The sequence below is a fragment of the Pan paniscus genome, chromosome X (assembly GCF_029289425.2).
Source record: "Pan paniscus chromosome X, NHGRI_mPanPan1-v2.0_pri, whole genome shotgun sequence".
In the NCBI taxonomy this organism is placed as follows: Eukaryota; Metazoa; Chordata; class Mammalia; order Primates; family Hominidae; genus Pan; species Pan paniscus.
Genome location: NC_073272.2, coordinates 36,466,490 through 36,538,578, shown reverse-complemented (window position 1 = coordinate 36,538,578; position 72,089 = coordinate 36,466,490). Strand labels below are relative to the sequence as shown.

The window sequence follows — 72,089 nt, the reverse complement described above, 5'->3', positions numbered from 1 at the left end:
AGACCAATAACGAGTAAGAGAATCAACACCATAATAAAAAGTCTCCCAGTAAAGGGAAGCCCAGGACTTGATGTCTTCACTGCTGAATTCTCCCAAACACTTAAAGAACAACTAATATCAATCCTACTTAAAATTTTCTGAAAAATAGAGAAGGAGGAAAATTTTCAAACTCATTCTATGAGGACAGTATTACCCTGATACTAAAACCAGAAAAAGGCACCAAATAAAGAAAACTACAGGCCAGTTTCTCTGATTAATATTGAAGCAAAAATCCTCAACAAAACACTATCAAACCAAATTCAACAATACATTGAAAGCGTCATTCATCATGACCAACTGGGATTTATCTCTGGGATGCAAGAATGGTTCAACAAACACCAATCAGTGTGACAAATCATATCAACAGAAGGAATGATAAAAATCATATAATCATTTCAATTGATGCTGAAAATGCACTTGGTAAAATTCAACATCCCTTCATGATAAAAGAAAAATCCTCAAAAAATTGAGGATAGAAAAAAATACCTCAACATAATAAAAGCCATATATTACAGACACATAGCTAGTGCCATGCTGAATGGGGAAAAACTGCAAGCCTTTCCTCTAAGATCTGGAACACAACCAGGTTGCCCAATGTCATCACTGACATTATTCAACATAATACTGGAAGTCCTAGAGAGAGCAATCAAACAATAAAGAGATATAAAAGGCATCCAAACTGAAAAGGAAAAAGTCAAATTATCCTTGTTTGAAATGATATGATCTTATATTTGAAAAAGCCTAAAGACTCCACAAGAAAAGTGTTAGTACTTATTTAAAAATTCAGTAAAGTTGCTGGATACAAAATCAACATACAAAAATCAGTAGCACTTTTTCTGCTAACAGTGAACAACGTGAAAAAAAATTTTTTAAAGCAATCTCATTTACAACAGCCACACATAAAATTAAATACCTAGGAATTAACAAAAGAAGTAAAAGATCTCTATAAAGAAAACTATAAAACACTGATGAAACAAATTGAAGAGGACACACAAAAAAATGCAAAAATAGGCTAGGCATGGTGGTTCACACCTGTAATCCCAGCACTTTAGGATGCTGAGGTGAGCAGATCACTTGAGCTCAGGAGGTCAAGACCAGCGTGGGCAACATGGTAAAACCCCGTCTCTACAAATATGCAAAAATCATCCAGGCGTGGTGGCTCACACCTGTAGTCCCAGCTACTCAGGAGGGTGAGGTGGGAGGATCACTGGACACTGGGAAGGAGAGGTTGCAGTGAGCCGAGACTGCACCACTGCACTCCAGTCTGGGTGACAGAGTGAGACCCTGTCTTAAAAAAAAAAATTCCATGTTCACAGATTGGAAGAATTAATATTGTTAAAATGTCCATACTTCTAGCGGCAATCTACAGATTCAGTGCAATCCCTATCAAAATAACCAATGACATTCTTCACAGAAATAGAAAAATCAATCCTAAAATGTATATGGAACCACAAAAGACCCAGAACAGCAAAGCTAGGCTAAGCAAAATGAACAAAACTGCAGGAATCACATTAGCTGACTTTGAATTATACTACATAGCCATAGTAACCAAAATAGCATGGTACTGGCCTAAAAAAAGACACATAGAACTTTGGAACAGAATAGAGAACCCAGAAACAAATCCACACACCTACAGTGAACTCATTTTTGACAAAGGTTCCAAGAACATACACTGAGAAAATGGCAATCTCTTCAATATATGGTACTGGAAAAACTAGATATCCATATGCAGAAGAATGAAACTAGACCCCTATCTCTCAACATATACAAAAAACAAATTAAAATGGATTAAAGACTTAAATCTAAGAACTGAAGCTATATAACTACTGCAAGAAAACTTTGGGGAAAATCTCCAGGACATCAGTCTGGGCCAAAATTTCCTGAGTAATACTCCACAAGCACAGGCAACCAAAGCAAACATGAACAAATGGTATCACATCAACTTAAAAAGCTTCTGCATGACAAATGATAACACAATCAACAAAGTGAAGAGACAACCCACAGAATGGATTTGCAAACTACCTGTGTTAGTTTGTTCTCAAGCAGCTAATAAAGACATACCCAAGACTGGGTAATTTATATTTTTTAAAAAAAGAGGTTTAATTGACTCACAGTTCAGCCTGGCTGGGGAGGTCTCAGGAAATTTGCAATTATGGTGGAAGGGAAAGCATAAACATATAAACATCCTTCTTGACATGGCAGCAGGAGAAGAAGTGAGAACCGAGCGAAGGGGGAAGCCCCTTATAAAACCATCAGATCTTGTGAGAACTTACTCAGTCTCACAAGAATAACATGAGGGAAACTGTCTTCATGATTAAATTACCTCCCACCGGGTCCCTCCCACAGCATGTGGGGATTATGGGCACTACAATTCAAGATGAGATTTGAGTGGGGACACAGCCAAACCATATCACTACCCTTCTGACAAGAGATTAATAACCAGAATATATAAGGAGCTCAAATGACTTTATAGGAAAAAGATCTAATAATCTGATCAAAATATAGTCAAAAGATTTGAATAGATATCTCTTAAAAGAAGACACAAATGGCTAACAGGCATATAAAAAAGTACTCAACATCACTGATCATCAGAGAAATGCAAATCAAAACTACAATGAGATACCATCTCATCCAAGTTAAAATGGCTTTTATCCAAAGGCAGACAATAACTAATGCTAGCGAGAATGTGGAGAAAAAGGGACCCTCACAGACTGTTGATGGGAGTGTAAATTGTAGAACCACTATGAAGATCAGTTTAGAGGTCCCTAAGAAATCTAAAAATTGAGCTACCATGTGATTCAGCAATTCCCTACTGGGTATATACCCCAAAGAAAGGAAATCAGTATTTCAAAGAGATACCTTTGCTCCTGCATTTGTTGCAGCACAATTTACAATAGCTAAGATTTGGAAGCAATCTAAGTGTCCGTCAACAGATGAATGGATAAAGAAAATGTGGTACATCTACACAATGGAGTACTATTAAGCCATCAAAAATAATGAAATCCAGTCATTTACAACAACATGGATGGAACTGGAGATCATTACGTTAAATGAAATAATCCAGGCACAGAAAGACAAACATCACATGTTCTCACTTATTTGTGGGATCTAAATATCACAACAATTGAATTCATAAGCACAGAGAGTAGCCAGATGGTTACCAGATGCTAAGAAGGTTAGTGGGTAGCTGGGGATGGGGGGAGATGGGGATGGTTAATGAGTACAGCAAAAATAGAAAGAATGAATTTAACCTGCCATTTCATGGCACAATTGAGTGACTACAGTCCATGATCACTTAATTGTGCATTTTGAAATAAGAAGTGTAATTCAACTGTTTGTAACTCAAAGGATAAATGCTTGAGAAGATTAAATCCCATTCTCCATGATTTGTTTATTTCACATTGTATGCTTGTCTTGAAACATCTCATGTACCCCATAAACTTATGCACCTACTATGTACCCATAAATTTTTTTAAGAAAAGAAAGAACAAAACCTCTGTGCAATATGGGATTGGTACAGTTACCAAATCTATGACTCATTGGAAGCCCTGAAATACAGAGATAATAAATGAGAGAGCAATTTGGAAACATATTTGAGGGTATCATCGATGATAATTTCCCCAACCTGGCTAGAAAGGCCAGCATTTAAACTCAGGTAATGCAGAGAACCTCTGCAAGATATTATACAAGGTGAATATACCCAAATCACATAGTCATCTGATTCTCCAAGGTTTACATGAAAGTAAAAATATGAAAAGCAGCAAGAGAGAAGGAGCAGGTCACCTACAAAGGGAACCTCATCAGGCTAACTGAAGACCTTTCCACAGAAAACCTACAGGCCAGAATAAATTGGGAGCCTTTCTTTAGCATTCTTAAAGAAAAGAAATTCCAACCAAAAATTTTATATTCAGCCAAACTATGCTTCGTAAGTGAAGGAGAAATAAGATCCTCTTTAGACAACTAAATATTCTTACTAAGGGGTTTGGTTACCATGAGACCTGCCTTACAAGAGGTTCTTAAGGTAATACTAAATATGGAAATGAAAGGCTATTACCAGCCAACACAAAACAGCACTTGTCATAGACCACTGACATTATAAAGCAAGTACACAATCAAGTCTAACTTAATAACCAGCTAACATGATAACAGGATCAAATTCACATATAACAATGTTAACCTTGAATGTAAACTGACCAAATGCCCCAATTAAAAGGCATAGTGTGGCAAGTTGCATAAAGAAGCAAGACACAAATATATGCTGTCTTCAGGAGACCAGTCTCACATGGAATGATACCCACAGGCTCAAAGTAAAGGGATGAAGAAAAATCTAACAAGGAAATGGAAAGTAATAAAAGTAAGGATTGCTATTTTAAATTCAGATAAAACAGACTTTAAACCAACAACCAAAAAGACAAAGTAAGGCTTTACATAATGCTAAGGGGTTCAATTCAACAAGAAGACTTAACCATCCTAAATATATGAGCACCCAACACTAGAACACACAGATTCATAAAACTAGTTCTTAGAGACCTACAAGGAGACTTAGGTAGCCACACAATAATAGTGGGAACCTTCAACATCCCACTAACAATATTAGACAGATCAGTGAGGCAGAAAACTAACAGAGATATTCAGGATCTGAACTTGACACTCAACCTAATGGACCTGACAGACATCTACCGAACTCCCTACTCAAAAACAAAAATACATGCATTCTTCTCATCTGCACATGGCACATACTCTAAAATTGACCACACGATCATCCATAAAACAATTCTCAGCAAATTAAAGAAAAACAATGACCCAGTGTGGTGGCTCATGCCTGTAATCCCAGCACTTTGGGAGGCCATGGTGGGTGGATCACCTGAGGTCAGGAGTTCAAGATCAGCCTGGACAACATGGTGAAATGCTGTCTCTACTTAAAAAAATACAAAAATTAGCCAGATGTGGTGGTGGGTGCCTGTAATCCCAGCTGCTCGGGAGGCTGCGGCATGAGAATCACTTGAACCTGGGAGGTGGAGGTTGCAGTTAACCAAGATCACGCCATTGCACTCCAGCCTAGGCGACAAGAGCAAAATTCCATCTCAAAAAATAAAAAAAATGAAATCATACCAACCACACCCTTGGACCACAGCACAATAAAAACAGAAATCAATGCTGAGAAGATCTCCCAAAACCATACAATTACAGGGAAATTAAATAAGTTACTTCTGAATGACTTCTGGGTAAATAATGAAATTAAGTCAGAAATCAAGAAATTCTTTGAAACTAATAAGAACAAATACACAATATATCAGAATCTCTAGGACACAGCTAAAACAGTATTAACAGGAAAGTTTATAGCACTAAATGGCCACATCAAAAAGTTAAAAAGAATTTAAATTAACAACCTAATATCACATCTTCAGGAACTAGCAAAACAAGAGCCAACTAACCCCAAGACTAGCAGAAGATAAGAAATAAACAAAATCTGAGCTGAACTGAAGAAAAATGAGACACAAAAAAACATACTAAAGATCAACAAATTCAGGTTTTTTGTTTTTGGAGAGAATAAATAAGATTGATGGACTGCTAGCTAGACTAATAAAGAAAAAAGAGAAGATCCAAATAAACACAATCAGAAGTGACAAAGGGAACATTACCACTGACTGCACAGAAATACCAGAAATACAAAATAAAACCCTCAGAGACTATTTTGAACACCTCTATGCACACAAAATAGAAAACTCACAATAAATGAATAAATTTCCGAACCAGGAAGAAATTGAAAACCTAAAGAGACCAATAATGAATTTTGAAATCGAAACAGTAATAAAAACCCTACCAACAGAAAAAGCCCAGGACCAGATGTATTCCCACTCGAATTCTACCAAAATGATACCACTCTCACTGAAGCTATTCTAAAAAAAATTGAGGAGGAGGACGGACTCTTTCCTAACTCATTCTATAAAGCCATTCTATAACTCATTCTATAAGGTATTCTGATACCAAAATTTGGCAGAGACACCACAAGGAAATAAAAGTTCAGGCTAATATCCTTGATGAACATAGATGTAAAAATTCTCAATAAAATACTAGCAAACCAAATCTAGCATTTCAAAAAGCAAATCCACCATTATCAAGTATTTTTTTTTCTGGGATGCAAGGTTGGTTCAACATATACAAATCAGTAAATGTGATTCATCACACAAGCAGGGACAAAACAAAAACCACACAACTATTGCAATAGGTGCAGAAAAGCTTTTGATAAAATTCATTATCCCTTCATGTAAAAAAAAAAAAACTCAACAAACTAGGCATTGAAGGAACATACCTCAAAATAATAAGAGCCATCTATGACAAACCCACATCCAACACCATTCTGAACAGGCAAAAACGGTATGCATTCCTCTTGAGAACAAAAACAAGACAAGATGGCCTGTTTTCATCATTTCTACTCAGCTGAGTACTGGAAGTCCTAAGAAGAGCAATTAGTCAAGTGAAAATAATCAGAGGCATCCAAATAGGAAGACAGAAAGTCAAACTATCCCTGTTTGCAGATGATATGATTTTATACGTAGAAAACCCCATTGTCTGCTGAAAAGTTCCTAGATCTGATCAACAATTTCAGCAAAGTTTCAGGGTACAAAATCAATGTACAAAAATCAGTAGCATTTCAATACACCAACAACGTCCAACCAGAGTGCCTAATGAAGAACACAATCCCATTCCCAACAGCCACAAAAAGAATAAAATACCTATGAATACAGCTAAATATAGCGGTGAAATATCTCCACAATGAGAAATACAAAGGATGCTAAAAGAAATCAGAGACGACACAAACAAAGGAAAATATATTCCATGCTCATGGATAGAAAGAATCATATTGCTAAAATGGTCACACTGCCCAAAGCAATTTAGAGATTCAACGCTATTTCTATCAAACTACTAATGACATTCTTCACAGAATAAGAAAAAAAAATTCTAAATTTCATGTGTATTAGTACCTTCTCACACTGCTAATAAGGACATATCCAAGACTGGGTAATTTATAAAGAAAAGAGGTTTAACTGATTCACAGTTCAACATAGCTGGGGAGGCCTCATGAAACTTACCATCATGGTGGAAAAGGAAGCAAACATACCCTTCTTCACACGGTGGCAGCACGGATAAGTGCTGAGCAAAAGGGGGAAAAGCCCCTTTTAAAACCATCAGATCTCATGAGAACTCATTTACTACCATGAGAACAGCAGCATGGGGGTAACTGCCCCCATGATTCAATTACCTCCCACCAGGTTCCTCCCATGACAAGTGGGGATTATGGGAACTACAATTCAATTCAATTGGAAAAGCATTTAAACAGCATAGGATAATAACAACCAGAATGCTTAAGGAATTGGTTGCTGTTGATTAATTAAATTTTTTAGCTATTAAACAGCTTGCTATAACTTTTTTGTAAAAGGAGAGAAAATATTGTCACATGCTACAACATGGATGATCCTTGAGGAAATTATGCCAAATGAAATGTCAGTGACAAAAAGACAAATACTGTATGATTCTACTCATATGAGCTATCTAAAATAAATTCATAGAAACAGAAAGTAGAATGCTGGTTACTAGGGGCTGGGCAGAGGGGAAAATGGGGAATTATTATTCAATGGGCATAGCGCTTCAGATCTGCAAGCTGAAAAAGGTCCGGAGGTCTGTCTTACAGCAATGTGAATATACTTAAGACTACTGAACTGTAAACTTAAAATGGTTAAGATGATAAAATTTATGTTTTGTGTTTTTTTACCATATTTTAAAAAAACATTGTATGTAGAGTAGTTCAATAAGAGTATTGTCAATTCCATAATCGTCTTACAAGAGAATATAGTTGCTAACAGCATTTAATAAGACCAGTCATGGTGGCTCATGCCTGTAATCCTAGCACTTTGGGAAGCCGAGGTGAGAGGATCACTTGAGACCAGTAGTTCAAGATCAGCCCTGGAAACATAACAAGACTTTGTCTCTACAAAAACATTTTTTAAAAAAATTTAGCCGGGCATGGTGGTGCACGCCTGTAGTCCCAGCTACTTAGGGAGGATTGCTTGAGCCTAGTAGGTTGAAGGTGCAGTGAGCCATGGTTGCACCACTGCACTCCAGCCTGGGTGAGAGTGAGACCCTGTCTCAAAAAACAAAAATAAGTTTCACCTATAGCACTCACCTAGCCTTTGAGATATATTTTTACATCATTGATCTCAGGAAATGTACTTTCAAATGAAAAAGTGAATGATTATTTCCTTTGGTGTATAGAGTAGATCTACACCACCACTTACACTGGTTATTTTGCTGTCTGAACCACCAATAGTAACATGAAAGTTCATTTGCCATACAATTTTAGCTATCTTTAGAGAAGAAATTTTTGAAGCGTGACACATCTTTGTCCTTAAGAAATTTTTTTTTTAAATTTAAGTCTATGTGAAATGACCACTATAGGTAAAATGACCACTATAGGCTACTAGTCTTATTCGTGATTAGGTCTGCTTTTTACATCCTGACAAAAATCAGCCCCTCCTGCATAGAGGGATGTTTATTCCTAGGTCAAAAACCCTATCTAACTGCCAAATTGCTAGTAAACAAAATGCTATACTCCCTGCAAATGAGCTATTTAATATTTTAGCTCTTGGGCCACAAATTAATGTACCAGTTTCTTGGAAGAAATTAATGCAGTTCAGGGTTCATTTCTTTTATTATAACTGTAGGGATAAAATAAACTTCAGAAGCTTTTTTTGTTGTTGCTAAAATACATGCATTTTAGCAGCACTTTATGCATGAAAGATTTTCTCTTCTTTTAAAAATATTGTTTATATATGTGCATCTTATCTTTTACCCGTGGTAGAAATTTAATCATCCTTCACACTTTCTCTTAGAAATCACCATGATCTGGTGATTTTATCAAATAACATTATGAAATTCATTTTTTTGATCAGTTGGTGTTGTTACATTAAGAGTGTAGACTCTGGAACAACATATCCTGAAATGTGTCCAAGCTCATCCATCTCATTCAGTTCAGTTTGCTGAACTGATTTTCAGCAATGTACTTAAAATTTTTGTGCCACAGTTTCCCAAAAATGGATATACAAGTAATTGCTATTGATACCACTGTTGTGGTAACTGACTTATTATGTAAGAAGCTAAAAATGGGTTTGGCACATACACACTGCTAAATAATATTAGCTACTATCATATTGTCTGTATTATCATTATTGTAGTTTCAAGTTTCATGAGCTCATCACTGAAGCTCTACAACAGTCTCTGAATTGGTCCACTTCGATTCCATCTCCAAATACCCTCTAGAGTGACCAATCTGGAGTGCAAATCTGACCACATCACTCCCACACTTATAATCAATTCACAGCTTTCTGCCACTGACAAGACAAAAGACAAAATGTCCTGACATGGCAAACAAGTGCCTCCATGACTAGTTGGCATATTGTCTCTTCAGCCCTATTTCATGCCATTCAGCCACTCACATTACATTCCAACAGCAGTCAAGTATTTATGGTTCCCAGAATATGTCATGTATCATGCCTTCATACAAGTGAAAACATGCTGTGCCCAGCTGCATTTCTTTGAATGTTTTCTCTAGCCACTAAGGCCCATTTTTTCATCTACATGGTAAGCAAAAGTGCTGGGGAATTAACACTTCCCAGGAGAAACTCTGACTAACAAGAACTGGTGTATAAAACACCAGCTCCCTCAACCCTCGCAATCACTTAAGAATAACTCAAAAGTGCATATTCTACACTGTTCCCCAGAACTCCCTAGCAGGATCAAGCTCAAATTACCAATAATAAATGCTTGAAAACAAATTTTCTATTGTCTGCTATCTGTTCATCATCTTACTTCCTATCTGGCATGTCCTGCTGTCACTTCCCAAATAAACTACTTGTTCTTGAATCCTGGTGTTGGCATCTATTCCCGGGGGATCCCAAACCTAAAACGTACTGCATTAATCTAGGTAATTTACACTACCTACCACTAAAGCCAGGGTTCAAAAATCTCATCACTAAACACAATGTTTGTTTCTCACTTTTGTAAAGTCAAATCAAGACTAGTCAATCCTTCTCCATATTGAACACCATCACATGCACAGTTTCCTAGGGCATGTCTGAGAGCAGAATGGGATGGAAGAGGCTGATGACGTTTGGCTCTGTGGCCCCACCCAAATCTCATCTCGAGTTGTAATCCCCGTGTGTCAAGGGAGGGATCTGGTGGGAGGTGACGGGATCTGGAGGCAGTTTCCTCCATGCTGTTCTCAAGATAGTGAAGGAGTTCTCATAAGATCTGGTGGTTTAAAAGTGGCAGTTTCCCCTACACTCTCTCTCTCCTGACTCCTTGTGAAGAAGCTGCTTGCTTCTCCTTTGCCTTCCACCATGACTGTAAGTTTCCTGAGGCCTCCCCTGTGAGTCAACTAAACCTCTTTTATTTATAAATTACCCAGTATCAGGTGATATCTTTATAGCAGTAATGAAAACAGACTAATACAGAGGCATTCCTCATTTTTAACTGCCTTAGTTAAGAAGTGACTTAGGCTATCTCTCACTCATTGTCTATTGGCCAGAACTAGCCATATGGTCAAACCTAACTGCAATGCAGGTTGTAAAATATAGATGGGATAACTATTCAGCACCAACTGTTTCTCACCTACCCAACCTCCAATGTTTCTGAAAAAGTCCATTATGGCTCAACCCCTTTGTCTTATCATACTGGATCAAGGGTCTTTGTTATGTGATTCCATGATGCTTTTTATAAATCTATTCACTGTACCCATATAATTTATGTTTTTGTCAGTCAGGCTAAACTACCACCCAATGATCTCCTTGAATATAGAGATAATTTTTATTTTTCTTTTAATTTCAACCTTTTAATTTTAATTTTTTATAAAAATTATATATATTTAAGGTGTACAATGTGATATTTTGATGCAGATATTCATAGTGAACTGATTACTACAGTCAAGCTAATTATCCTATTCAAACCCACATAGTTAGCATTTGTGTGTGTGTGGTTTGATATAGTCCCACTTGTTTATTTTTGCCTGTGATTTTGGTGCTACATCCAAAAATATTTGCCAAGGCCAATATCAAGGAGCTTTTCCTCTGTTTTCTTGTAGGAGTTTTATGGTTTCAATGTACTGTATTCTGAAAAATTGCTAAGATAATAGATATTAAGTGTTTTCACCAGGATAAAAGATAAATGAGGTAATACATATGTTTATTAGCTCAATTGAGCCATTCCACAATACAAACATATTTCAAAATATCATGCTGTACACAAAAAAATATACAATTTGTATTTTTCAATTAAAATTTTAAATAAATACATAAATGCATAAATGCATACAAACACAAGGATCCAGTTTCATTTTTTTGCATGTGGATGTCCCATTTTCCCAAAAGCATTTATTGAAGAAGTTGTAATTTCTTCATTGTGTCTTGTTTGTGGCCTTGCCAAAAATTGGTTGACCATATATGCTTGGGTTTATTTCTAGGCTCTCTACTCTTTTCCATTGGTCTATATTTCTATTTTGGTTCCAATGCCATACATTTCTGACTATTACTGCTTTGTAATATAATTTGAAATCAGGAAGTGTGATGCCTTCAGCTTTGCTTTTCTTTATCAAGCTTGTTTTGGCCACTCAGGGTCTTTTGTGGCTCCATACAAATTTTAGAATAATTTTTTCTATTTCTGTGAAAAATGCCTTTGTAATTTTGATAGAAATTGCATTGGATCTCTGTATCATTATAGATAATATGAAATTTTAACAATATTAATAGATTTTTCTTATCGAGGAGCTCATCATTATTTTATAAAAGATTATTATTTTTACTGATATAATTCTATGCTCTTTTAGGCATATATCCCCTGGTTGTCAGAATGGAAGTCAATGACTTGACAGAAATTAGAAAGAAGTTCAGGGATTGCATTTTATCCATCTCTCTTTCATAGTACCTGTCCAATTACCTAACATTGATGGTGAAAGTTAGAAGAAATATAACCCTAAAATAGAGATTATATTGTGTTGTTTTTGCTTGTAGCTTTCAGATTCCCAACTTGGAAAATGGTTGTCCACATTTTATACTAATAACTGTGGTTTACATTTGGGTGGTTTCTAGTAGACTTGGGTGATAATATAATTGAATATTTTTCTGTGACATACTAAAATATTGTTTATTTCCAATTTTACCAACAATTATCAAATTATCAGGATTAATTCTTTTTCTCTCTTCAAAGTAATCTTCTGGGAGAGGGTAAAGGTCATACAATACCTAAACAATACTGTACACATAAAAGAGGAAAATAATGTACATGAAGAAAAAGAGTTTGTAAAGTGGCTCTATTTGGAGCCGTGTGGCTGATTTCAAACCCTGAACATCCCTTCTAAGAAAAACAACAAAAAGTTGCATAAAATATGAACTTTTCTTAAATGTCACCACTGATATGGCAAGAAATAAACAATGAAAAAATGACAAAAAATAAAATGAAAGCATAAATATCAGAATGTAAGAGATAAATAAGGAAGCCTTTGTCCACAGGGCATCTGTAAACCTTGGCAACCTTGAGCAGAGCATTATTTGCTGCTACAGAAGGCACAGGGACAAGAGAAGAGTCTAAGCCTTGCTCAAGGCAGGAGTCTAATACAACTCTGAGGATAAAGCTAGGACCCAAGAGGGAAAGACCTTCCATGTAACAGTAATAAGAAATAAACCTGACACACCAATAAGACAGCAAGAAAACTTATTGTCTTGACATTCACCTTGTACGAAGGGAGGAAACAACCTCCCCTGAGAATTTTTAAACACAGACTAGTCTCATGCAAGTTTGCAGCCTAAATTCGTGAAACCAGAAAACTTGAGAGGTGTATTTAAGATAACTGTTCTGAACCCGCAAATGACTGAAATAATAAAACAAATCCTCTTTGAGGGAAACAATTGCAACCCAATTCTCGAATAATTTCCAGAGGTAATAATCTAAGGAACATGAGTTCACAGAAACAAAAATACAAAAGCCACAAGAAGCCATTCACTATAACTGAGAGAGAGAATATGATGTGCAATGAATTCCAATGTTGGAATCATCAAACCCATAATACAAAGTAACTACGTTCATATACTTCAAACCATAAAATAGAAGTTTGAAAATTTAAACAATGAATAAGAAACAATAGAAAACACAAAAGCATATTTGAAATAGAATCAAAGGCATTTGTAGAAATGAAAATCATAATAATTAAAATAAAAAACTTGATAGTGGGTTAAACAGCAAATTGTTCAGTTAAGAAGAAAAGAGATAAATAAAAGATAGATCCATAAAGGCTCTCAAGAATGCATCTCAGAAAGAGTTGGAAAATGTGAAAGAGACTAAATAAATTATGCATGTATGAAGAATGTGTACAAAGTAAACTGAAACTCAATAGAATTTTAAAGAGTTTATTTGCACAAACAATTCATGACTTGGGCAGCTCCAAACCAGAAGCAGTTCAGGAGCTTCATGGAGGAAATACAAAAGGGAGGCTTTTATAGGACAGACACAGAAGTAAAGCAAAGAAAATATTTGATTGATTAGTTATATGCTTGCCTTATTTAATCTATTCCATTGGAAAGTCCTCAGTTGTAGAATTACAAGTTTGTTGGTTGCTCCTGATTGGTTGAGCTTAAGTTCTGTTTTTCTTTAATATCAGCATTTATAGGAAATAGCTCAACTTAAATTTCACTTATGTTTGCAAATTCATCAAGTTTAGGTCGCTTATGAGGTCTAACTGGTTTTGTCTACTCAGGGAATCTTCAGACATGGTCTCCATTTTAATTTATTTTAACAAGAGTTTTACAAGGTGAGAAAAACATTTAATTTGCAAGAAGAAAATTATTCTTAACTTATATGTGCCTAATAGTATAGCCTCAAACTATATAGAGCACATATTGACAAAATTAAATGAGACTTTAACATATATCTGTATCAACTGATGAATCAAATAGATTGAAAAATTTAGCAAAATACAGAAGATTTGAACACCACAATGAATAAGTTTGATCTAATGAATGTATATGTAACACTGCATTCAGTGATTGAAGGATATACGTTTTCTGCAAAAACTTGGAGAACATTGTAAATATTGACCATGCTCTAGGCCACAAAGCAAATGGAAATATGGCCTTTTTGCTTCCTTTTTCCCCACATTGTTTATTCTCAACTCCACAACTATAATGATCCTGTGAAAATCTTAGCTGGATGAGTCCTACCTCTCTTCATATTCCCTCAGTGGCTTCTGGTTTTGTCTCTCTAACCTCATCATGTCATCTCCTCCCCTCTCCCTTATTCAGTCTGCTCCAGATACACTGGCCTCTGTTGTTCCATTACCACATTAAACCTGATTCCACCTCTGAACTTTTCACTTGCTATTTCTTCTGTCAGGATCCTTTCTGAAAATATCTGAACACTCGCTCCCTCGTATCCTTTAGGTCTTTTACAAAAGTTTTGTTTTGTTTTGTTTTGTTTTTTTTACTGAGGCCTTCGCCAAACACCTTCTTGATAACTCAATCTCTATCCCTCATCCATACTTTATTTTTCTCCAAATCATTTCACACCATATACAATATTACATATCTTATCATCTGTCTCCCCTCTCTAGAATGTAAACTCCCAATTCCTATAGTTTTCATTCTGCTATATTTACTGTTATAACACTAATGACTAGAATAGTTTCTGGTACTTTCTACGTATGTGACAAATACTGGTTGAATAAATAAAAAATGAATGAATTTTGCAATTTAAAGCACTATTTTATATAACCTTTGAGTTAGAAAAAAACATAAATGAAAAAATCATAATGAAATTATAAGCTATTTCAAACTAAATAACAAAAATTATACACATCAAAATTTTAGGATATAGCTAAAGTTGTACTTAGAGAAATTTTTAAAGCCTTCAGTATGTATATTGGAAAACAATAAACATTTAAAAATAACTAACTAGGTATCCAACCTCAGAATAAAAACAACAGAGCAAACCTCACCCACATAATAGGGAATAAATAATAAAGATTATTTAAAAAATTGGAACAAAAGAGGCCAACAAAGCCTTCCAAAAACCATTCTTTGAAAAGACTAATAAATCCTTAGTCATAATAATAAATCAAATAAAATAGAGAAGACAAAATAGACTATTAGAAGTGAAAGAGATGAAATAACCACAGATACTAAAGTGATTAAAAATATAAGATACTATAAATAATTTTGTCAATAAATTTAAAATATTAGATGAAATGGGGAAAATTTCTAAAAAAATATAACCCACCTTAATTGGTTCAATTAAAAAAAATTAAAAATCATTAAAATATAGCATCAATAGTTTATTCTACCAAAAACACAGACACACACACACACGCAGACACACACATACACACACACACACACACACACTAGAATCAGATGGCTTTACAGGCAAGTAAAGAAAAAGAAGGAATACTTCAAATTATTCAATGATTCCATAAAAACCTTAATAGCAAAAATTTTTAAAGAATAGTGCATTAAAAATGTATAGGACTGGGCTTCCCTGAGAAATAGTTGATTCTAGGACTTGGGCTAGAAATGTACAAGATGAGCGTAGAGCATCTTGTAGTGCTAGAAAGCAAGGAAGTGTTTGAAAAAACAAAATGAAACAAAGTACAATGATTGTGATGTGTGAAAGGATCACAGGAACCAACATATGAGCAACAAAATAATGTAGCATTGGATTGTAACCCAAACTATAAAATAAATATCTATGAGTCCATAGCTACATAAATAAGTGATTAAATAAATATTTGGAAGAAAATAAATAAATCTCTTGTGCAGAAGATTTACAAATAACTTATGTAAATACTCATCCTTCAAGGAGGTAGATGATAACTCTCCACTCCTAAGTGTGAACCGTGTATAGTGACTTCCTCCCAAAGAGTGTGAGATGCAAAGTTACAAGAACATTTCATGAATATAGATGTTTACTCATAAGCAAACTAGTAGCAATATGAATATAGTCTTGTTTATTTTAAAAAATCATCATCAAATTGCTATCTAAGGAATTATTTAAATAGTAATAAAGTATTAGTGCAACTCACTACTTTAAGAGACTGTAAGAGGAAAAACCCAAGATGAACATATCAATAAATTAATAAAACACATTTTTGATATAATTCAACATCCTTTCCTGATGTGAATTTTTTTAAATTAGAAATGAAAGGGAATCATTAACCACTATTATTAACTATGGAAGGCAGATCAGCCATTGTCAGAAGGTTATTGACTGCAAGGGAAAATGAGGAAACTTATAGAGTTGATGAAAATATTTTATATCACGATGAGGGTGGAGGTCACATGACTACACATTCGTAAAAACTCATTGAATTGTACTCTTAAAGTTAATTTTACTGTACGCATATTTTATTTCATTAAAGCTAATAAAAATCAAAAGAGAACTAATAACTCGATAAAGGATACCTACAAACAAAAAATAACACAAGAAATACAAAAAAATTTTGTACTCTCTTGTGTATCAACTCTTATTTCATCCCCTGCTTTAGCAACTGCTTCCATACTGTCTTTAATGAGCTTGCTCAGGAGTTACCTTAAAGAGCTCCCTCTCCTGAGGGTACACCCTGTACCTCTCCTTTCCAGAATCCATGCTGTCTATGGTTGCCTGCATGAACTCACCTGCATTCACATATATGAAACCTAAAAGTACAAGGTAGTTAGCTAGCAGCACATGAGTCTGTCTTCACCAGAAGGGTAGAAGAACCCGTGGATCAATCAGTCCTTCCTTCTTCCCCCAGGTGGACAATTCTGAGATGTTATTGCAAAAGCTTCTCGATAACTCAATGCTCATGAAAACATGGATCAACATAAAATTTATTTCATGCAGTACTGGTAGAAGTATAAATTGGAAAACAGTTCACTATTGTCCAATAAAAGTAAATAAGATTATACTTTATAACCCATAATTCCACTCCTGAGTACATAATGCTTGCGCATACACCCTAAGCAATGCTTACAAGAATATTCTTAGCAGCATTGTTCTTAAAAGCAATAAATGGAACTAGCTCAAATGGCCTTCCACAAAAGAATGGACACATATTTACTCATTGTATGAATATACATTGGAATATTATACAACAGAAGAAATGAATGGATAGCAACTACCTGTATCATTGTGGAAGAAACTCAGAAAAGGGTCACAGAAAAATGCGTGCTGTAGAATTACATTCATATAGCACTAAATGAAGTAAAGCTAAATAGCACATTGTTCTTGTAGGAAAAATACAAAGTAAAAGCAAGAGAAAATTAATATAAAATTTTGTACTGTGGAACCTCTAAGCTGCATAGAGAGGGGAAGATGAAGAAGAGCATACAGGGGTTTTAAGGTGCTGATAATAATTCTATTCTAAATGTGGGTTGGGCACATGAGTGTTCAATTAATTGTTGTTGCTTATATTTATACACCCTTTGTTGTAAGTATGTTGTACTTCTATTAAGAACTAATTGGGAAGAAACATGGTTTTAGAGTTGGTAATTTGCTCAGAGGCAGAAGCTGCCCAATGTGAACTTGCTTCTTTGGTGTGGAGGAACTCATTTACCATCTATATGGTGATTTGGTATAGCAACCTCTGAGGACCTACCTACACCAGATTGCAATACCCATCCCAACCCCATCCCACGCCCACTGGTGTTTTCACAAAGTTAGAACACTGTGCATGAACCCAGTGGAAACTGAAAAAAAAATTTCTTCAGCTGAGAAATTACCCACCACTGTCCAAGCTATGTGAGAGCTAGTGACAGCTCCCTCCTGAACAAGTGTGAAGTCTTGTACATCTTGTAAAAATCCATGGCAGCTACTGCTTCTTCTCAGAGGATTTCTCAGTATTCTACCTCTCCACTTTTCATTGTGGACCCTCTAGATATCATCTCATTCCTTCAGTCCCATCTGGTTGCCATAGGCCTGGATTTTACTTCCTGGTCTGCACCTTAGGGTTGAAAATCTGTTGATGTGTTTTGCCGGGTTTCTCCCCAGGATGCAGTCCCTTACATGTCTTCAATTAGCTGCATTCATTGCACTGCTCATGAAGAAGTAATGCTCTGGCCCAATGCCAGAGCTCTCTCATACTTCTTTTCCTTCTTTTTCATGAGGGAGGAAGGGTTATAAGCACCTGCTTTAGCTTAGGTGTTTTAACTACATATTTACAGAATATTTATGAAGCTAAAAACAAATAACCTGGGTGGAACTAAGTACAGACATTGGCTCACTGTGGTAGCCAAAGCAAGAAAGCCTATGTTTTAACTATAAAGAATATTTCTAGGGTATGTACCTATAAGTGGAATTATTGGATAAACCAAAAGCAAGAAAATAATGTTAAATGCAAGACATTATACAGGTTGAGTATCCCTTATCCAAAATGCTTGGGATCAAAAATGTTTCAGATTTCAGATTTTTGGAGGCTTTAGAAGAGTTGCATTATACCTTAATGATCATCTCAAATCCAAAAATACAAAATCTGAAATGGTCCAGTGAGCATTTTCTTTGAGCACCTTTTTGGGGCTGTTCGAAAGTTTTGGATTTTGAAGCATTACAAATTTCAGATTTTCAGATTTGGGATGCTCAATCTATAATTCTTTTTTATAAAATCATTGTTTCTCTAAGTCCGTATCTTCTTCCATTTGCAAATAAAGTGATACTAAATAATCTTTTGTAAAGATAGCTAGATTTACATTCAATCTAATAATATGTCCTAAAATCAGGTTTAATGTGTACGACCTTTCTCAGTAGGTTGAGATGTAAACACGGTCACATCTCTTTTATTTTTCTAATGCATTGTTTAAAACCTCACATATCTTTATTAGCAGAACATCCAGTTTCTTCTTTTTAAGCCCTTTAGCTTGCAATAAGCAAAAAGATAATTTACTTGATCCAAATAAATCCGTTTTCCTCCCAAAAGCTAACCTTATAGAGGGCCAGAAAGTCCTGTTCTAATGCCATTGTGTTGTTGCCATAGGGATTCTAGTTTAACTCTGGTTCTCTAAAGTCTGATGGTTGCCTGAACCAGGCCTTTGGTGATTTTGACCCTTCATGGGACACAGGGGTACCCTGGCAAGGGCTCCAACTTTATCTTTGGGGTGTGTGTGTGTTTGTGTGTATGTGTGTGTGTTTAGTGTCACACTCAAACATTCTCAACCCTTGTTCTTCAACATAAAATAAGACTTTCTCAGAGTATGAGCATCAATTGACCAATCATGTGATACAGGCTCAAGAGACTTCCTTTGAATAAAGGTCCACAGATAGAAGTTCCCTAATATCTTTCGTGAATCAATTATTATCCTTTTTGTTCATTTGTTTGTTTGATTTTTAAGAAGAAAGAAAATTTAGATGATTTGGAGTCATTCTGGATTTGGGCTGCATCTAGATTTTTGTCCAATTATTTCCAAAGCTCTACCATTTCTTCTTCCACAGTTAATTTAACAATTACTAGAACATGTGCAATATCACCATGCGGTATCACAACAAACACAAACCCTTCCTGGTAAATATCTCCATATGTGAGTGGGCCAACAATAATGTGGTCTACTAGCCACGCGTCTTGCATGAGTATGTCTTGGCTTGCTTTACAGACAGAGTGCAGAATATTAAGTTAGTGAGTTGGATAAGTAGAAATAGATTCCTTACATGAGATCATGATACATCAAAATGATATATAAAGTATTATAGTACAAAAGAAATCTGAACTAGGAAACAATAGTGTACTGACATCTATTATCTCTCGCTTGAGACACATCCATTCATCTCTGGTTAATATACAGATAAAGCATCCTTAATCCAAACATCTTAAATTGAAAATGCATGAAATCTGAGTCTTTTTGAGAAGCAACATGTGACCAGAAGTGGAAAATTCTACTCCTGATATCATGTGACAGGTGACAGTCAAAAAGTAGTCAAAACTTTGTTTCATGCACAAGATTATTTAAAAACACTGTACAAAATTACCTTCAGGCTATGGGTGGAAGAGATAGATATAAAACACAAATGAATTTCATGTTTAGACTTGGGTCTCATCCCCAAGATATCTCATTATGTATATGTGAATATTCCAAAATCTAAAAAACAACCCAAAATCCCAAACACTTCTGGTCCTAAACACTTTGGATAAAGGATATTAAAACTGTAGTAGTCTTACAAATTTTTTCTTTGTATGTGTATTCAGATCATGCTTTACATAAAATTAACTTGGTGTGTGTTTTTGTGTAAATACTGCTTAGTCTAAAAGACTCAGTCTCAAGGTGGAAAGGCAATTAGCAATACCAAGGCGAAAAGGGGGAGTGATGGGAGTCAGTCCTGAGCTGGTCTACTATAGTTGTAGGAATAAAACAAAAGGCAATTAGCAGTGCTTGTCAATCCTTGTTCCCTCTGTATAACATAGCTTTTATGTTTTATCAATTTCAGTTTACATAAGATTAAAATTTCAGCTTTACTGCTTAATTATGTGGCCTTAGGGAAGTAACTCAAACTTTGTGCAATTTGGTTCCCTAACCTGAAAAGAAGGGCTAGCATCTAGTGTACTTATGTTCGTTTAACAAATATAAGCACATGTGCAGAACACCTAGAAAATGATGGCACATAGTAGGCATTCAGTAAGTTATAAAAAATGATATTAGTAAAATAACGTGCAGTAAAATCTTATTAGGAGCTATTTAGATCTCACATGATGTTATTAATACACACCTGTGATAAGATTTAAATCTCTGACAGTTCTTGACCAGCCATCTGAGTGATGTTCATACTGTCCCCTCTCTTTTTCAACCTCCTGGCCAAGTTTGGCAGCACATTGTAACTGGGTGTCATAATGGAACTCCCCTTTCCTCAAATTTAAGTGAGGTGCCAAATAGAACAGATACCAAGACACCAGAGTGTCTTGATAAAGGTGAAACAGACCCCCTTTCTCCAACTGCTGAATTTACAAGCAAAACAAAGTGGGACCAATTTCATATTTATTGAACCCCTCAGCCTGATCAAAGACATAAAAATATCCCTAGAAGGGAAGCAGCACCCCTTAAAGAAAGGCTCAGCTTTATGTGTCTGACCTGGATCAGGCCTGAGCTACAAAGAAGATTTAATGCTAAATCAAGTTTGAAGTTTTGATTAATGTATTGCAGCTAGCTATTCTAATCACTGAATTGAGATTGTATTTGCAAACTAAAGTGATCATGGGACTCTATTACCTGAGAGTGAACAGAACCCATGAGCTCTGTAAGAGATTTCAACTAGGAGTGAAGAAAAGTTAGCCCATACTAAAAATGTTTAAAGTGACCTTGAGAGAGAATGAAAAATAAAGTTGCCTTTTGAATCAGGTTTTTTTTTTCAAACAGACTGATTACCTAAAAACTGTGGAATCATTTCCAACTCTTCACTCTTTAGCATTCACATATCTTGATTGTTTCCAAACAGGCTTTGCATTTTTTCCTATGCAATGCTTTTTCTAATGTCTCATTCTTATAGAATCGCTACCAAATCAATTATTCAGTGTTCAGTGAACTCTGCTCAATCTAGACTAACTTCTCTACTTCTGGCATCTCTGCATTTATATCATCATTAATGATCACCACCAAAAGTATCCTTTTATGCACATATTCTACTTTTATCTTACATTATCCTTATGCTTCCCAGAAGGGATAATGATAAGGCAAGAAATACCTTCCAAGACTAAATAGTGCAGCATTAATGCGTATGATGAGAAACTTGGGCATGGTCAGAAAAACATTTGGAAGTGTGAAGGCAAAACGGAGTGAGGACAAAGCCATTTAAATGCTTGGCTTCAACGGCAAAGAAGTTTGAGAGGAGAGATCAAGGACAGAGTGAACATTTTGCACTGCAGATTTAGCAATCCTATGTTGCAAATTTGGCAAGACATGCGTGATTTTTAATATTTTGTCTAGTTGTTCCTTCGGAACACCTTGTCTAGTTTCTCACACCTTGTGTCCCAAATTTGTGTTTGATAAACATACTGGTTGGCATGGATCTGACTTGGTAATGGCAAAAGAAGCACTATATTCAGTAAAATGGCAGTAGAAATATTATCCCCAAATATGCAGATAGTTTTCAGTTTGGTGAAATGTGACTATACTTCAGAGAAAGATGGTTCTACATCTTTCCTGGGGCAACACAAGAATATTCACAAGGATGGGATGTCACAAAATAATACAGTATGGTCTGTGTGTATGGTGTATGTGTGTGTGTATATATATATATGTGTGTGTGTGTGTGCCTGTGAATGTGTGTGTGTTTTCACACAATTTGATTTACTGCTTTCTTATTCCAAAAAAATGTGGATCATGCGAGAGACTAAATAAAATAAGAGCAGAAAAAGAAATAAAAAGCAGTAAGATTTTTTAAATGGAAAAATTGTAAATTTGCATACGTACTTTAGGAATGCCTTTTGATTGTTTTTATCTCTTTCTGTCTCTGTTTCTCTCATTTTGGATTTGGAAAATGGTAGTAAACATTGAAAACTATCAGGAAAATACCATAAATGTAAACTGATATCATAAATGAATATAGAATTAAGCATGGAATAACTAAAACTATTTTGCAGCAAGTCTATAATTATAACCATATCCTTTAAAATAATCACCACTTTGGTTTTGCTGACTTTAAAGCAAAACTTTAATGTATTTATTTTCTTTTACATTATTTGATCTTCCATTCAGAAACTTGAACAAATAATGAAAAACAGATTTGTTTTTTTCTTTTCTTTTTTTTTTTTTTTGAGACGGAGTCTCGCTCTGTCGCCCAGGCTGGAGTGCAGTGGCGCGATCTCGGCTCACTGCAAGCTCCGCCTCCCGGGTTCACGCCATTCTCCTGCCTCAGCCTCCCGAGTAGCTGGGACTACAGGCGCCCGCTACCACGCCCGGCTAATTTTTTGTATTTTTAGTAGAGACGGGGTTTCACCGTATTAGCCAGGATGGTCTCGATCTCCTGACCTCGTGATCCGCCCGCCTCGGCCTCCCAAAGTGCTGGGATTACAGGCGTGAGCCACCGCGCCCGGCCCAGATTTGTTTTTTTCTCTTAAGAGGAAGCCTGTTTCTAAGAAAGAAACATATTCTAGGGAAGGCATGAGCAATGCACATTAGTTCAGTCACTGAGAAACTAATGCTGTAAAAAATAAGAAGACTGAAGGCATGCATACACACACACACACACACACACACACACACACACACATGATGTGCTCCCCTTCCTGAGAACACTCAAAGTATTAAAATGCATGACCAAAGAAATGCCCAGAGGTTGAAATGAAAGTGACAGTGAATTGATAAAAAGATTCAAAACCTTATGAGAAAAATTGTAATTGGCATTGAATAGAATATATTGGAAAAATGTATTTATCTGAATATATTTAAGAATCTGCTTTATCTGTCTAGCTTTATCAAAATTGGTGATATCTTGTCAAGAAATAATAAATGGTTATCAGATATCACAGCTTTACTTAGTTCACTGTAGGGCAGTGGTGTCAAAACACAGAATGATGGTGTCAATCATCCTGATTCAATGTCAGCCATGAAAAGTTGATCCCTACAAAGGTAACTAGCCTGTCCTTTAGTCTTAAGTATCAACTCAAGTAATCAATGTTTTATTTCTCTTCTATTTTTTCTCCTAACCTATCAACGATTCATATATAATTGAACTTTTCTAATTCTATTTAAAGTAAATTTTACTTGGCTTCCACTTTAATTTTCTCGCCATCATTCTAAAAACCCTATATCCACTATCTCTGTACATCATGTCACCTGGATCCATTTTTCCAAATGCCATCTCTAATGTGCTTTGGCTTCCATAAGTGGCTTCTATTCACAGCACTGTTCATGGGCACGCCATTTCTTGTTTGTCAATTAAGAAGACTATCCTAAAATCTGACAACTGGGTTGGCTAAAGATAAGGGATTGAAAAGGAGCTCAGAGAGCAAATGTCAACGTGGCCACAGTTTGAAACCACAATGCAGCTTCATCCTCTTACTTTAACTAGAGGTATCATTTCCAAGTCTGTGACCCTTCCTATTTGATAGTTTTTATCAGTGGGGATTAGCAGCTTTTTTGTACTTTGTTTCATGATGTTTTTTCAGATGACTTGGATAAATGAACTTTTGCTTTTTACTTCTAAATTTCTAGTAGTTTATTTATGCATCGTGAAGCTATATGAATGTCACAAACTGAATTCACAAGAAGCCATATGTCACTCTTTTTATTCCTCTGTCTTAAAAGTTGGTGTTTTAGGTGTACCTAGAGAGACATCCTCATTTATCTTTATCAGCCAATTAATACATTGTCAGAATCACGGGCTGCACTGAGAATCACAGCCCCCAGTCGTGGGAGCATAACAAAACAAGGTGGTTAAGAACAATTGAGTGAAGAATACACTTATGTCAGCTAAAACAAAGCTGACTCATCATTGTCAATGGGCCCAAAATCAGTGACAAATAGAGCCTACTGAGGAGTGGACATGAAAGAAACACCATTCACCTGGTCACCGCATAATGTGTTGAAAGGTAGGGTATAAAATAGTGAATTTTTATTCTCTTAACTTTGATACAGCTACTGGGGTAGACTTTGAGCCCTAACAGGCCTGAGAAGATGATGTGGATCAGCACTTTTCAATCTTTAACCTGTGCAAGAGTCACTAGGAATCCCGTTTAAACTACAGATTTTGATTAAGTAGGTCTGAATTTCTGGTGGGGCCAGAAATCTGCATTACCATCAAACCTCCAGGTGATGCCAGTAATGATGGCATATGCACTTCATGTAGCAAGAGTTTAGAGCACTAGGGATGGAAACTACTGAATGAGCACTGGGGAGAAAAAGGAGGAGAAGGCTGACAGAGAAGAGGGCGCAGATGTGGGTTCTGATGAGCCAAGCAAGATATGGAAGTCTTTCCTCTTCATTGTGTAGCACCCCTTTCTTATGACTTCTGAAGCAGTCAGAAAAGCCTTGTATTAACTCAAAACTAAATAGTGCCGTTTGATTTTTTTTTTCCAGAAATTGGTAAAGGGGCTGGCATTTGCACCTAGGTTTTCAAGGGGAAGAATTCAGTGTAAGATGCAGAACCAAATACAGAGACAAGAAGAAGTAAGAATTTTGGAAAGGACTTTGTACTCTGAAGGATCATGAAATTGGAGATTTGAGCAAAGTTTACCTAAATCTCTCAGGGACCAGGAGGCCCTCGTTGACATCTGGATTATAATAATGTAATAATCATGGTTCGTGCATACCATATGCCAGACATTACACCTTATGTAAATTACCACATTAATCCTCACAACAACCCAGTGATGCATCATATCATTTTATAAAGGAGGGAACTGAGGCTCATGGCGTGCTCAAAGCCATACAGTCAGTAGGTTCCAAAGCGAGTATTTTAACCTTGGTCTTGATGAATTTAAAGAGATTCCTATTCTTATTTACCAAAGATAAGAAAGCTTGAAAGGAGAGGGGGAAAAGTGTGAAACACGTAGACTAGAGAAAAGTTGAAAAGAAAATGATTCAGAAATGACATAAGCACAGATCTTCATATTGTTCTAATATTTTTCCACCTATGTTTGTTTGGACATGAACCGACTGACATTTTGAATTTTGACAGACTGTAGACATACCACGCAGTAATACTCACTTTACAGACTAATATTAAAAGGTGAAATCTAAAGGTGGGAGCTACACTGAAAAAAAATTTCTAAGAGAATCTTTATTCCACTATCCTCAGTCCCCTGGTACTGCTGACATTTAAGACCAGCTTTTGGAAACTCAAGAGAAATAGCTTAGCTGCATTCTTCTAAGTTGGAATGTGAGTATAAACTGTTGTAGGTATTCTTTCTACTAAATGCTTTTTAATTTCAGCTTTTCCTTTAGTTGACATTGAGCCATCACTATACTTTAGATGTATGATTTGGGGTCACTTTTGGCCCCGTTGTACATGTGAGTCCTTCAGACCACAAAAGAGAGGAGGTACCCATACTTCCTATGAAGGAGAATTTTCGGACGCTACAGATACTGTGTCCATCAGGAGAACATTGGGGAAGGGCTCCCAGCTACAACAGTTTTGAGATTTTCTGTATTACAAAAAATAAGCACATGGCAGCGAATAGAACAGTGCTGGTCATCTTGTCAATCAACATCTATTGCTAACGTGGGAAACTGACAAAATAGGACCCAAATTCAGGAAGGGGGTGTCTAAGCTGGAAATTCTTAGACTTTTTCCATCTATCTGCAAGCATCTTCATTCAAAGGCACAAGGGCAAAACGTCTCTATGAAGACTGTCTATGAAAATTCACCAAGAAGTCCATAAAGATGGATTTGACTAAAATTTAAAGTCACAGATAAAGCTTAGCGAGCCAGCTCCAAGAAGAGCAGTGGGGGAGGGCAAATAACTTCCTGATGCCTTCCTTCTCTACTCTGACCTCTTGATCTGTGTCTCAGTCAACACCTAAGTCATGAGTCTACACTTAGCCCTCCAAGCTTCAGCAAGAATAAGCTAAGCCTGCTCATTCTACCAATGTTTCAGCTATTCAGGGTAACTATTTCTGAGGCTATGGTGTTCCATTTTCCATTTAGTTCCCAAGCACAGGACACTCCAAAACAGATATAGAAATGATGTATCATGATGATGATGTCCAAGGATAACCAAAATTCCACCATGATGAGAGTAAGTTGGTAGGCATGCACTTGCTTCAGTGTAACCAGAAGATTCAACTTGTAGTTGTAAAAACAAGGAGACAGAAAGATTAAAACTGCAGTAATGATGTGCTTGATATACATACACCTGGTCATTTCTTCACATAGCTTTAAATGAATACAAATACACTACAAATGTGGAGGAAGAGTTGTGCCTATATGTAACCATTGTTAAGGAAATGAATGCTTGACAAGGAAATGGAAAAGGCATTTAGAATTGGTCCCAGTGAGAATAGTCTAAGTTTCCCATATTCCTACCTCCTGGTCATCTGACGCACACTTCTTTCATTACAATGAACGTATTTATTTTAAAACTAATCATCCTTTCCCTCTCATGTCTTTTAGTGTTTCCAATTCCATGATTTGTTTTCTTTTTTTGTGGACAACTATATTTTTATGGTCATAGATCCTACTGTGAAACATCAATTAATCTGAAATCAAAACAGCGTCTAATGTGAATAGTAAGTTACTTGATATTACTGACCGAAATCTAACTAATTCAACATTATAGTACATTTTTAAAATAGAAAAGACATTAGAAAATGATAAAATTTTGATTTTTAGATGCAGGATTATTAATTTTTATAAATGGTATTTTTTAAATAAAAGCAGAAACAGCAACTATCAATCACCGTCATTTATGATAATTTTAAGCCAAAAAATTTGCAACAATGCAACAAGAAATCCCAGAAATGAAACAGAATGCACCAGAATCTGGAACCCTCTTGACCTCATTAATTACCATAAATATCAGGTAGGCCTCATTATATTATGGTTTCACTCAAATCACAGTCTTTCTGGAGTGGACTTCAAGAATAAAAGTATAGTAAAGACAGTAAACCTCTAACGTGCTCTTTTCCATTTCTTATTCCTAAAGTATCTTGTTGACCTTATTACTTGTTCCACTGGACAAGCAATGGGTACAATGGTGTTACCTTATTCATAGTTTTGCTTTCCTCAGTTTCAGTTACCTAAGGTCAACCACGATCTGAAAACATGTTAGTACAGTAAAATATTTTGAGAGGGAAAGAGATACTACATTCATATAACTTTTATTACAGTATATTGTTATGATTGTTCTATTTTATTATTAGTTGTTATCAATCTCTTATTGTGCCTAATTTATAAATAAAATTCTATCTGAGGTGTGTATGTATAGAAAAAACACTATATATATGATTAGGTACTATCTGTGGTCTCAGACATCCACTGGGGTTCTTGAAACATATCCCTGAAGATAATGGGAGGACTAGTGTATTTCTAATTTTTCAATGAATATTTAATTGTTTTTTTCTCTCAAGGAATCTGTTTGTCCCTCCATTCAATTTCTTCTCTCTGAGAGCAAAGAGGTCTAACCAGTGCATGTCTGGATGTGATCCCAGTGCTGAAATCCACAGTGTATGAACAACTTTCCAGGATCTGGAAGGAGAAGTGCAACTGAAAGAGCCCAACCAGGTGGCCCTGTACCCAATGGACAGAGCCTACTCTATATGGATGGAAGTCGGAAAAACTGGAGGATACCTTCCCACTGCCCATCTAAAAAATGGGCTTAAGATTGGCAGTGACCAGTGGCTGCTGTGACAGTGACACATTGGGAACTTGGACAATGTATGAGATTTGCTGGGCTTGAAAACAGTAAATAATTTTTTCCTTCCTAATTGGTTAAGTCCTTAGTGGTTTATCCCACGTGACTGAACTTAAGTAGTTGCACATTTCAACTGTTAAAAAAAACACAGAGTTAGTGCACTTGCTGATAGGCTATAAGCTAACAGCATGACAGTAAGTCCTCTTTATTTTCTTAAGACCAGTTCAACATCTGAAATGTGTTCCCTACATCTCTTCCACACCTTCTACCTCCAGCTATGACACTTTCCACTTCCCTGATGAACTTTCCAGTTTCTTCCATTTGACCTCGACCTCTCACATTACTGACCTGTTTCTGTGGCCTCAGTGGTTCAAGCTTGGAGATGATCTCATCCTTTATTTCAGGGTTCAGAGAGAGACAACTTCCTGCCTTTCCCTGGCTATACAACTCATATACCCAATTTTCATGGAGCTCCTGTACTATATGACTCTAGTTGTAGCCTTTGCCCCATGAGGTCCCAGGACAGGGGTGATCATGGTGATATGGTGCCTCAGCTAGCCTCGGGTAAAGGAGGTGGCTTCTGGCCTTTGTGTGATGTGACAGTGCAGGGCCAACAAAGCCATCCCTTTTAAGAGATCTTAAATCTCCTTGACTAGGGACTTGAATTTTCTTCACAGTTCAATCCATTTCTGAAATCTGGGTCTATTTTAACTTTTGTTTCTGCCACACACACACACACATACACACACACATACACACACACACATATATATTCAGATATATGATACATACATAAGATACATACATAAATCTTAACTGTCACTTCCCACCCCAACTACCACCCACTTCCAGTCAGATACTTTTTGGGGGGTAGGTTTTCATTCAATGTTTGCTAATTTTGGAATCTCCCATTCTACTTTTCCCATTTTTAGGGTAAATACAAGTCTATCATCTTTTTTTTTTTTTTTTTTGAGACAGAGCCTTGCTCTGTTGTCCAGGCCAGAGTGCAATGGTGCAGTCTTGGCTCACTGCCACCTCTGCCTCCCAAGTTCACGCGATTCTCCTGCCTCAGCCTCCCCAGTAGCTGCGATTACAGGCATGCACGACCACGCCCGGCTGATTTTTGTATTTTCAGTAGAGACGGGGTTTCGCCCTGTTGGCCAGGCTGGTCTCGAACTCCTGACCTCAGGTGATGCACCCGCCTCATCCTCCCAAAGTGCTGGGATTACAGGCATGAGCCACTGCACCAGGCCAAGTCTACTGTCTTTTATATGAAACTTTTGGGGCCAGCTATGTTGGGCAATTCATGATTTTTCAGATATTCGAAGAATACTATGGTGCATACACTGTGGGATCTCTGCCTACATATTTCTTCACACTAAATGGATAAATTGAAACCATAGATAGCCTCACATCAGTTTAAAATATGTTTTCCCACTGTTGGGGATCAGAAAGCTCTAATCTGAGAAATAGATGCCCCTATATTAGCTAATATGAACCCCGTGGTTAAGGAAACAAAATGACTTATGGGTCTAGGGTTCAGGGCCTAGCTAACATGGCAAATTTCCAGATTCCTACTGTTCTGAACTTCCAAACAATAGGAGCTATCAGATTCCTACTAATTCTAAGTTACAACCCAGACCACTGCAACTCTGATTGGACATAGTACGGACCTTATAAACATTCTTTTCTCATAAGCAATTACAGACCTTAAGCCAGTTTCAGCCAGCTTACAGAGGCTGCATAGAAACTGTCTTTGTGTCATACAGTTCAACTTTTGATGTAAAGAGCCAAATTCCACCTCGTTTTAGTGCTAAGACCCTGCCCCAAAGTGAACATGGGATGTTACATATATGTTTACCCATTGTGCATGCTTTCTTCTCCTCTGATAAATATGTATTGCTTTTCTCCCAAACTTGCTAAATATATATGATTATATTTTGTAATATGGACCCCGTGAGGTATAAAACCCAACCTGTCCTTCCCCTATTCAAAGAGGGAGCACCTTCGGCTCCTGCCAGAGACCTTCTCTTCCCAGTTTGAAAACTAATATCGACAATAAAGCTCTTCTTTCTAGTATTTAGCCATCCTGGTGGTCTTTTGGATGATAAAACAAAACCCCCAAATATGGTGCTTTGACATACTGAACTCAAGAATCAGCCTCAAGGACTCTCTCTGACTTTTCCCTGCCTCTCTGTCTCTCTGACTCTCTTTGCTTCCTGAAGCACCAGGAGGAATTCCCTCTGGAATTTCCTTATATAACTAAGAAAACTCCTTTCCAAAAAAAATGCAATTATCTTAAGACCCCTTCCCTTGAAATCTCATCAAATAACCAGGAAAGATTAACCACCCAGAAGAGACTGGGAGTTCTCACTATGTCAGGACTGACTTTTCATCTATTCTTTCCAGGGCAGTTCAGAAATTACCTGGGAGGCTCAATCTGCATAACAAGACAACCTTTGTTCACAGTGACATTCTGCCCCTCACCTTACTGCCACCTTCCCCAGAGCTCAGAAAAACTTTGTTTCAGGCCATGTTCTTTGGGCCCAGTTTCCCCTGGCAATCATTTACTCCTACACCCCTCATCTCTCTTTCAGTGAAGAAGGGTATATAAGCATCTGGACCTCATTGTGTTATTGGGTAATCACACTCCTGTGATTTTTTTCCCTGTGCACATAAAATAAGTTTTATATGCATTTTTTTCTCCAATTAATCTGCCTTTTCTCAGTTCATTTCCAGTGAACCTTCAGCAGTTGGAGAGGAAGTGTCCCTGTGCCCCTGAGTTTGCTACAAATATATGAAAAGAAAAAAAATACTTTTGAGAGTTTGTTGTATTTTGAAATTGAGGATTAGGGATGGTTGATGGGCCTATGTTGTGCAAAATTCTATAAATTATTAATAGAGGAATAGAGTTTTTTAAGGAAAATTTGGCTTTTTGTTAAAAATTGTTTACTTTTCTAGTTTTGGAGACAGTATAGAGACAATATTTTTAGATAGTATAAAGAAGGATGGAGTAACTCAAGCAAGCAGTTGAGAACAAGCCAGAAAAAATTAAGCAAAAATGTGGGTGGAGGTGGGGGTTGGGGTAGGGGTAGAGGGGAAAGAAAGCCTGCATTGAAGAGAATAAAGAAAACTATTGGCTAATTGGAAAATAAACTTATTAAAGAGAAGATGATAGAAGTTGGAGGCAAAATAAAGATTTCTTTATATCTTTGAGAGCACACTCAAGACATTTTCTTATTACTTTTGAATACACATTATAAATCTAGGTAAAAGAACAGTCACACAATCCTGGTCACCTATTAATTGTCCCGGTTTGTAAATTGTTCAGTGTTCCCTAATTTTTTAAGGAGAATATGCACTTAGGCTTCTTTCTAGTTGAGAAGCCAAGAAGCCCTTTGGGATTTGGAGGTTAGTGAGCTCTGGATGCTCTAGGCATTCTTTGTCAAGGGTCCTGCAATAATTAGCATGGTAATGATTGAGAGGTGGGAGAAAAGTTCCCGAAATTGTAAATATAAGAAAAGCCCGGGCCTTTATTTTACATTAGGTTTGTTCTCATTTGACACTAACTCGATTGTTTCTTAGCCCAAAATGTTGCTGCAGTCAACATGTGTTCAACCTATGGAAAGATGTGGTTGGGGGAAAATAATTTTTATCAACCAAAAGTATGAAATCTTGCAACATTGAGGATTGTGTTTCATAGAAGAGAGAACATGTTTCTTGCATTCTTCAGCTCTTAACCACTGTTTTGGGAGTCTCACCAAGTTTTTGGGATGACTAAAGATCTAGAAACATCGCCCCTCCTCATTAATGTATTCAATAAATTATTTATTTTATAGAAAAGATGGAGATGAGTCAAAGAGCTACAAGAGACAGATAACCCACCAATCACATGCTGAACCAGGCAATTACAAAATTTCAATTTCAATTTCAAGAGGTGTTTAGTCCTCACATAAGGGAGAAAATATGGTGCATCTACTTAAGAACAGGACGATGTCCTATTGTGTTGAATCCTTAGCCCTTAGATGCTCAACAAATATTTGTAGATTGCTTAGTTTACCATTCAGGAAATATACACATCACTTTTCCTATTGCAGGTCCTGGGCTAGATCTTGCTAAGGACAAGGACATCCTAATACCCAGGAGGGGAATTAGATCCAGCTTGGCATAATGCAAAGCGGAATTAATAAAGGTTTTAGCCAACACCCAAAGGGCAGAGCAGTGGAGATGGAAATAAGACTTACTTCATATTTCGCAGGAGCTCTCATTTCCTTTTTAGCGCCTGCGTTTTCAGAGCAAATGCCCTTCATAGGGGGGCGCAAAAGCAGGTGAGCCCAGAGAACAGAAGCGGCAGCAGGCTAGCGGAGAAGTGAGGAAACAGGGAAAACCGGGGGACTCCTGGGCCCGTCTGGTTTTGAAAAGAGGGCAAAATGCATTTAGTCACTTTTCTCCTCCGTCCTGCAAATCTCTCAGGATGTGAAATTGTCCGGGGAGGGGCGTGTTACATCACTGAGAGACAGAGGACCTGTCCTTGCTCCAAGAGGCACAGCTTAGGAAACCTAGGAATCCACCTCTGGCGCCTTCTAGAAAACGGCCCACTCCTGCTCCCTAAGAAAAGGAAACCCACGTGACTGGGCGAAAGGGGAGAGCCCGGCGACCTGGAGCCAGCGAGGCTGGGGGCCGGGCGAGGGCTGGGCTGGGCGCGGGGCTGCTTCAAGGAACTGCCGCGCGCTGCGAATCGGGGGCGCGGGCTGGCACCGGGCTCCGCCCGCGGGCCAGAGGCGGGGTAGGGGCGGGACAGGCGCGAGCCTCCGGCACTGGGAACTGGAGCCGAAGCCACCAAGTGCTGGCCCTCCGCCCCTCCCCGTACGGCACCGCCTCCCGCAGCCCGGGGAGGGGACGGGGCGGAGCGAGCCCGGCCGAGCCGGGCGGAGCGGGCGCGGGCGCTGGCAGAGCGCGGCGCGGGGCCGGCGGCGAAGGTCCGGGGTGGAATCGACGTCGCTGCGGCTGCCGACGACCCACACCCGGCCGGCCGCCTCCGCAGACCCACCTTGGCCGCGCGGCAGGGGGCGCGCAGAGCCCCGAGGGAGCGAGTCCCCGCGCGTGGCAGCTCGGCGGCTTCTCCCCTCGGAAGGTCCGGCTCCCGGCTCTCCGGACCCGCCTGGCGTCCTCGCCTGCGGCGGGGCGGACGACAGCGGCGCCCAGGAATGGCTTCGGCGGGCAGCGGCATGGAGGAGGTGCGCGTGTCGGTGCTGACCCCCTTGAAGCTGGTCGGGCTGGTGTGCATCTTCCTGGCGCTGTGTCTGGACCTGGGGGCGGTGCTGAGCCCGGCCTGGGTCACAGCTGACCACCAGTACTACCTGTCGTTGTGGGAGTCCTGCCGGAAACCCGCCAGCTTGGACATCTGGCACTGCGAGTCCACGCTCAGCAGCGGTGAGGGCCTGGCGCGCCGCGACCCCTGCCTCCCGCCCCGGACTGCCCCGCGCCCCACTGCCAGGACAGTCACCGCCTGTCCCCACGTCCCCGCATCCTCTGCCCTGGCCCGTCCCACCCCGTCCAGGCCCTTCTCGGATCCTGGGGCTCCCGCCACCTCCCTGGCATCCACCCCTCTTCCCTCCCCATCCCTGGTCGCCAAACCTAAAGCGACAGCCCACGCCCTCTCCCTTCCCCGTGGCCATTCCTCCTGTTCTGGAGTAACACGTACGCTATTTTGGGTATTTGTTATCATTTGAGGCGAGAGCCATGTGGCTGTGTAAAAAAATGCGACGCCTTCCACACCCCCGTTAAAAAAGAAGCAGGCAAAAACTCCCCAACTCCACCGAGATGCTGCGGGGGTTCGCTGTTCGGTCTTCCCCACTCTTTTTCCTTCCTCTCTCGAGGACGAATTTGCCTAGTGTTCACATTTCTGCCGGTTCCACTCCACCTTATCTGCGTTTTCACCAATGTATTTCGGTTTGGATTTTATTTCCTTACGTTTTTGATGGATATGAAGAGTTGAGGGAGGGACAGGCTTGTTTTCCTTTCCTTTTTTGGTGACGCCGCCGTTGATTGTGAGTTGCCTTTCTTTCTCTGCCACTCTAAGTAACTCTTCTCTCCTCCAGACCTTTCTTTTCTCCATGAGCTACTCACAGATGCCTAGAAAGTTGTGCTTTATTCCGCCAGCGCTGAAAGCTGCAAATGGATAAGATGGGGGTGGGGAGTGGAGAATAAGGTAGCTACTGAGGCTACCAGTCCCAGGGGGCTTTACTGCTTTCCGCCCTCCCTGACCCTCCAGTTGCCTTCCCCGGCGCCCCAGTTATGCCCTTAGCAGAAATCAGTCAACTTATGATTTCTCGCTACAAACCCCTTCCTTTCTAATTTTGATTCTTCAACTGCTGGTGTCAGCGAAGAGAAAGGGAAATAAAGAGAGAGGACCTGCCGGCGATTTTCTTTCTTTCTCTCTCTTTCTCTCTCTCTCTCTCACACACACATACACAGACTCACACACACACACATAGACACCTGAGAAACTCATTACATTCCTTCCAGTTTCATGTCTTCTCTGGGACTATTTATAAAGCTTTCCTGGAAACGTTTCAAGTTGTAACAAAGTTGAAATAGCACAAAAAGCCACAAAAATCTGATTTTCTTTTGTCTTTGGTTTCCTGTTATAACACAGGAAAATTTGACCAAGTTTCTTCTGTAAATTTAATTTTGTGTTTAAAAAAGGCTTTTTCTTTGATACTACCTCAAAATTCCCATTGAAGGGTTTCCTCTTTGTTGGTTAATTCACTGTGGAGGGAACTGGTTGGCAGCAGGAGGTCAACATTTAGGTCCTTCAATTCTTTCAGGGTTGGCTGTTTACAACTAAAGATAAAATAAATCGGCAGAATTTCTTTCTTCGGTAACCAGGGGATCCAAATAAACTTTGGCGAAAATATCTCCTTTCCCCTCTTCAATAATAAAATTTATGTAGGAATGACAGCTACTGCACGACTCCTTGGCAACGTGAATGTTTTGCCCCTTTCTCTCTGTCTCCTGAAATAATAGACCCCTGATTGCATAAAGACTTTTCAGATAGGTTAGAGAAACCAGTTTCAACTCACATTTGCTTTTCAAGCCAGTACCCTTTTTTCTTGGCCAGGAATGTAGGGAATGGGGAGAAGCCAGCTCGAGTTTGTAGAGCAACATACAGTGTTTGCTAACCTTTTCTTAATTGCCTTCATACCCATTTATCTCAGCTTTTTTCCTCTCTAGTCAAGGAAATATGGAGACGCAAGCCTAATGCAAATATAGCGGTAATAGCACTCTGCAAAGTAAAAATCAAAGGCAGGCCCAGTTTGGGATTTTTCCCTGTTTATTCTACCCCCTTGCTGAAAGTCATAGCCCAGCGTGTATTTCTATTTGGATTTCTGAAAATCAGCTTTCATCTTATCTTGCCTTAAAAAAATAGTTTTCAGCCCAGATAAAGTAGAATTCATAAGCAAATGGGTAAAAAGTAGAGATGGTTTTGTTAGAGGTTTTCTGGAACAAGTTCTTGACTTTGTGTATATATAATAGCAGTTCATTTTTTGCTCTCCACGGTGATGGTGGGACACAGGGCGGGGGTGGAGGAAAGGAAACAAGATATGGAAAATTGCTCTGTGTCCCCACTTTACAAAATGTGCTCTCTTATGTTATGTGAACTTGAAGCTTCTGTCCGCCAGTGTTTTGAAAGGAAGGGGAATGCCCGAATCAAAACCAGCAGTGCTTTTCTTGTCTGTTCCAAAGGGCAAGCAGCTTTTTTCAGTCTGTTTGCTGTGTGGAGTAGCAGAAAACAGGGAGGGAAATGTCTTCTCTGAAGATTTTGAGAGATCCACATCTTTGTCTTTCAAAATAAATTACCTTGGGAGGAACCACCGAGGACACTTTTACTGAAGGCCCTTCACCAGGATCTTTAAGGCTTAATTAAAAATGTTTGTCTTAATTAGAATTAAAACTGCTGTGAAGAGGCAGGCCTGTATTTACTGAAGGAGCATTTCAGGAATGTTTCTACTCACAATAGTATGCCCTACTTAGACCCAGTTTCTACTGAAACTTTCCCCTATGCCATTATTTTTAAACTTGCATTTTAATTTTGGTACCAAATGTGCATCATTTGCTGTTTATAACCTGTTTTATGATTTTAAGCAAAAGTAGAACCATGCCTCTTGTGTTCTGGTGTATTGAAGGTTGCGTCAGCTCTTCTAGTACGAACCAGTAATCCGGTTGTCAGTCAGCCGTAATGCTTTTCTCTGGTGTTCCAATTCAATGTATGGAGGACAGTTGAGGCACTCATCTTAAGTTCTAAGTGTTCCAGAAAGACATATGAGAAAGCGGCTAATTGACTGTGATTAATGGTGGAAAGAGAAAAAAAAAATAAAGTGTGCTTGTTAGGAAGTTTAGAATACGCAGTACTCACATGGCTGCCGGCCACAGAATTCTTTCTAAGGGTAGTTTTCCCCAGTACTGTTTTGGGGAACCTTTTAATAAACCTTAAATCTTACACAAATTATAGTAATATTTTAGACTTCTGCTTAGTCACATTTAGTTTGCTAACTTTATTTCTAGGATATAGTTGCTAGGATTTCACAGCAATTACAAGAATCCTTAGTGTAAATAGGATTGGCACAAGTGTATACAGAATGCTGATGCCCTAAATTTGATATCAAATGTGCTCTATAACCTCTAAGGAGACTTTACATTTCTTCTTTAAAATGTATAAATACATAGCTATTTCATATAAAGCAGATTGCTTTTTGGTGTCTGTGTAATTTGTTGACTAAGGAAAAAGCAAGGACATACAGATGGCCAAATGAACACTTTTACTAACAGTAATTTAGGGATATAACAAATTCATTTTTCCTTTTTTTATCCCAAAATACTTGATCAAATAGTACCTTTTTTCAAGGGATATTGTTAACATCATTCACATACTATCCTAAAAATAGCTGCATTTGTAACGTGAGTCATTGGTAGTTTTGAAATGGCAGTATACCATATGCTAATAACAGGTGAATATTATCATTTCTAATTGACAAGAAATTCTTTTTAGAGTGCTTTATATGTAGATCTTTTTTTAACTTTAGTATAAAAAGCTACTTTAAAAGGAATTTATAAGAAAGCCTATCTTAGGTGTTAAAGATAAATGGAACTGCCTAACCACCTGCACGTCTTAGCAAATCTGAGATATAGTGATTCTGAGTTCAAACATGTTTCATCTGTTCATATTTTGCATTTATTCCTTAATTCGAAAATACAGTTTCATTAGGAAACCTCACAATGTGATTTGCTCCGGGGAAGGTTCAGCTTGTTGCTTGAAATGTGTTGATATTGATGCATTTTTACAAATAGCTCCGCAAGCCTGGAAGTCACTATTGTTATACCCACTTCTGGCTTCCTTGAAAAGAACATAAGAAGAATAAATGCAGTTTTGTTTAACCTAGACATCATAGACGGGTGGACAGTTAAGAGTACCAGAGAGCACCAAAACTTTCTCCACTGATAAGCCAGAGAAAACCAAGTATAACTTATTTCAAGATCTTCCTGATGACTTTCTCTTAATGTCTTTTAGATTTTCAGGTTCCTTAGATTTACTTTTACAAAGGACATTTTAATTTGTGAACAGATATAATTTCTCTTTTGCTCACATTCATAGAAGGATTATAATTCCCAGGGAGCCACTTAGATCAGTCTTGGCAGCTAAGGGATTTGATGGGTGTGGGAAAAGCCTGGCCTTTCGTAAAACATTTCAAAACAAAACAAAAACAAACAAAAGAATATCTCAAGCAATAGATTTTACTTGCTGTCGGGAATACATTTCAAGAAATTTCCTGCAAGTTTTTGTTTAATAGTAAGACCACTTGCAGAGACCATAGATATAGTCAGTGCTACTAGACATGTTAGTGAAAGGAATATAGATGCTTCAAAATGTGTCTCTGGAATACCTAACCTAAATACCACAGCAGGGAGCTCTCTGAACCACTTCTGGTTCTGAGGGCTACCCCAAAATAACTAACCGAATAAATAAATAAATACCACAACAAACTTCCATGTGAGCTATGCTAAATTGTAATGTAATTCTGTATCAGAGTAGAGTAGTATGTTGGAGAATAAATGAGACATTGGATTCTAACTGACCTGAACTTGGCCACTTACCAGTCATGTGACCTCATACAACTTAATGTCCTCAAATGGTTTATCATAAAGATTAAATATATGAAAGTGCCTGTTTGTTAGTGTTATGTTTCTTCCTGGTTATATATTCAGAAAATCCCAGTGATACTTTTTTCAATAATTGAAGATTTTTCCCCTTTAAGTAGTAAAATCTCTGCATTGCATAATGAATTGCATAATGAAGTACTTTGTCAATTTCAAATTTAAATTTTGATATGCATTACCTAACATTTAACAATGCTCTTGGTAGATCATGATCACAAAACTATTATCCTTTTATTCAGTCCTATTACAAGCCAGACACCTCAGTTATTCCCAATGTCACAATAAACTTGCAAGGTAGCTAAAGTTATCCCTATATATTATTGAGGAAACTTTGGATTTTTGTTAAGATTACCAAGGTCTCAATTAACTAGTGGTAAAGATGGATTCTTACCAAGAGTATTCCAGTTGCTAATGCTGGGAAACTAACCACAACAAAAGTTAGTCGTGTAAAATAACCATTTTATTATACTCATGAATTCTGTGGGTCAGGAATTCAGATAGGACGTAATGAGGATGGATGTCTGGAGCCCTTGTGGAAGATAACTTGAATGGCTAGGAACCAGAACGTCTGGAACTGTAGGGTCATTTTCCAAATGATTTCGCTCACAGGTTTGGCACCTTGGTGGGGAAGGCTGTGAGATACTGGGCAAAGCTGTGACTCTCCCTAGAATGCCTACAGGTGGCCTTTCTAGCATTGTGGTCTTAGGATATTGGAATTCTTACAAATTGAGTGGGTCCCGCAGGACAAGAGTCATAAGAGCCAGAATCTCTCTGAACTAGGCTGAGAAATCACACATGTCTTCTACCACATTCAGTTGGTTACAAAGGAGCCATATGGCCAGCTTGATTTAAGGGAAGGAGAATTGAATACCACCTTTTGATGGAGCAGTGGCAAGGTCACATTGTAGAAGAGAATGTGGGGTAGGAGTTGCTGTTGGGCCGTGTTTGGAGCACACAGTCTGACACTGAGTCTAACTGCAAATCTGCATTCTTTATTGCCTTTGAAGAACAACAACAACAACAAACGGCCAACCAGTTTGTCTTTGCTTTGTAGCTTCTGTACTTAAGAACTTTGAATTGATTATATAAATAATGTCTGACTGGGACAAAACCTTCCCTCAGCCAGCATATGGCTTTAATGACTGGTTACTTGTACTTTGGATATGAGATGGAATGAACTCGAGAACCTAACTTTTCCACAGAGAGATACATGTAAAACCTTCCAAAATCTTTGGTTTAGTCTCAAACAACCAAGGCTCAAACTGATTATGAATCTGGAATGTAATTTGCTACTTTATGTTGTATGATAAAATTTTATTCTTTTTTTAGAAAGTTATGAATGCATCTGATGATACGCTCGGTACATGAACACTAAAACATTAAAATTCCAGACAGGAGCCAAGTTTTATAGTGCTAGAGAAGTGTTGGAGTTAGAGTTATTTTTTGTTTGTTTCCTTTTCCTTTGTTTTAATAACATAGCTCTTCTCTTAACTACTGCCCATGTATTGAATCTCAGAGTTGTAACATGTTTAATAAAATAGACAAGATTTTTAACATAATCCAGTCTAATCAAATTTATTACATGATTAAGGAAAATGAAGAAGGATACAATGTTAAACACTCAATAGAGAGGGTACATTTTGCCATAGTATTTTTGGAGGGTTGGTTTTTAAAATGTTCTGTAATATTGTAGATAACTGTCACTTGGTGTTTGAAGGATTGTTGAATGATGTCATGTATGGAAGCTTGGATGAAGAGGTGAAGGACTGCATGTGAAATAGCTGCCCACTTTTTGTAAGATTATTTATCATCCATGATTTGATTTCACATAGAATTAAAGTCTGAAAATAGAATTATATGTGTTGATAAGTACATTTCAGATGTTTATTACCATCAAATTTACATTTTAACCATGACTAGTGCTTAAAAATAAACACTTCTACTTTAAGTTTCTCCATGATGGGGTACGTTAAAATAATGGCTTGGGGGCCAGGCGTGGTGGCTCACGCCTGTAATCTCAGCACTTTAGGAGGCCGAGGTGGGTGAATCATGAGGTCAGGAGTTCGAGGACAGCCTGACCAACATGGTGAAACCCTGTCTCTACTAAAAATACAAAAAATTGGCTGGGCGTGGTTGCGGGCTCCTGTAGTCCCAGCTACTCGGGAGGCTGAGGCAGGAGAATCGCTTGAACCCGGGAGGCAGAGGTTGCAGTGAGCCGAGATCGTGCCACTGCACTCCAGCCTGGGCAGCAGGGCAAGACTCCGTATCAAAATAAATTTGAAAAAGCTTAATTTTTTTTTTAACTTTTATTTTAGGTTCGGGGTACATGTGCAGGTTTGTTATATAGGTAAACTCATGTCACCAGGGTTTCTTCTACAGATTATTTCATCACACAGGTATTAAGCCTAGTACCCAATAGTTATTATTTTTCCTGATCCTCTCCCTCCTCCCACCCTCAACCCTCAAGTAGACCCCAGTGTCTGTTATTCCCTTCTTTGTGTTCACGAGTTCTCATGATTTAGCTCCCACTTATAAGTGAGAACCTGCTGTATTTGGTTTTCTGTTCCTGCGTTAGTGTGCTAAGGATAATAGCCTCCAGCTCCTTCCATGTTCCCACAATATGCATGACCTCGGTTTTTTTTCTGGCTGCATAGTATTCCATGGTGTATATGTGCTACATTTTCTTCATCCCATCTGTCATCGGTGGACATTTAAATTGATTCCAAGTCTGCTATTGTGAGTTGTGCTGCAAAGAACATTCTCCTGCATGTGTCTTTATGGTAGAACAATTTCTGTTCTTTTGGTATATACCTAGTAATGGGATTGCTGGGTTGAATGGTAGTTCTTTTTTTAGGTCTTTGAGAAATCACCATACTGTACTGCTTTCCACAATGGTTAAACTAATATACACTCCCAATAACTGTGTATAAGTGTTCCCTTTTCTCCAAAACCTTACCAGCATCTGTTATTTTTTGACTTTTTAATAGAAGCCATTCTGACTGGTGTGAGATGGTATCTCATTGTGGTTTTGATTTGAATTTCTCTAATGATCAGTGATATTGAGCTTTTTATGCATATGCTTGTTGGACACATGTATGTCTTCTTTTGAAAAGCGTCTGTTCATGTCATTTGCCCGTTCTTAATGGGGTTGTTTATTTTTCTCTTGTAAATTCATTTAAGTTCTTTATGGATGCTGGCTATTAGATCTTTGTCAGATGAATAGCTTGCAAATATTTTGTCTCATTCTGTAGGTTGTGTACTCTGTTGATAGTTTCATTTGCTGTGCAGAAGCTCTTAACTTTAATTTATCCAATTTTTCAATTATTGATTTTGTTGCAATTGCTTTTGGTGACTTTGTTATGAAATCTTTGCCCGTTCCTATGTCCAGGATGGTATTGCCTACCTTGTCTTATAGGGTTGACAACGTAGTTTATAGTTTATGGTTTTGGGTTTTACATTTAAATCTTTAACCCACCTTGAATTGATTTTGTATGTAGTGTAAGAAAGGGGTCAATCTTCTGTATATGCCTAACCAGTTATCCCAGCATCATTTGTTGAACAGGGAGTCTTTTCTCCATTGCTTGTTTTTCTCAATTTTGTCAAAGATCACATGGTTATAAGTGTGCAGCCTTATTTCTGGGCTCTCTATTCTGTTCCATTGGTCTATATGCCTGTTTTTGTACTACTAGTACCATGCTGTTTTAGTTACTGTAGCCCTGTTGTATAGTCTGAAGTCAGGTAATGTGATGCGACCAACTTTGTTCTTTTTGTTTAGGATTGCCTTTGCTATTCGGGCTCTTTTTTTGGTTCCATATGAATTTGAAAATAGGTTTTCTAGTTCTGTGAAGAATGCCAGATAGGAATAGCATTGAATCTGTAAATTCCTTTGGGCAGTATGGCCATGTTAATGCTATTGATTCTTCCTATCCATGAGCATGGAATGTTTTCCCATTTGTTTATGTCTTCTGTGCTTTCTTTGAGCAGTGTTTTATAATTATCCCTGTAGATCTTTCTCCTCCCTGGTTGGCTGCATTCCTAGATATTTTATTTTTTTGTGTGGCAATTGCAAATGGGATTGCCTTCCTGATTTGGCTCTCAGCTTGGCTAACAATAACTTAATTTTAAGTTGAAAAAGAATTTCCAAATCATGTAGAAGTCAACCATGTATGTTTCTTAAATTGATTAAATGAATATTAATTTTCATTCAACAACTTAATTGCATTCTGGCTTTATTAAAAGTATGTATTAATTTATCAAAAAAGTTTGAATGTTCTTTCAGCAGAATTTCAACCTCACACATTAAAGGCACTGACATTTCAATTTTACTAATCTTTTCAAACTATTGGTTCACCTCCCTTGAAAATTAGACAAGGACACCTTTCCTTAATGTTTTTACTCCTAAGTTTGTGTGTGATTTGGGTACACTCGTAGATCATCAATTTTCTATTCTAATCATGGACACTGAAGACTCTCACTTAAAAAATGTACAACGAAACATCCATGGTCTTCCAAAGAACTGAGAAAAAATATCTATAACACCTTTGTCTCTATCAGCTTGTTGACTGTTATGAGGTTTAAAATGATATTTTAATGAGCCATGTTTCAAGAGATCACATATTTATACTTTCTGTTCAAAATTTATGTTTATTAGGCAAAACAATGTTAAAAAAATAGAAGTCGAGACCCCTGAATTACTTATTCTCTGTACATAAAAAGGGACAGACACAAAAGAACTAAAATTTTCATCAAAGAAGATTTTATTGCCATCATGTTTAAGGTCCCTAAACCAAATATTCACCAGAATGCTGTCATGATGCTCTGTGAATGAAGCCTAGAATCTATTCTTAGCTCCTCTAGGTAACTTAAAGGGAGGTACATTCGAATGCTTCCCTCTATTTTCCCATCTTCTCACATATACTCGATGAGTTAACTTCATTGAAACGTAGTCATTGGTTTTCTAGCAGAGGGTAGACATTATTCTGATACAAAGTCAGCCAGTTAGTCTGTGTTCCAGGCATCGTGGAAGGTAGTGAGAATAAAATGATGAGTGAAACAAATGGTGTCTTTTAAACAAATTATTAATAATTAAATAAATGTGCAAAGTGCTGTGAAGGAGGAAACAAAGGTTCTACTTCTGCAGCGGGACATTAAGAAGGAGCTGGTGGGAGTACTAGCTTTGCCAATTTTATTCCTCCATATTTACTAAAGGGGTATCTTAATACTATCGTGGGTGGCTGTCTGGCTTTCTTCATTCTACTCTTTGATTATTCTTAGCTCCCCTAAACCCATTACAGTAACTTTAGTTGCTTAGAGGAAGTTTCACCCACTCCTAATCCTGGAGTAGTAGATTTTCTTTGTGCTTTTCAAAATAATCAAGTTTTCCAAGTTGTAACCTAATTAGGTTTTTATTCAAAGAGTGAAGAACAATGTTCAAAATACCAAAGTCATCACAACTTTGTAGAAATACCATGATTAGAAATTATTATTGAAAAATACCAGTACTTGTTAGGTAACACTAGTTACCATCAAATGCTTATGAAAACTTTCAAAGATGGTGCATGGTAAGAAACAGCAGTCATTAGGGGTGATAGTGTCTTTCTTTTTGTCCAAATACTGGAACTTGCCTTAACAGCAAGGCTCTTTGCTAAATACTGTATTCAAGTGGTTTTATTTGAGGAAAAAACACCATATGTTATTGTGTTTAGATTATTAGTTACATTTCCACTGAATTATCTAAGACAGAATTCTGTGAAGCAGCTAAAATGTTCCATTATTTGTTGAAAATAAAAAGTATGTGTGTTTTTTTTTCTAACATCAACATAAAACAACTCCAAGATCTTGAATGAAATTGTCATTGTTAAACACTAGTAACCCATCTGGCATTTTGGACAACCGGGATTTTCCAAAATTTGGCAAAATTAACACGCATTTTGGTCGTTAAGGTTATTGTATCATCTGTTTGGATGGTTACCTGGGGTCATTTATGTCTGTAGTTTAAAATCAGGTTAGCACTGTACTTTGGAGGCAGTCTTCATCTGTGAACGGGCCTAAAGGGTAGTATTCGAAATCAAATTGTTGCCAACCTGATTACTACTATGGATATCTAACATAGTTGCTTTGGCAAACATCTATTTTGCTTTGTTTGTCACAACACACATAGTATTTATATTGTAATTTTATAAAATACAAATAATTACTTGCCTTAAATTGGATAGAAAGGCAGTATCCTCATATACAAAGAAATATTTCTTTGCAAGTGAGAAATTATAGTTTTGATACCAGTTTTAATAAAAGAAGTGGTCATTTTAATTATTGAAATTAGAATCAGAATTCATTTGGCTGCCTTTCTTTGTGTCTACATCACAGAGTGGTGGAAAATTAATGCAGTATTGACAAATTTAGGTCAGAATGCAACTTAGCCAATAAACCAAGATTTAAACTGCCTCAGTAACGTTTCAGTTTTCCACTTCATTAGCACATGCAGACTAACTTTTAAAAGTTAAGTAGATCATTTGATACCTTTAGAAGTAGTTAGGCTAAGTTTATAGTTCTACACAAAATAGCATTCCATTCTTTGTGTATGAGGATACAGGCTTCCTATCCAAACTCAGAAATGCGTATCATTAATATTAAGATAAATTCTTTAGTTACATTTCGTGAAAATAATTAAATGCCATAATTTCTGACAAAGTGAGCTAGTTGGGAAAAAGACATAGTCTTTGGTGAATAGATGGATAATTTAGGAAATGTGAGTTTGAAATATTCTTCTGTATCTGAGCTTTCTTTTTTCCTTTAGTACTAAACCATCGTACTATTTCCGGTTCCTGATGATAGAATGGGATTGGCAATACTAACTTAACTATGTTCTCAACAATGTAATTTAAATGTTTTGCTATAAATATGTCCTACAAATGAATACAAGTATTTAGAAAAGCTGAATGTTTGCTGGAAATGAGTGAAAATAATCCAGTCTGTTTGGGTGAATTAGGAAGAATTTGTATATAACTTGTAATTCAAGATGATAGGTAAAAAAATCATTGTTCTAAGTTGTCTGGTGAATTATTTTATTGCAGTTATAGATATCATTTTAGTTAATATAATTTCCTTTTGGAGGGGTTCAAAAATGAAAATACAAGTGCCAGTCTGACAAATGTGAGTTTGATTTAAAAATCAGTGTTTTAATTTGTGATGAGAATGATAGAAAAGCGAGAATCATCCATAAAAACAACGGAATACATTGAGGGAAATACTACCCACCTAAACAGTAGGACTTCTGTTTATGAGGTTAAAAACTTGTTTTTCCATTGCTTTTTAATTATATCTAATTTTCTAAAGGAAATAGCCATTATGTGCTCAGGGATTTACATATAGTAGAATGAATCTCAGCATATAACCAGTAGCTACAGAGGTAAATAAGTTAGCCAGTGTTTGACAAGTGAAAGGTTTCTAAATGAGGTGAGTGGAGGCAGAAAGCTTTAGGAACTGGTTTTGTGCATTGCCCTTGGCTCAAAAATATGGAAAATGTATCCTTGTTAAAATTTTGTCTTTTCTGAAAATTGGAAGTGACTTTTGATCATGAATTCCCTAAGGGAATGATAATTCTCCAATTGGACAGTTATAATGTGGTCCATAGAATTTTCATAATGCAGTGGCGATTTCAGGCCAGTCTCATATGTTACAATGCTAAAATAAGTCAGCACAATTCTGCAGAATACTAAACCGTTTATAGACATTGGAAACTCTGATGCCAGCTAATAAAAATACCTTGAAAGAGGACTTGAAATCAGTTCCTGAGTTGCATGTTAATGTTAAACTTGATGGTGTAATATAGGGACTGCCCGATTTTTATCTTGTAACTGCAAGGGGAATATAACATTATGTGTATGTATTTTCCTGGAGTTTTTTTTTTCTTTTTACTTTTTTTTTTCCCGTTATAGAAAACACTAGTAGAGAAGCATACACTTATCTTGAGCCTCCACTTCTTTCGGTGCAGTTTGAATGCCCCCAGTGTGTCACTGTGTCAATTTTGCCAAAATTCTCTTGAGAGAACCTGACACGTAACATGGCAGCCTGATTTCAGGTTTGGTTTTCAGATCCAAAACATGCCTCCCATCCCATTCGAGCCCTCACCAATTTATCAACCAAGGATGTATGTTATTTCCTCAAAACTGATTATCACCTGTTCTCTGTGGTCTCAGAAACCAAACTCAGGTTTCCAATCAGCTGGCGTGACATTGAACAATGGCCCATTTTAATTGTGCAGAGCACTGCAATTTGTAAAACAGTACCATGTTCATTGATGTTCTGCAGGTCTGGTTTGTGTTTACTGTTCCACTATAGTATTGGTATATTATTTATAGAAAGGTAGAAAACTAATGCAGAGTAATAAATCTTTACAGACTCTTAACAACTCATCTGACTAAATACTGTGAAGGCTATAATTGGACAACTAAAATTGATATAGAAATTAACTGATTGTGAAAACTTAAAATGCATGACTTTTTTGAAGAAATGGTGCTGGAAACAGAGAATTTTATGAAATTTTAATTTGTTTGCAAACACTGAGTGTAGGTTAGCAGGTATTTGTGGCATGCAAATCTTTTGGTGGAAAAGTCAGGGTAGAACAAGTTTTCTGGTCTCTTATAATATTACTATAAAATTGTCCAAGTCTTATGTATATATTCTTGCTAAATCTAGTATTGGACTTCGGATGGTAAGTAAATATCTGTCTAACTGTGTCAATGTAAAGCCCAGCCTATTATTTTAATGGCCATTAGTAGGTGTCTATAAAATATTTTTCACTTTTTTTTACTCCCCGTATCTTAGTCTTGTTCAGTAAGAGAGAGGGAAATGGTAACTGGCTGATTTACATAGTCCTTGATTTTAGTTCACCTCTTAGGCTGGCACTATTATTTGGACAATGGATTCTAGTTGTTTACTGAAAGAGATATGATGCCACAGGCCCTGTTTGCAGCTCCAAAGTACCCACACTGAACCTTGAAATGCACCTCAGACCTCCTTGACTATGATAGCCATATCGAACCACTTTTTCAGCTTCCTGATTGAGGTTAAACTGATCAGCAATTTAAAGTTTTGGTGCTGGGCAACTGGCCTGAGTGAATCATTCCAAATGGATATAATGACAACAATTCTAAAACTTGGCACCATTCGCCAGGGATATAGTCTCAATAATCCAGTCTAAGCCCCAGGTTTTGGCCAGAACAGTGGCAGTCATGGCCCATTTCTAGTTTCTTTTGGAAAATAAAATAGCTTTTCTGTTTGAGCAGTCATATCTCTGGTTGTGGACCAAAGGAAAGGTAGAAATATCACAACAGTGGTAATGCTGATGATTCTCCTTGTTGACTTTACATCTAGGGTAACTTTGTCATTAGCCACAACCTCAGTGCTGAAAATAAACATAGGACATTTAGAAGAAAATCCAGAACTGATTATGTTTATCTACTTTTTAGAAGCATTTCCTATGCTATAGGAGGTTCTTTTTCTAATTAGGTTCTAGTCCCTTTTACTTTTATTCTCCTGGTGCTTTCTACTATAGCATTTTACTGGTTTTTCAAATGAAATGAAGAATTGCTATATTGAGGAAATGTAGCAATATGCGATTAGGAATTTTTTGGAATTTTCTCTCGCTATATTGGTTAAGCATCACTTTGCACTCCTGTATTATTCATTTATTAAATTAACTTCATTGTGTGTTTTGTAGTTTAAAAGATCTTTACCTAGAAAAAAGTTCAACATTTGAAATGCTAAATAAAGTATAATGGTTAGCAAACAGCAGCTCAGCCATGGAGTCCAAACCAACTCACCACCTGTGTTTGTAGATTAAGTTTTATTGGGGCTGGGTGCAGTGGCTCACGCCTGTAATCCCAGCACTTTGGGAGGCCGAGGCGGGTGGATCACTTGAAGTCAGGAGTTTGAGACCAGCCTGGCCAACATGGTGAAACCCAGTCTCTACTAAAAATACAAAAATTAACTGGGCGTGGTGGCACATGCCTGTAATCCCTGCTACTCGAGAGGCTGAGGCATGAGAATCACTTGAACCCGGGAGACGGAGGTTGCAGTGAGCCGAGATCGTGCCACTGCACTCCAGCCTGGATGACAGAGTGAGACTCTGTCTCAAAAAAATAAATAAATAAGTTTTATTGGGGCACAGCCAGCTTGTTTACACATTGTCTGTTGCTGCTTTCACACTATCATGCAGAGGTGAGTGGGTACAACAGAGACCATAAATCATAAATCCAAAAATATTTCTCATCTGGCCCTTTATATGGAAAGTTTGCTTATCATTTTCTACCTTAGTCTGTCTTTACAAAATGCAAAACGTGTATTTTAGCTATTTTTTTGAGGATATTTAAAATAGAGAAAAGTGATCAAAATTCATTCCTGTTTGAATTATGGCTGAAAGTGAAGAGTCAAATGTGTGGCATTTTTTTTCACACTGAGCTATGTGAAAGAGCTTATCAGGAAAAAGCAATCTATTGCACTTTCACTTTAAGATATTTTATATGGGTAGATATTTAGTTACATTTTGATTTAAATGAAGCCAATGCTTTAAAGTTTTTACTTATGTAAAATAATTTAGGGAAAGTTGCTAACAGTAATAATCGTTCTATAAGAGTAATAGACCAACTAGAACATATGGAGCATAGGCTTTCTTAATCAAACTCTCCAGGAATTGCATGGATGGATGGATGGATGGATAGATGGATGGATGGATTTTATTTTTTTCATTGTACACTTTTATATAATTAAACTTTGATTTTTTTAATTCAGAAATTTCAATTTACACACCTGTTTTTAGAAGGATTTCCATCATGCCAAAGTGCAATATAATTGTGCACTTGTGTAAACTTTTCCCAAGAAATTTAGAGAGTTCAAATGTAAGGACTATTTTTTTTTTTGGCTTTTTAATTCAAAGCTACATGCTGTTATGGAATAAAAAAGCCCAGTATGGCTAGCCTTTTAACTTCTAGTTAAAAGCCAGATCTACTTTTGTTTGAAGTTGTATGGCTTTGTTACAAATCGATGGCATTAAGAAGATGCTCTCCACTTTGTTGTGACTCATCTTTATATTTTAAGAAGTTTGGATTTGTTCAATTTCCCCTTGTTTGTTTGTTTCTTGATTGCAGTGCAAGTTCTAGTTGAGAGCCTGTGAAGCTTCCACAATTTCGTAGGAGGGGAAGATGTGGAAGAGGATGCTTGAGGCAGGGATGTACAAATATAAATAAAAGAAAGTCTTAGGGTATTGGCAATTCCTCTGCTCATCGTTTATCCTACCGTAACAAAGAGTGCATTTTGGAAGCTTTCTGGGGGGATAATTTCAGAGGGAAGCATCAAAATATCATGACTTCTGGACTTAGGATAGAATCCATTGCAATTTAATGATAGATTAAAATCCATTTGCATTTTCTGCACTTACATTAAACTGAGGGCCAGAAGAGGCGCTTGGGGCTTTTAAACAACTGCTGCTCTCCATAGTATCGTTTTATATGATGTTTCCCAACCTGTATAGTACTTTCATAGATTCACTTTGTCTCTTCTGAGAGAATATTTTACCATTCTTATGAATGGAAAATGGGCCAGTTTTTCATCATACTATTTCTACATTTTTGTTTTATAAGAAATGAATGCATTTCAATAAGGTTTATGTGTCACTAAGAGTGTGAGAAACTGTTTGGAAGTATCTGTGAACAGAGGCCTGCTGTTCACAGAAACCACACCCGTGATGGTAAATACAGCAGTGAGACTAGAATCAAATAAAAAAGAAGCGGAAAAAACAAACAATATTCCTGATGCTAATTTGATGGGGAGTTGTTTTAGAGGGAGTGGAGGAGAGACAAATAAAAACTTTGGAGATTTTTATATGGTTAAGGAAGGCTTTCCAAGAAATAGCAATAAAAAAAAGAATATACTACTGTCACATGCAACAGCATGGATGAATATGAGAAACTTAAAAGCCAGACACAAAATAGTTCATACCATTTATATGAAGTTTAAGAAAAGGCAGAACTCAATCTGTGGTGACGGATGTCCTCAGTAGCCCAGGTGGGAGGGTCATTATTGACTGGGAAGGAGCGCAAGAGAAAAATCTGGGTGATAGAAATGCCCTGTATTTTAATCTGGATGGTGTATAAATATCTATAAGAATTCATCAACTTCTCTACTTTCTATACTTAAGATTTGTGAACTTTATTGCTCAATAAAAATTTAAATCATAATAATATTGAAAATAGGTCATGGAGGGGACACTTGATTTAACATGAATGCGTAATAGAGTCCTTGGAAGAAAATCCTAGCAAACCCCTGGTCTAAAAACTCTGCTGAGCTTAGCATAGGAGACTTTTCTGAATAAGGACATTTCCTATTCATTTTTGTTGCAAAACATTTCAAACCCCAAAGGATGCTTAGCATGCAGTAAAATCACATCTGTTGAGCCACTGCAAGGTGAAGGCTGCTGAACATAGTTCTGTTGATTCTTTGAGGACTTACTACTCAAAAACAATTTCTTTTTTCTTTCCAGATTGGCAGATTGCTACTCTGGCTTTACTCCTGGGCGGCGCTGCCATCATTCTCATTGCATTCCTGGTGGGTTTGATTTCTATCTGCGTGGGATCTCGAAGGCGTTTCTATAGACCTGTTGCGGTCATGCTTTTTGCAGCAGGTAAACAGATTCATTACTTTCAAATGAGTATTAAAGTTTCATGAACCTTTCTACCATCTTCCTTTCTTATGCAGAAGAGGTATGTGTTTGCTGCATTACATAAAAATTGAGAGGCATTTACTATATTTTTAAGGTAACTTGGCTAAAGGTTTATCAGATTATCAGTTTTCAGTGTGTTAAGCATTTCACAGAGCACAATGGCAGCTTCTAAACCTCTGACTAAAGCATGAACAAATAATACTGCCTGACAGGGCTATTACCTTAGGAATTGCAGCAGGTGTATTTACTAACAGTCTTTTTTTACATCCAGTTTTTTCCCCTTTTTTACTGCTCCCCTGGTGATCTTAAGGCAGCATTATTTTTTCTGATAAGGAACTGAAAACAAATTCCAAAATGTTTACCCTTAAAGATGTATATCTCTTTGAAAATAAACATAGTTATCCTGAAAATGTGTGATGTATGACTCCAACCATTAGACAAGTCAATTATATGAAGTCAATTGTATGTTAATTAATTTATCAACCATCATTCTATGAAGCACAGCTTGGATTAAAATATCAACCAATGAAATGAAAAGACAGGGGACTGTTTAGAAAAGGGGCTTGCAGACTAAAAGCCCAATACATGATTTGATGTGAGCTTTAATTTTCATTTATAAAAATACCTTTGAATATATTGTTCTTTTTGGCTCAAACTGCAATATTCTGTGGTGCCTTCAGTTTGCCCTGTCAGTCATATCTGATTTGAAGACTGCAAAGTAAGCTTCTGTGACTATCAATAATGAAGACACTGACAAAACCATCTAGGCTGTTAGATGGATTTTTAAAAGCTGTTTCAAGATTGGAATAGATGAAATTTCTCAGGATTTAAAGGGTAGTTGGAGCTAAAAATACAAAACAGAAGTGTTCTGCTGCCCCCTACTGTTTGTGTTCATTTTCTTATACCCATGAAGGCTGGTCAGAATTGGGGGTGTCATAAAAATGAAGGACCAAAGGGCTGAAGGAATCCAGAAGTACATCTAATTCAAATCTTTAAGTGACTTGCTCAAGATCGCATAGTAGCTACTGGCAGACCTGGGCCTGGGAGGCTTCTGAATCTTAATCTAGTGGTTCATTAACCACTGACTTCCTCACTTATTTATGCAACTATTTCTTAGGTGCCTATTCCAGGCTAAACACAGTGTTAGACACCTATAAAACTGGCCACAGTATCACCACAGATACTCACTAATAGAGTAGAAAGCACAATTTCAAAAAATATTTTGAAGTCTTAGTCCCAGTTATTCGGGATGCTGAGATGGGAGAATCACTTGAGTCTGGGAGCTCGAGGCTGCAGTGAGCCGACAGCACACCATTACACTCCAGCCTTGGCAACAGAGTAAGACTCTATCTCAAGGACAAAATAATAATAAAAGTACCTTTTTCTGCCGAGACATGTGCAGTACATAAAATCAAAACAGACACATTACTACTACCGCTTGGAAACATCTCTATCCGAGACTTCGCACTTACTTGATTTAGTACCGTGTGCTATGCCTGGTACTCATATACACTCAATAAATAGTTTTTGAATGAATGATATAAAAATGACTAAGGCATGTAGCTCATAATCTGGTGGGGTAAAACAGGCATGTAAACAAATAAGTAACTGTAATGAAGGGTTTTTTTAAGCAATTTCTCTTTTGGGGTCTTAGGAAGCAGCTAGTTTCACATGACTACAAAGGTAAGACCAAAAGAGCTCAAAAAAGTAATAATTATCAAAAGGATGTTTTTTCATATATTTATGTTTTTATTTATTTAATAAATATGTTGGGCACTTACACTATACAAGTAGACAGTCTTGGTGTTATAAAATATACTCTAAGGGTTTTTACTGAAAACTGATAATTAAGTCTCATAAAGATAGCCAAACAGATTATAAAGATTTTGTCTTCTTTTTTTTTTCTCTGAGGTCTTTTATTTAGGGCGGGCTTATTACCTTCTTGAATAGTTGCTAGAATAGCTAAGAGCTAGCCATTGCTGTAGCCCATCTAAAACACTCTCCTTTTCTCCACAACTCTCTTTCTCACCAGTCCTATAAATCTAGACTTCAGAATTAGATATTTTTATAATAATAATGCTGATAAGAATGATTAATTAAGCACCTGTCATGTGCCACGTGCTAGACACTTAACATACACTGTCTCTGATATAACAATCTCAAAGTTAGATATTTATTTTCTCCGTATTATCAATGAAGAAACAGGTTCAGAAAAATTAAGTAATTTCCCAAGGTCATTTTAACTAGTAAGTTGTACATCTAGGGTTGAAATTCAGGATACCTATCTGACTTGAAAGCCCGAATGAGGATTCCCCAGTTATCTTTACTTCAGTACATATCACATATTGGAAAAATCAGTGCAGAATCAGCCTTGATTTTGAATTCAGTTGCCAACTGTGCACTGCAGTTGGAGTCCGTCCTGTAACTCCAGTTACTCCGTTTCTCGGGAGCAACACCTGAAGGCATTTAGTACCTTGAGATGTCATAAAGACCACAAACTGATCGATGCAGCATGACTGCACCATAGCACATAATGAAAGTTGTGCACATTTCCAGTACAGTTGACTACAGCATATTTCTTTTTGTGTAACTGACAGTGATAGGTAATATATGATGTGATTCTGATAACTGGCATCCAGTTCTCACTAAAGACTTGGTGAAATTAGAGGGACTGCCTCTTGCCACGTTCTCTTCTTTTATTGTCTAGTTTTGAACTATCCGCAGGTCATTTGTATGTCCCACAGGAATATAGGATGAGTGTTTTCTTTCTTTCCAAGGCCTTTAATACAAATTGCAGAAAATTCTCTTTTATAATTCGATTTTACATACAGAATCCCCATTTATTATGTTATTAAGGATGATTCTTTATGTTATATCTGCAGAAAGCCTCCTATAAGGATTGTTTTTATAGAAAGGTGATTTTTTTTTTCAGGGTCCTGCAGCTGATTTCCATCTCTGAGCTATCTCTGATTGGAGGCTTGTGTCTTACAGCCCTCATCACCATCCTATAAGTCACAGTGAGATAGCTGGAACCATTTCAAGTCTAGATTTTGGTAGAAAAATCAGTGTCCAGTTTAGATTTCAAACTATAAGAGAGTTCTTCTATTCAGGATATTTAGATTACATGTTAATTTCCCTGTACCATTATCAAACTACACTTCGGCTAGAACAATTTACAGTATCACTTCCCAATAATTAATTTCATACTGCTGCCACTAGTAGTTACAAATTAAATTTTAAAAAGAAAAGAAATGGATACCTTCATATTAACCTTCCACTGGCAAATGCTTTTTATTCTCCAAATCATTGTTTCTTTTATGTCAATTTTATATTTAAGGACCAACCTGGCTGGTAGGGCCTATCAACCTTTGCCTTTAAATTATCTCCTAATTTTGTACCTTTTTTTCGTACACCATCATTATTGCCTTAGTCGAGGCCACAACTTTTCCCTAAATGGAACGTCTCAGTCCCCAAATTTGGTCTTCCCCTACTTTATTTTGTTTTTCTATGGCAATATCTGACTGTTTTAAGATGTTTATGTGACTCCTTTATTTTGCCTTGTTGAGTATCTAGTTTTTCAGTTCTTTCTTTTAGTCTTTCTTTAGATTCCCTGACTTTTCTTTCCCACTGATGACACCTTAGTCATCACTGCCTACAGGTCCCCACACACTGAATGACCTTCTAGGGGCCTGTCCTTCTCTAATCTCTTCCCCATGTAATCTGTCTTGGATACAACACATGAGGTCTCCTTGTGAAATAAACATCTGGTCTTGTCACTTGTCCCTTTGATTTCTTCAGAAGCAAACCCTGAGATGAGAAATCAAGTGCATATACTTTATTTGTAAGGTAGAAGAAGGGATATGATAAAGAGTATGGAAAATGAGACAGGGATGGGAAAGCAGCCATTAAAAGGTTACATTATCAAGCCAGTTGTCACTCGAAGCAGCTGGAGCTTAATCTTCTTGGGGAAACTTTAAAAACCGGTGTAGAACACACACCTCGAGAATTATCTCATTCGGAGGACTACGGAGCTGGAGTATTAATGCACCAAATTTGGAGCGTCATTGGTTGAGAAATGTCGGTTATAATCAAGGGAGAGCCGTGTTAATTTTCTGGACCTGGCCTGCCCCATAGGCAGCTGAAGAGGCTTTAGTGGCCAGAGGTAACTCAGGCAAAGAAATACAGGTGCTGGCAATTGGAAGTCAGGCTAGCATGTACTGAAGTGGGGAAGATAAAAATATATGGATAGGACACCAACCGCATATACAATTACAATAACCTTGCAGATGGTCTCCCTAGAGAAACAAAAGTTTATTACTTTATGAAACACTATGGTATTATAGTATGAACTAAACAGCCTTGTGCATGCGCCCTTCATTTTACCCATGCGAATTCTTCTAGCCGTACTCTCTTAATAGCTGTAAGCACTATAGAATATGCTTCGTCTTCCTAGACGTCTTTTCTTTCCTCTGCCTCTTCTGACCAACTTTCATCCATCCTTTAAGAACCAATTCAAATGATGTCCCTCTGAAGCCCTCCTTTCTTTCTCTAAGCTGAATCAGTACTTGGCACAATGTTTGAGCTCAGTAAATGTGTGTTGAACATATTATAAACAAACATGCATGCCTCTACTATTGCTGTTGAATGCGTTGATTTATAATTACTTGTGTGCCTGTCTCCACCATCAGAGTATGAATCATCAAAGGGCGAGGGCCATGTCTTATCTATCTTATCCCCTTCATCTAGCACACAGTAGGCACCCAATATATGTTTGTCAAAATAGTGAAATGTCCTCCTTAGAAGAAAATATTGAATATTTCAATATCAATCCTTTGAATATTTTAATGTTGAAAACACTGAAAAATATCCCCTTCAAACTAGAATAAAACACAAGAATTAGTAGGTCTACATTCCCGTCATGCCTCTGATCCACACAATTTCATGGTTAGTAGTTTCATTGCCTGTTTTCAAAAAAGTGCAGGGGGCATAAAATGAACCCCAAATCTCTTAAGATTCTAAAATGTTCCAGAACTGTACCTATGTTATCTTTGAGGAAGAGCATAGAGAATACCATATCCAATGCCTATTTTGTTTCATTGATTGGTAGTAAAATAGAAATATAGTATAATGGCATTTTCCTGACTTCTGAACTCTTTATGTTTTTTTTTTCTTCCCTCTACAGCATCTATGAAAGGCAAGGAGGCATTTTTACCTACATCTGTGAATTTTATTACATGGAGAAAATTATTTACAAATGCAGAATTATATTTTTCTCCGTTTTGCTATTACATTCATTTTTCTCTGTGATTCCAAAGGGAGTCGAATAATTCAGAGGCATGAAATGTTTTACAGTAATTTTTATTGAGCTCCAACACAATAAAAGTCTAACAAAGTTGTTCGGGAGAGTATGCCAGTAGGGCCTAATGGAGTTGTATTTCCATTTTTCCACTAGAGGGAAATTATATCATTATATTATACCATGGAGGCCAAATATTTGCTAAATAAAACACATTGAAATGAATATTAAAAGCAGCGTAGGTAAACACCTCACTCCAGGGACTAGTCAGTTCACAAAAGAAGCAGTGTAATCATTTTAGAGTAATTCAGATTAGTTATTACTTCTCTGCTCAAACTCTTCTACCAGCTGCCTGTCACACATAGAATAAAATCTAGACCCCAGATATGGTTCACAGGCTGTCCATGAACCACGAAGGGCCCCTGCTGTTTCTTCCATCATATCTCATGCTTCTCCCTTCCTGCTCTCTGTACTGCAATCACAGCCTTCTGACTTCTGTTCCAGTGCACCAGATATGCTCCTGTGATGGGAGTTTTGCAGTGCCTATGCCTTTCACGTGGGAATGCTCAGTCCCCACTATGTTGTTCTGCACCCCCAATTCATTCAGATCTGTGCTCAATATCTCCTCCTCAGAGCAGCCTTCTCTCACGATTGATCTAAAAGAGCAGCCCTCATCCCTGTATTCTGTCTGCTTTCTTGCATTTCTTGTCTCTTAGCAATATGTGACATTATATTCTATATTTGTTTACTAATGGACTGACTACCCATGAGAGTAGCAGCTTTGTCTCTTTTGATAGCAATAATGCCTTAAACTGTATCGCTTTAGAAACATTCAGATATTTATTGAATGGATGCATTTATTGAATGAGTAAATGAATTACTATACCTAACCCACATTCTTGTTTCAGTCATATCCTGGTAGGATCAGTACAGATTTGATGAGTGAACAGAGTATAGAAACCTAAGGAGAAGTGCCTTTTTTTTTTCAAATGTACTTGGCAACTTTGGAATTTTCTTCTCTGTAGTTATGGTTGATAGTAATTGACTTCTTGTTAGTTTTAAGACATTTAAAACATGAAAGCTCCCTTTTCCTCACAAAGGCACAGAGCCAACTGGGCTTTTTTTAAAATTAATGCACATTTTAGCACTTACTAACTGGAAATAGATGAAGTGTGGGTCATACAATATGCCGTCAGCTGAGTCCTAACAACAACCAAAACCTTTTCTGAGAAGGTCTGATTTCTATTTTGGATATCAGTAGGGTATCCTCTTATACAAACTTACTTGTGTATCCACTCTCAGTAGTAATGGTAGGCAAAGTGCTGACTCAGCAGTGTTGTGCTACACGGCAGAAATGTTGGGTGTTTTTATATCTAGTTCCAGGTAGGTCCTTTGACACCTAGCCAGAGCCTTATAGAAAGAAATTTTGAGGAATCATTTCCTCATGAATTTGCTGTATTTCATCAGTTTTATGGGAGAGAAAGATGACTGTTATGTAGACTTTCTAGGAATCTTCATCATACTGGTAATAATCTTTTACATGGGCTAAAAATAGATGAGAGTACATTTTAAAACATAAAATTCCATTTTAATCAAACACTCTATCCATCCTAGTGTTCTTTTTTAAAACATATAAGCGATATCAAAACTATTTATGTATATAGTTTTACTATGTCAGTTTGTTCCCTCCTTTTCTTTAATTATTCACATTTTTGTTCTTTTCAGATGAATTAAACAAAAATTATTTTACCCCCTAAAATTATTTCATATATCAGAGGTTAGCAAACTTTTTTTGTTAAGGGCAAGAAAGTAAATACTTTTGGCTTTGTGAGCTGTGTGGTTTCTTTTGCAGCTTCTCAACTCTGCCATTGTTGCATAGAAAATACGTAAATGAATGAGTGTGGCTGTGTTCCAGTAAAACTTTTTCAAAAACAAAAAGCAGACCAGATTTGGTAGTTTGCCAACCCCTGTTAAATATAACTGTACTCTGTATTTTTTAGGGAAAAAGATTGTCTATTTCTTGAGGGTGGAAGCTGTCCTATGGTAGAGAATGAAGCTGTAGTTAACTAATTGTAGTTAAACTAATTAAAATAAAATTACATAATAATTGATCTAATAGGAAGTTAAGAATTTTAAGTGGAAGACATTATGTCTTGTGCATATCCACAACATAAATTTCATTTTATTTTAGATAGTAGAAACAACACAAAACAAAACAAAAACAAAATAAACATTCCCTTCCTGATTATTTTGGTTTATTTTATTCGGTATGACTAATCATATTTCCCCTTTGGCCCTGACAGAAGTAGGATGTAACCAGGGACTAAGAGCTAAGTTTTGACCTCTGTTACAGTAGCCATAATTGGCCTAGGTTTTCCTGTACCATTATCTCTCTTGCCTTTATCGACTTAATTCTTTTTTGAAAGTAGGTGGAAAACAGATATGAAAATATCATCTGTTAATAACTTTTAAGCCACTTTTTAAAGACAAGAGGCATAGAGTGGATGAGAAGAAAATAATGAAAGTAGCTTTGGATCAGAGTAATGTAAGCAAAGACATCATGGTGAGACTTTCTGGCATATTGGGCTGAGTTAGTATTGCAAAGCAGCAACAACATCAAAAGCACATTATCACTCACAGGATGACCAGTTGCATCAGTAGAAATTAATTTGAATTTCCTAATTCCTTAATAGCATAAATAAATAACAAGAGTTTCAGTTGGCATTGGGGTCACTATTCTTTTTTTTTTTTTTTTTTTTTTTTTTTGAGACAGAGTCTGGCTCTGTCGCCCAGGCTGGAGTGCAGTGGCATGATCTCAGCTCACTGCAACCTCCCCCTCCCTGGTTCAAGCGATTTTCCAGCCTTAGCCTCCTGAGTAGCTGGGATTACAGGTGCACACCACCACACTGGGCTAATTTTTGTATTTTTAGTAGATACGGGGTTTCACCATGTTGGTCAGACTGGTCTCGAACTCCTGACCTCATGATCCACCTGCCTGGGCCTCCCAAAGTGCTGGATTTACAGGCGTGAGCCACCGCACCTGGCTGGGGTCACTATTCTTGAGGAGCTACTTACACGGTTTATTAGTGGCACAATTTAGTTTAACTAGTACTACTTGCCATAATAATAATGATAATTATATTTTTAAGGTGAAAATCACTACTTTGTATGCTCATATAAATTATTATATTGCACTAATTATTTTATCTATACTAATAATGATTTACTAATTAATAGGATAATTCTTATATATTGGGAAAAGGTATTTAAACAAAAAAATTATTAGTATTTTAAAGTATACCATCTAGAACAAGCCATCTTTAAAATTTTTGGCTTTTATGTATATTTGATTACAAAGTTACTCTCATACATATATAGTTACATATTTATATTATTTTATTTGCTGTAAATAACATTTTCTAATTTTGATTTGCTTTTCTTTCAGTTGTTTTACAGGTTTGCAGCCTGGTCCTTTACCCAATCAAGTTCATTGAAACTGTGAGCTTGAAAATTTACCATGAGTTCAACTGGGGTTATGGCCTGGCCTGGGGTGCAACTATATTTTCGTTTGGGGGTGCCATCCTTTATTGCCTGAACCCTAAGAACTATGAAGACTACTACTAGAACCAATAGTCTCAAAGTAAAAACAACCACCACCATCCAACAAAAGGATTACGTCTGCATCTTTTCTAACTTACTATTTTCTAAAACACTTGTGGAGCATCAAGCAGTTTGCTCAGTTGATTTAATCTTTTTTGCCTTTTGGCTGTCAACATCATAACCAGCTTTTACATCCATTTTAGAAATCTGCACAAATTAAGAGAGCTGATTAGACATAGGCAAATGCTGCAAACTTCCAATATGTTCATATCGTTTTTCTTGACAAATGAAGGGTCTATATGACAGCAACCATTGTGAGAAACTAGTTGGAATGAGATTTGCCTCAATCTCCTATTGCCTGCAGGGGAGCAGTTGGCATAAGCAACATTTAGAAGTTCCTTTGCGCTGACAAGGATTCCACTGTTAGAGCCCTTACCGCCTGCTTATCCTACCCAATGACTACATTGGCTGTTGGTTATTTGCTTGAGTGAGCCCTTGAAAAATGAACTGCCCTTCAGCATCTAATGGGAGTTGTGAATGTAACTGGTTAATGATACACATTCCACCTTCAGGAACACTCTTTTTAATGGGAGGTTATGCTTTGGCAATCAGCGTCTCCCTGGGAAGAGAGTCAAGACTTGGAGACGTGCTTCTCATTATGTGGTTAGAAATTGGTGCCTCAGCCCTATCTAGACTGGGGAAAAATTGAGGATCTCTGTTTTTCCTGGGGCAAACAGAAAGAAATCTGCATGAGTTGCTTTTGTACCCTTTAAATCATTTGCCAAACATTGCAGCAAACAAGTGTGCGTATGTAACAAGCTTCACTGTTTTTATAGAAGGTGAACCATTAGTATAAATGGTAATTAGTTGTTCCCTAACCCTCCACATACATTTGCCTATCACACGTAAAATTAATATTTACTCTAGTGAAGTGGTTTGAGCACTAACCTTGTACACATTGTTAAGAGGCTTAGATTGGTATTCATACTTACTTACCATACAAAAGTATGGTACCTTAAAGCTTTTGCTCTATGTTCTTTACTGTTTCACTGGAAAGTGTCAATAGAGTTGCCTAAGAATAAAAATTGAAATGGTGTTAATCTGAAAATTAATGATTCTCTGTAAGCACTGTAGTTGAAAAGAGAGTAGCAATTAGGATGATCATTTTGTGTAAAATTCATTAAAATAGAAGGCTGCTATTTTTTGCAAGTATTTTAAATGTCTTCTTTTTTTAAGAAAGGAATAGCGATAGATTTATATAAATATCTAAATGTTTCAGTAGAGGAGTAGAATTCATCTGGTTATCACCTGGTCCTCTGAAGTTAACTGATGGGCTAACCGATTTGTGCACACACTTAGGATGGATTTATGTTAAGGGAATTACTTACTGACTGTTCAATGGAAGGAAGTATTAATAATAGGGAATAAGTTTGCAACTAATCTCATGCTGCAAACTTGTGTTAATTCTGTTTAATATACAAATTTGGATAGCTTAATTATAAACATATTTTTATATCAAATATACAGTTCTAATATAAAAGTTATAAATAATTATTTTTGTTAACAAAGACACTAAAACAGTATGTTCTGGTTTTGGCCCTCTTGCAGAAAGAAGCATTAGAAAAATTACTTTAAAAGTAGCTATATGTTACTGTATTGCAAAATCTGTTAAGAGCAGGACCACATCGATAGTATTTAATAATTTGTTTTACCTCCCAAAACACAGTTCTTCTTTCAGCTTGTCTTAAGAATGGTTGCCAAAAACAACAGCCAAAAAAAAAAAAAAAAACCTATTTTATTATCCAAATGCTAAAAAACACACATGAATTTTCTATAAAATCACGAATATGAAGTACCAGGTTTAGTCTTACTTTAGCAATGATAGACAAAAGCGAATAAATACATCATAGACAGAAACCTTTATAAAAATATATGATTCTATAAAGAATCATTAGAAATTATGAGTGGAAATTCTCCAGAAAGATAGTATTATAGAGTCTTTTGAAGCAATTTTTTGAGAAATAGTAAAATCTGGGGCAGAGTGTCTTGCAGTTAATTGCATATTGTCAGAGCAGCATGAGAAATATGATATTTGGATAGGGATTTCAGCAACTAAACATTCTCTGTTCTGAGATCTCTTTATTCCTGAATAATGAAAGAATAGTACTTTGGTGCTGACACCAATGAGGCACTTCTCTTGGTCCTAGTAGAGGATGCAGTGTACTGTTAAACCAATATCATCACATCTCGAGTCTTATCAAGTTTTCATTCTCTGTCAATATGACAAGCTCAAAGTGACAGAATATGTTATAGGTTGAAGCACACATATTTGCAGTTTACTGAAAAGTAGATTTCTTATGTGACTTTTTTCCCTTCCCAGCAAAGAGCCCTACACTAGATTTCTACCATCACTAATATTTGGAAGTATTTCATTACTAACAATCTCAGTACAACATGAAAATTGTTGCTTCTCTTCTAAAATACAATTTTGTCTATCAGAATAAACACAAGTGAAATTTTCACCTACATTAACATTATGTCTTTGCAGCTTTAGGTTTGTTAGATGTGTTCTTAAGCAGAATTTTTAGCCACAAACCCATTGTTAGATAGATATCTATGGATATAGATCTACATCTATAGATATAGATATACACACATATATATACTCACACACATATAGCATAAAATACTCAGCAGGGCTAGTTATTCCGATTTCTTGCACAATTATTTAGCTTTTTGTAAGTTCAACGTGTAAATTTTAAAGACATAAATATAGAGAGACTTATGTGTTTGAATATAAATGATATATATGGATTAGCATGTACCTGTATATTATTAAACATGCAATGAACTGACTGGTAAGTGACGTCTAATTGTATGGCTAGCAACGTAATTTATTCAGACTGTATTTTTGTACAGAGCAGTGCACTCTAACCTATGCCTCTGTGTCCTCTTTAATGCCTAAAGCTGTGCCTAGAAATTTCATCTGTCTTAAAAGTAAAATATACTTCATGCTGTTTATGCTATTAGTTTCTGTACTGCTATTCTATATTTATTATTTTTAAATATATGACATGTTTACTACTTAAACATGAATTCATGGTATCCTGGTTATTTTTTTTAAGTCAGCTGGGGGAAAACCTGTTTATCACTCCAGTGATTTTGAGTTTGCAGTTTCACAATCAGTTCTTCATTTCATGATTTTTGTAGTTGACATGAAGTCATCTATGTGGAAAAAAATAAAAATAAAAGTGATTTCACGGATGTGGTTTGAATTTGTGTCGTCTCTGTTGTGTAAACTCTTTAGACAACGCTTCTAAATTACATATATTCATTACATTTTCTCCTTCAAAATATATATTATTTAGAAAACATCTTAATATGACATGCTGATTTTACTTGAAAACATTTTTAAATTTTTTATTACAAATTATCTCCCAAGATCCTTCTATTCTCCACAGCCTTTGCGCGGTCAGTGATAAAGGGATACTATTAAATATCTTTTATAACCTTCTGTTTTAAAATGTACTCAAAGGAGATGTAGTGCAGGCTTCCATTATTCCGACTCTAATCACACAATTGGAAATGATTAGTCAAAGGGTTTGATATGGTATTTTGTTCTTTGTGTAGTTTTCAATGTTTGCAGAGTGTTAAAGCCAGCTTGTCTGTATTATCTCTTAGAAAGACTAAAAATTCAGTGTGTATGTGTGCATGAGTATGTGTGCATGAATGTGTGTGCATGAGCATGTGTGTGTGCAATGTGCATGTGTGAAGAAACTGATAAAGTCAAAATTCATCACCCTTTGATGTATATAAATGGTGAGAATATGTGAAAAAGCAATTTAAATTAGACATTCAATAAAATTCACTTGCATGTATGCCAATTTTTTTTTTTTTTTCCTGAAAAGGAGTCTCACTCTGTCACCCAGCCTGGAGTGCAGTGGCGCAATCTCAGCTCACTGCAACCTCTGCCTCCCGGGTTCAAGCGATCCTCCCACCTCAGCCTTCCAAGTAGCTGGGACCACAGGCACGTGCTACCATGCCCTGCTAATTTTTTGTATTTGTAGAGATGGGGTTTTGCCATGTTGCCCAGACTTGTCTCAAACTTTTCAGCTCTAGCTATCTGCCGCCTTGGCCTCCCAAAGTGCTATTACAGGCGTGCACCACTGCACCTGGCCCAAAAATTTTTCTCGAAGATATAAATAGAACCATAGTTGAGCAAACTTTCTTGTGTTGATAAAATCAGTTTGAATATAAAACATATATTTGTCATCAAGACGTTTTTTCATGTCTCATAGGAACCATTACATTTTGCAAAGATCACAGTATATTTGTTTTGCTAAGAAGAAAATATTACAAATCCCCTGTAAGCCTATGATATATTTAATATCACACTTTCAAATGTAGCCATACTTAAGTTATAACTTCTAACCTTTTCACAGTTTTTCTGTCATTTTAGAAATTTTCCTTTTCAGTGGCCTTATTCTAATTTGATGGAGTAGCAGCATTCATTTGATGTATTTTCAGTATAAGTACTTTCATTTTTATACAGCATACTCTTGAGTAAATCACCTTTACAAACATGGCTTGCCTAGTAATTATCCATGACCCAGTCTCTCTGAATTTGGAAGACATGCAGACATAGTTTCACTAGAATTTGACAAGAAAAAATCCTTTGCCTTCAGAGCTTTCATTGTGAACATAAAACAGAAAAGCAATTTCAATTTACTTTTCCATAATGGCCATATGGGCTGTTGCAGTTTGAATTATGAAATCAGGCACATGCTATGTCAACACTGTTCCATTTTGATGGTTTTTAAGTCATTTTGGTTACAAAGTAAATTGACAGTGAAATTATTTTGTATTCTGTAGACTAAACTACTGAATACCTAAATTATCAAATTTTCATGCTATTATTTTCTGTTCATAGCTTTTCAGAAGTGTGATGTTAACTAAGATTAAAAGAACACAAATTAGGCCTGGCGTGGTGGCTCACGCCTGAAATCCCAGCACTTTGGGAGGCCAAGGCAGGTGCATCACAAGGTGAGGAGTTCGAGACCAGCCTGACCAACATGGTGAAAACCCATCTCTACTAAAAATAAAAAAAATTAGCCGGGCGTGGTTGCCCGCGCCTGTATTCCCAGCTACTCAGGAGGCCGAGGCAGGAGAATCGCTTGAACCCGGGAGGTGGAAGTTGCAGTGTCCCGAGATCACACCGCTGCACTCCAGCCTGGGTGACAGAGCGAGACTCCATCTCAGAAAAAAAAAAAAAAAAAAAAAAAAAAAAACCCCACCAGAAATTAGAATTAAGTGCTTATGAGTATTTTCACAGGAGGCACTAATTTATTTGACTTTTTAACTTCTATGTCAAGTATTGGGTCATGGTACCATGGCACCTTAATCCCAATAAGTTAAAATCAGACTAGATAACAAAACTCCATGTAATAAAATGCCAACAGTTTTTCCTATACAAGGTAGGCTTGGGGACTGTAAGAAGTCCTCACATTTCTAACAGCTACTGAATGATGTCCTGGGCAGAGTGTCCATATACATATATATATAATATATGTACACATACGTGGAAAATCTTTTTCCAAAAAGTCATCAGCTAGGTGACTCACATTTGTATTCTACAAGTAACTCTCATGGTTCCAAAGTATAACTAAAAGAACAGGAGCTGAACTGTTCAGTTGGGAAGGAAAATATGTGGTGTTTCTAAGCCAAGATTAACAGCACACAAAGAATGGTGTTCTTTGTAAAACTAAAGCTGTGTTGAGTGGTTCACCAGAGAAACTCAGTTTTGGCAAGCAATTATTTCCAAGTTGAATGACTTCATAGAAATAATGGTTATAAAAGAAGCTTGGAACAAGTACTGGAAAATCATGCCATCGAAGCACCAGAAACCTTGAATACTTCACTCTTTGCATGTGACAAGGATTAATGAAGAAAATTGTATCTAAAAAATAATTCGATATATGCTACATCTGCATGTATGAAGCTCCGACTATGATGATGTGAAGGCACTCTTATACTAGATGAGAGCGGTCAGTCATGGAATTAAGCCTAAAATACGACATATATGAAATGATGGTACCATAGGCTACCCCTCAGTTTGCTTTGAATTTGTCATCATAAAGGTAAAATAAATGAAAATCATCCCTACATTCTATTTAATTTTTAAAGTAAAATATAGTTAACGAAGACATCGAAGGAATTGTTTTAAACCTGAGCGGGGAACATTTCTCTTAAGATTCTTATGAATGGAGAGTTATATCGTTAAGGGTTAAATGGAGAAGAAAGACTACTTTGCTAGTCTTTGATACTGTATGTTAACAAAAAGGCAGATAATACTATCATGCTTGATAACCTCTCCCAGGCAAACTTCTGCTGTATCAGTGGTGATGTGACAACTTAATGACATCAAACACAAGTTTTCCTATTTTTAACTTTTAGGTGATTTCTCTTCTTAAACACTATCTAGCTATTACAGTTGTATTAATTCTTTGAGGCACATGGTTTGTGTGAAGGCAGCAAAATAAGTTGTGATAAAACATTTAACACTTATAATCATGAAAAGTATGTTTCTCATTTGACCACAAGGTACAAATGCTGTTTCCCATTTGAACCCACTGGCATAAATTTGACAATATAGAAATCCTTATAGGGACATAATGTTTCATTAAAAATTTCCAGTTATATTCTTTGAAGACATTAGCATTTTTCACTGCTTCATAATGGAGAGGAATTTTGCAAAATGCATTGCTCAGTATATTTCTCTGTGCAAACCTCAGTATTTAGCACTTATCTTTCCAGCCAACTTGTGAGACATGGAATATTTTGAGTTACTTTCCCCCATTGTTCAGACTTGAGTAAAAATAAGTTTTCCCTGTCTGTCTCAGACAGTCAATAAACATTAGTACATATTTAGCCAGGCATTTGAGCTTTGAGGATGTTACAAGTATGAGCCAAAATACAGCAAACTACTGCTACCAATGATTGCATGACACCTTTGAATCAGAAATGCTCTAAAAGATGAGACAACAATTAAGCCCTCTTATGCTCATTCAAACCAAAAGTGCTGCTTGGCTTCAATTAGGCTTGTTTGACTACTGTGCTGTTTGGATGGAGAAATCACTTGTAATATGCTATTTTCCTGAAGTTGGGCTGGTTTTTATTTATAAGTATAAATATGTATAAATTGCATACATTTATATACTTTGAATGGTTTGTATAGTATCTATTTTGAAATGAGAGCACTTTTAAAATTGTTTGTAACTTATGGAAATATAAAGAGTAATAACTGGGGGAAGTTATTTAATAGGAAAAGGAAGTCAAAGATTTGGATCTTCCAAGTGCTGCCATTTAGTCATGATTGCATGCTATAAGAGTGCGCAGGTATGAGAAAAAGTAGAAATCTGGCCGAGGCGGGTGGATTACCTGAGGTCAGGAATTCAAGACCAGCCTGGCCCACATGGTGAAACCCTGTGGTAAAACCCTGTCTCTACTAAAAATATAAAACATTAGCCGGACGTGGTGGCGGGTGCCTGTAATCCCAGCTACTCAGGAGGCTGAGGAATCACTTGAACCCAGGAGGCAGAGGTTGTAGTGAGCCGAGATTGTGCCATTGCACTCCAGCCTGGGCAACAACAGCAAAACTCTGTCTCAAAAAAAAAAAAAAAAAAAAAAAAAAGAGTAGAAATCTGACTGGTTGATGGAATTGATTAACTTTGGAGTTTATGCTCCACCCATAATTATTTCTTAGAGACAAACAGAAGATTTGGCAGGCAGTCACATTTGTACCACATGACCCTACACCCCTGGTCAAAGATGATTACACAGAAATAGTTCCTGCCTTTAGCTAGCCACTCTGTTTCTCTTGCCTATTAATTTGGAATTGGTCTTTGCAGGTAGCTAGTAATAAAATGCGTAAACTACAGGGCTTTGGGGTGTGCAGAGATGCAAAGAAAACAAACTGGGAAGAATAAAGAAATGAAATAGATATGTACAGAGAAGTAGTCAAGAGAACAAGAGTGGGTGGTCTCAGTTCCTAGTAAGGTCAAGTTGCCTTATATTCCATAAAATACTCCTGTGTTCTTCCAATAATTTCCTGTTTTGATTAAACCAGGTTTAGTTGGATGCAAGAGAATCTTGACGAAGACCCTTGTTTTAAATGGTTCAATATTCATGTTGTGCTAACTCTCCAAAAAGGAATTGAAAAGTACACAAAGATTTGTTTACAAACTTCCCATCCCACCCGGGAGTGCCAAGCACTCTCTACTGCCCCATCAAAAGTTGGTTCCAATTGTCTTACAGTAAAATATAACTAAGTAAAAAACATTTTAGGATTAATTCTCCATTTTTGTGTTTGTTTTTCTCTGGATCAAAGTCATGTGCTAAGGGGAGAAAATCAATCATTCTCAGATGACATGAAAACTGTCCTGGAATCTCTGAAATCACTCATGGTAGTTTCTTCTCCATCTTATCTTTAGGATACATCGGCTTTCTGCATTGACCTATAAGAGAGCATCATTCATGTGTGTTCTTCAGTAATGCTAGTTTAGTTGACTGTTTCTTTGTGCTTATGGCTGCTCTTGAGGATGTTACAGTAATGTCTCACACAAATAACTACCAAATGGGGTTTCTACCGCCTTCACTCTAGTGCCACTTTGGGCTCAGGTGAATCAAGCCCAGGTAGAACCAAACTTGTGGAAGCAGACATGTTAATTGACTACGGACAAAGATTCTACTCATCCAAATCTCTGGTGACTTGACCTACATGACTGCTTAAGCAAGTCAGCCTAACAGTTACAACTATTGTTAGATCATCCCTTGGCTAACATAGTGACTGTGCATATGAAAAAATGATTATACACAAGTACGGACAACTGAACCCAAGGTCAGGACCTAGTCTCTACATTTGTGTTCCCAAGTCAGCCTGGGGTTAAATAAAAGAAGGGAAGTAAAATCCCCCTCTCTTGCTATCAGGTTTCCTAAAGGCAAATCTGCTTATTCTCTTTTTTGTGTGTGAAAAGATTATGACTTGTATGTATTCCAATCTCAAGTGCACATATGACATAGATAAAAACCTTCAAATAAAGGACAGCTTCCTATGACATAGATGAACACCTACAAAAAAAGGAAAGTTTTTTTTTTTTTTTTGCAAAGAAACAATAAAAGAAATTAGGTGTTTAAATGATGTGGTAGAATGACTTTGATAGCTGTAATCACAGTGTATTACAGGCAATCAAATTATCTGTCATTTCCACAGCTTTTTTCCATGGCCAAAGAAAAGCATCCACTTTGAGAAGTTTTTTTATTTTTTTTCCTCCACTTCGAGAAGTTTTAATTCCGAAAAACAAAGTTCTATTGATTGATGGACAATCAAGCTTTGATGGATATTTTTCTGATTCTGTATGACCGAAGATAGCCTTAGGCCCTTGAGACAAATTGATTCATCATCAAAAGTATCCACTGGTATAATACACCATCCCTAATTTGTTGTAAACAGTATCTTCAAGTTTGGTAGCGAAGCCACATACACTCAGAACACAAGACAAAGGGATGATTTTGACAACTTTTGCTATGGAAAGAAGAGCCCTATAAGACTTGATTGACAGAAAAAGACTTGAGCAATATGGGGGGGACTTCTGACAGGCCATTTTAGTTCTGTCAGTATTTGATATTACTATGTAGTCTACATTATAATTTTCTCATTTGTTTACATTTCTCAAGCCTTCAAAAGACTCTTGGACATATATAATGAAAACTCTAACCCTTTAGCCCATTCCCTTTTCCTACGGCCTGTGTAGCAAAAGCTATTTGTTTTTGAAATACTAGGAAACTGTCACATTTCCTGGGTCAAAAGAAAATACATGCCTTGTTATTTTCCATTCTGCTTTGGATCTTACAATGTGGGGTAAAATAATTTTGCATTCCTGACTCCTTCATCAGGAAAATGACATAAGAATCCACATAACAAACATAGCATGAGGCATTTAAGAGTGCTGTATTTTACACACTATATTTAAGTGTAGCAGGAATAAGAATAGAGTCTTAAAAATATATCCGGTCAAGACTTGCTTCCTCCTTTCTCCACAATCTTTAAATGCAAATACATGCATACTGACAGCTCTCAGAAAAATAGGCCTAATGAGAACTCTCCCTTTCCCAAGGGATGCCCTCTGCCACCATCTATTTATGGAATAATAGCTGGCTCCCTACTTCATTCTTACATCGTACTTTTAAAAGAGCAATTTCCATTTTTGAAGTATTGCTGAAAGGAAATAAGTCATCTTTTATCACAGTCAGGAAAGGTCAGCAAGTCAGTAATCCTCCATTCGCTTACTGAAAGAAATATCCACTTTTCTTCCACAGCAGACCAGAAAAGTGATTTATCTGAGATTGGCATTAATACATAAAATGGCCAATGCACCTAGCTATGCCAGAGCAATCTCTTACATGGTCCAGAGGCTTCTTTTATTACCTGCTAAGGCTGTGAATTGAATCTGTTGGAGCAAGCATTGTAGATAGGATTTCCAATCTCCTCCCAAGCACTCTTCCATAATATCAAATCCTGGCAAGGCCAAAACATTTTCATAATGAAGATCGACTCAGAAGCTGTCTTTGCTCTTGTGTCCTGATATTGACCTTTTCTTTGCATTCGGTTGTACACACACACACCCACACAAATTTACAGAAGTTTTTGTGTTTCTTACAACTGTATTTCATTTCATATGTTCATTTTTCAGCTCTCCAACCATTCAACAAGTTTTATTGCATCTTTAATATGGGCCCAATACTGTACAAGGCAGCAGGACATTACTAAAAATATAATCTTAGACTTCTAGGGTCTTAGAATTCAAGTTGGGAGTGCAGTATGCACGTAGAAATAATTATTCCTTATATTGTGGTATTACTTACAGTTCTCAAAGTAAGTTCACTAATCTTATTGCAACCTGATACTTTTACTAACAATATAGAGTATGTAGCAAGATTTTGATCAAATTTAATGTGTGCTTAAGCAAAATGATACATGTAAACATCAATCTGAGTCTTCCTATCCAATTCTGGGCTAAATATTTTCTTTTGGAAACAAAACCAAATCTCTAATTACCTGTAACCTGTATTTTGTATAAAATAAGGCACCAGTGATTGTAAGATTTTATGTACCAATAAGAAAGAAATAATGCAACCAAGATTTTGTGGAGAGGCGATCAAACAGGAACTCTCTAAATAAAACAGAGACACCAAAGGCTATACCTTCACTGCAACACTACATGACCCAATAGTGTGGCCACAGAGAAAGAAATAGCAAGGGAACTTTCATATCTCAACCTTGGCATAGGGTGGAAAATTTTAACCACCAGTTAGTATTCAGGCAGGTTTGAGGTCTGAATTCACATTACCAGTGTGACCCAAAACACCTCACGCAGAGAATTTAATTTAAAGTGGTCTCAGGTGGCTAGTACCTGAAGTTGGCTGGCCAAAGCAAGTGAAAATTCTCTCTGAAAGACCCTGACTTCAATCTAGGCTGACAGAAATTAAGCATATTATTGATTATAAGATGCACTCTGATTTCATTATGTAAAAATATGTTTTAGAATTGATGAAATATAGTTATTACTTATTTTTAAGTAAAGGACTTTCACTTCACAGTTACCTCTTAGGATTAAAATATCTGAGATTTAAGTACATCGGCCGGGCTTGGTGGCTTGCGCCTGTAATCCCAGCACTTTAGGAGGCCGACGCTGGTGGGTCATCTGAGGTCAAGAGTTCGAGACCAGCCTGACCAACATGGTGAAACCCTGTCTCTACTAAAAATACAAAAATTAGCTAGGCATGGTGATGCACGCCTGTAATCCCAGCTACTTGGG

The 72,089-nt window shown here is 37.0% G+C and overlaps 1 protein-coding gene across 1 annotated transcript; it reads left to right on the top strand.

Moving 5' to 3' along the window:
* Positions 1–33,301: 33,301 nt before the first annotated feature.
* Positions 33,302–63,480, top strand: TMEM47 (transmembrane protein 47). Its single transcript, XM_003817711.6, has 3 exons — positions 33,302–33,817; positions 51,141–51,281; positions 60,062–63,480. Exons 1-3 carry the CDS (start codon positions 33,592–33,594, stop codon positions 60,238–60,240), a joined length of 546 nt encoding a protein of 181 aa, XP_003817759.2. The 5' UTR covers positions 33,302–33,591; the 3' UTR covers positions 60,241–63,480.
* The last annotated feature ends 8,609 nt before the right edge of the window (positions 63,481–72,089 follow it).

What these genes read in the sequence shown, in the direction of transcription:
- TMEM47 (XM_003817711.6), top strand. Translation starts at nt 33,592, where the DNA reads ATGGCTTCGGCGGGCAGCGGCATGGAGGAGGTGCGCGTGTCGGTGCTG. An exon ending in CGAGTCCACGCTCAGCAGCG is followed by an intron (nt 33,818 to 51,140) that starts GTGAGGGCCTGG and finishes TTTTCTTTCCAG; the next exon opens with ATTGGCAGATTGCTACTCTG. An exon ending in GGTCATGCTTTTTGCAGCAG is followed by an intron (nt 51,282 to 60,061) that starts GTAAACAGATTC and finishes CTTTTCTTTCAG; the next exon opens with TTGTTTTACAGGTTTGCAGC.